Here is a 72,089-nt window from a genome sequence, read left to right as displayed (position 1 = left end):
CTTCTGAGCTGTAAGATTCCATGATTCTAAACCGATCAGCATATCCTTCTATTCCTTTCTCCCTCATGTGCTTATTTAGCTTCCCCTTAAATGCATCTATGCTATTTGCCTCAACTACTTGTGGTAGCAAGTTCCACATTCTCACCACTCTCTGAGTAAAGAAGTTTCTCCTGAATTCCCTATTGGATTTATTAGTGACTACCTTATGTTTATGGGCCCTAGTTCTGAACTCCCTCACAAGTGGAAATATCTTCTCCATGTCTACCCTATCGAACCCCTTCATCATTTTAAAGACCTTTATCAGGTCACCTCTCAGTCCTTTTCTTTTCTAGAGAAAAGAGCCCCAGTCTGTTCAGATTGATCAAACATGATTGATTTTTGCCTCTAATCCAGAGGCACTGAACTCAATCATAGCATCTCTACTGCTGCTACAGCTGAGAGCAGCTAACTCCACACAGGCAGGCGATGGAAGCTGCGACTTACTGGTCTTTAGGCTACATCTGCTGGTGCCTTTCCTCACTAGGTCACTGTTGGAGCCACCAGAAGGGAGAGTTAGCATGTCTGTAGTATCCTGCAAACTGCAGGCTTTAGCCAAATGGGTTAGAAGCAGGTTCTGCATTCCGATTTCTACACTGAGCAAACTAGTTTAGTGCATGAGGTGCCCGCTCTCTGGTTCCTGCACTGTACGTGTGGCTCATCAGGCAGCTGAAAGACTGCAGAAGCAGCACGAGCTCAGAATAAGATGAGGTTTTCTTGTGCTGCAGTTATTGGAAGCCTCTACGTAAACTGGCTCTGTCCTTGATCTATGATTAGATGTCATTTGCATAGAAGGAAATGTATGTGAGCAATTGAGGTTGCGGCCCCTGATAATTTTTAACTAGTCGACCTCCTGTGGTGCAGTGCGTGGGGAGTGCAGACGAAGTTTAGCCTTCTGGTGAAGCAGGAATAATTGGACCACAGATGGAATTCAGTCTCAATTTTAAAGTCTCACATCTTTTTTATTCTATTATAAATTTCTATGTCCACATTTATAATGGAAACTGTCTATGTAAACATGTCATAGGAACATAGGAACAGGAGTAGGCCATTCAGCCCCTCGTGCCTGCTCTGCCATTTGATAAGATCATGGCTGATCTGTGATCTAACTCCATATACCTGCCTTTGGCCCATATCCCTCAATACCTTTGGTTGCCAAAAAGCTATCTATCTCAGATTTAAATTTAGCAATTGAGCTAGTATCAATTGCCGTTTGCGGAAGAGTTCCAAACTTCTACCACCCTTTGTGTGTAGAAATGTTTTCTAATCTCACTCCCGAAAGGTCTGGCTCTAATTTTTAGACTGTGCCCCCTACTCCTAGAATCCCCATCCACCCTATCCGTTCCCCTTAATATCTTATAAACTTCGATCAGATCACCCCTTAACCTTCTAAACTCCAGAGAATACAACCCCAATTTGTGTAATCTCTCCTCGTAACTTAACCCTTGAAGTCCGGGTATCATTCCAGTAAACCTACGCTGCACTCCCTCCAAGGCCAATATGTCCTTCCGAAGGTGCGGTGCCCAGAACTGCTCACAGTACTCCAGGTGCGGTCTAACCAGGGTTTTGTATAGCTGCAGCATAACTTCTGCCCCCTTGAACTCCAGTCCTCTCGATATAAAGGCCAGCATTCCATTAGCCTTCTTGATTATTTTCTGCACCTGTTCATGACAGTTCACTATGGACCTGAACCCCTAGGTCCCTTTGGACATCCACTGTTTTTAACTTTTTACCATTTAGAAAGTGGATGACCTCACATTTGTCTACATTGAATTCCATTTGCCACAGTTTTGCCCATTCACCTAATCTATCAATATCGCTTTGTAATTTTATGTTTTCATCCACACTGCTTACAATGCCACCAATATTTGTAAACAATTTTACAACACCAAGTTATAGTCCAGCAATTTTATTTTAAATTCACAAGCTTTCGGAGGCTTCCCCCTTCGTCAGGTGAACGATGTGAAATGAAATGGATTTCATTTCACATCGTTCACCTGACGAAGGGGGAAGCCTCCGAAAGCTTGTGAATTTAAAATAAAATTGCTGGACTATAACTTGGTGTTGTAAAATTGTTTACAATTGTCAACCCCAGTCCATCACCGGCATCTCCACATCATCACCAATATTTGTGTCATCGGCAAACTTAGATATGAGACTTTCTGTACCTTCATCTAAGTGGTTAATAAATATTGTGAATAATTGAGGCCCCAAGACAGATCCCTGCAGGACTCTACTAGTCACATCCTGCCAATGTGAGTACCCACCCATCATCCCTACTCTCTGTCGCCTTTCGCTCAGCCAATTTCCTAACCAAGTCCGTACTTTTCCCTCGATTCCATGGGCTTCTATCTTAGCTAACAGTCTCTTATGTGGGACCTTATCAAATGCCTTCTGGAAGTCCATATAAATAACATCCATTGACATTCCCCTGTCCACTACTTTAGTCACCTCTTCAAAAAATTCAATCAGGTTTGTCAGGTACGACCTACCTTTCACAAATCCATGCTGGCTCTCTCTGATTAACTGAAAATTCTCGGTGTTCAGTCACCCTATCCTTAACTATAGACTCCAGCATTTTCCCCACAACAGATGTTAGGCTAACTGGTCTATAATTCCCTGGTTTCCCTCTCTCTCCTTTCTTAAAAAGTGGAGTGACGTGCAATTTTGCAATCCGGAGGGACAGTTCCTGAATCTAGAGAACTTTGAAAGATTATAGTTAGGGCATCTGCAATGTGCTCACCTACTTCCTTTAAAACCCTGGGATGGAAACCATCTGGTCCTGGGGATTTGTCGCACGGTAATTACTCTCCCCCTGCAATGGTGGCACTATAGTGAGGAGAAAGAACGAGGTCATTTGAGCAGTACACTACAAATCTACAGCACAGAGACACCATTCAAACCATCATGTCTGTACTGGCTCTTTGCTAGAGCAAACCCAAACTACTCCCACTGCCCCGCTCTCTCCCCATGGCCCTGTATCAATCCCCAAACTAATCCCATAGCCCTGTATCAATCCTAAACTAATCCCACTGCCCTGCTGTAATCCCGTAGCCCCGCCTCAACCCCGAACCAATCCCGTAGCCCCGCCTCGACCCCGAACCCAATCCCGTAGCCCCGCCTCGACCCCGAACCCAATCCCGTAGCCCCGCCTCGACCCCGAACCTAATCCCGTAGCCCCGCCTCGACCCCGAACCTAATCCCGTAGCCCTGCCTCGACCCCGAACCTAATCCCGCTCTCCCCGTAGCCCTGTATCTTCAACTGCTTCAAATGTTTAACTGCTTTTCTCTAATAGATGCAATGGTCTGCCTCAGCTACTCCCCATGGCAAATCAGTCCATAGTCCAACATATCTATAGGAAGACATTTCTCCTAACTCCCACTGACTATTTTAAATCAATGAACCCTCGTCACTGACTTGCCAAGGAGAGGTAATAGGGAAAAGAAATCAGTCATAATTTTCAAAGCCCCCGTCCTTTTAGCCCTCGCTGCTCCAGTGGAAATAGTCTAATTGCTTGCTTTCCCCATTCACAAGATCATTATGGATGAGGAACACTATTCAGCCAATCCAGAAAGATCCAACCGTCCTTTCTCCCCATTTCAGCATCTAGTTGTGCCAGTGTTTTTTTTCAAAATAAATAACTGAGAGCAGGCACAGGCCAGATGGGTTGATTGGTCTCCTGTGCTGTAAAATCCTGCGATACTACAGGTGAAAAACATGGGTGAGGAGAAAAACAGGGCTTTGGTGAGACGCCCCACATAGCTTGCTACAAGCTTGCTCAAGGCTGACACGAGAAGAAAGCCAGTGTACCAGATGGCAGTCAACATGTGCAATACTATCCCAGCAGAGTTGATGCTTTCAGGTGAGGAAGGTGGCTGGAATTATGTTCTTTTAAAAAGTGTGACAGACGTTAAGTTGTTCATTCTTGGATGCATGGATTCAGCTTCAACCATTCAGCCCATCAGGCCTGAGCCTTCCTACTGTTCAACCCGCCAGACAATCTCCCTGTTCATTCCCTCCCCCCACCAAATCACCACAGGCACCACTGTCCAGTGAGGTATCTGACCAAACTTTGCAGGGTAAGGAATGAGCTTCTGTACTGGAACTAGGTGAGCTGCTTTGTTGGAGATATACCTTGTGAAGGGAGAAAGAGGAGGAGGTCAAATATGGCATCAATGATGCCCTTAATTCAATTGCCAGGATTTATGAATTAGATAATGCAAATCTAGAGAGCATTTCTTCACCATATTCACAGTCCATTGCATTGTGTTGAAGTTTTGAATTCTTGTTTGTTCTGTGTTGGGCTCTTTGTTCACTTACTGTTTCTCAGCAGCATATCTGCAAGGATTTCTCACCGTGTGGGAATTGGCAGCCCTGGGTCTGTCACTGCTTCCCATAGGCTGTCTCACCTGGTCCCTGCACTGTTGAATAGATTGACCCGTGTGGTGAGAATGTGGAACTCTCTACCGCAAGGAGTAGTTGAGGTGAATAGCACAGATGCATTTAAGGGGAAGCTGGATAAACACGTGAGGGGGAAAGGAATAGAGGGATATGCTGAGAGCGTTAGATGAAGAGGGGTGGGAGGAGGATATATGGAGTTAGGTCACAGATCAGCCATGTTTTTATTGAATGGCGGAACAGGCTGGAGGGGGTAAATGGCCTACTCCTATGTTCCTATGATCTTATGCTGGTGTGGAGCATAAACTCTGGCACAGACCTGTTGGACCGAATGGCCTGTTTCTGAGCTGTACATTCTACTAATTCTATGGTAGTGGAACTGAAGCCTGAATGAAGGCAGTACATGATGTGGAAGAGCCAGTCTGATCACTTAAAGCTAATGTGAGAATGTGTTTAAATGAGTGAAAGGAATGGGTCAGTAAGGTTCAGCCAATGAATTCTGAGCCATTGTGACCAGCCCGCCTGATCCCTGACGGCTGAATTGCTGGTCTGTGCTGAGTCACAGGTCAGGGCACGACAATTGGCCTCTCTGTCCCTGAGCTAAGGTTCCTGCTCCTGACCTCCACCCAGTGACTCCTGCTGTACAGGATGAGGCTTGACATTGGTGCCTCTGCAGTTGAATAGCCTGCCGACACTCCCACCTAGGCATGAAGAGTGGCCACTTGGGCAAAGCGGCAGGGGGTTATGTTAGTGGGTCCCACCCTGGCAAAGGACGCAACAGTTTGAGGGGGGGAGAAAATCAGTGGGAGGAGAGCAGAACTTGGCAAACAAAATGAAAGGAAGAGTTGTAGACCTAACTGATTCCCCATGTCAGACACACAGCCGGGATAGCACCTGGGATCTCTCTGCGATGTATGGCTCAGTAGCAGTGTAATGTCGAATCCCAGACTCTAAAGTCACTGGTTCGTGTGTGAGTAACTGGGAGGCTCCTGTGGGGCTGGATCTGATGGTGAATTGCACGCTGTCTTCTTTTACTCAGTTTCCCAGATACAGATACTGTCGAATGCTGGAGGAAGGATCGTTCAGGGGGAGAACGGCTGACTTTCTGCTCATGTTTATTTTCGGCGGGTTTTTAATGACAGTATCCTTTTTGCAGTGTACTCTCATTGTTACCATTCTCATACAGTGCTTCATTATACCTGTTTACCCTTCTCAGATTGGGGGGTGGTTGTTTCTAGGCCTGTAAGCATCATTCCGAACTGGTTGCTGTGGACTGTTTAGTGATGGTGCCGACTCTGTCTCCCTGCCCGTCCCCCATCCCGGCTCTCCGATCACCATCTCCTCTCGATATCCTGGGGAAGACTGTTTGTAATCGAAAGAACAAACTTGCATTTCTATAGTGTCTTCCATGACCTCAGGATGACCCAACGCACTTTACAGGCAATGAAGTAGTTTTTTGAAGTGTAGTCACTGATGCAATGTAGGGAAATGATACCAGTACAATAAAACCTGGCCAGTGATGTACACCGTCCCTTTCTCCACACATGTAGGAATGTGAAACACTGGGCTCTGGGTCGATCGCCCATTCGGTATGGGAAACACTGGGCTCTGGGTGATGCCTACACACAGTGCCTGGAGACTGGTTACGGAGCTGTATTGCCAAAGGTCGGGAATGGTTTGGAACTCGCTCACAGGAAAGCAGATAAAGTGCACCATGGAGAGATGTGGGTCTCTTAGCTGGGATGTGGGAGGGGGAGACTGGTGTGTACTCTGTCATCTTGCTCACTCCTGGGCTCATCAAACTAGAGTGAGCTGTGTCGTCTGTGATAAACAGGGATGATGTTTCACTTGCTTCTTAAATGACAGGTGAACAGAAGCAATGAAAATGTGCAAGGGGCAGATTTCATAAAATGAATGCCAGTCTGAGCAGCCATAGCTCACCTCCCATAGTTGGCTGTACAAGAACCTCCCCAGTGTCTGACCTGATCTGCTCACACCCTGTGACCCTTGACTCTGTAGTACTCAGCTGTTTGGAATCTTTGCGAGCTTGTTCTTTCTGGGCCAGGCTTTCACCATCATGCTGGTTTACATCTGGAGCAGGAGGAACCCATTCGTACGAATGAATTTCTTTGGGCTGCTCAACTTCCAGGCTCCCTTCTTGCCGTGGGTGTTGATGGGATTCTCACTACTTCTAGGGAACTCTGTCATCGTTGACTTGTTGGGTAAGTTTTTAAGTATTTGAATTCACAGTGCTGTTCGTGCTCTTCAATGAAAGATTTGATTAATTAAATCATTGTTATAGGGCTGATGACAAGCTGAGTTAAAGGGCAAATAGATTCGATTGAATTGTTCCATAATCTTCGATATTAGAAAGGGAGATATCGAAACACTTATCAGTCTCCTGATTGCCCTGGTCTTCAGCTTCATAAATGCTGGTTGAAGGCAGCCTGGGAGGAGACATCTTGTGTAGCGGTCCTCTGGTGTGTGTGCGTGCGCACGTGTGTAGAAGCCCAGTGTAGGAGGAGGCCACGCGGAGTGAGGGGTGAAGCCATGTAGGGATTTCAAAGTGAGGACTAAACATCAGAGATGCTCCAGACTCTGGACTACCTGTGAGTAATGCTGCGGAAGATCCATTTTTATATATTTGTAAATATTGATGTTAGGTGTGTGAGGTATTAGTACACTATCAGACCCCCTCCATTTCCATAGTGTCAGATAATTCTGCCCAGTAAGAGAAGCCCTTGAGTAAACTGAAGCCTTTATTCCCCTTCCTTTGATACAGGGATTGCTGTTGGTCATATATATTACTTCCTAGAAGATGTATTCCCGAATCAGCCGGGAGGAGTGAAGCTGCTGGTGACCCCGGGCTTTCTGTAAGTGTTGCCTCTTCTTTGTTCTCATTACTGTTCTTGTTAATAGTGAACAAAATATTTGGCTAAATCGAGCTGGCTGCCGATCGGTAAAAGCTGGAGTAAATCGCCATCTCGCCACTAAACGTGGAACCATTGTCCTACCTTTTTACAGCCTCAGTTGTTTGTCTTCTGTTACTTTTACTTTCTAAATTTATTAACCCTTCTTAATACTCTCTTCGAAAGGCCCTTGTCTGCTAGGGTAGGGTCCCTGGGCACTGGCTGCGCTCTCGTATCCTGCTCAGGGGCCTGTCTTCAAGTGTGATCTTAGAGCGTGCTGGCAGGCTGTTTGGCAGTGGAGAGCACCACATCCAAGTACAATCCTGTCCTCCGAGTGTGGGCACACTTTCCAGCAGAGGTGACTGTTGTGATCGGGAACACTGTCCCCTTCTCCCACCTCCCCAGCCCAGAGGTACTAATTGTAGGATTTCCACTGTCACTCCAGCTGACCTCATCGATCTGGGCACAGACCTGGGGGGCCTCCATTACCACACCAGGCTGTACACATACCCACAGAGCTGGCAGACCACCTCCCCTCCAATGTTTAACAGTCTATCAAATCACAGTAATCACAAACCATCAGCTTTAACAAGCACACAGAATGGTGTAGTTAGGAGAATCACCTGTTACACTGGGCTCTGTGCAACCTCCCACAGTGTCCGAGAGCTCCTGAACAGTAGGTAATGTAGTTTAAGACTGAACAGGAGCTGGCTGCACACAGTCTGGGAAGCAGTGCCCTGGCTGTGACCAGCCTCCTGTGTTAGTTCCAGCCGTGCCTGATTGTTTAGTTGAAAGCTGATGTATGTACATCCAGCGCTGTTCCTAGCACCTCCTGGGGTTCGGAGTGTATCGGACACCCTGCCACAGCTGTTGAATTTATTCCAGTTTCCACACACGATGTAACTGTGTTTCCTGCTCCCTCTCAATCACAGGAAGGCAATATTTGACGTTGCAGAGGACGATCCCAATTACAATGTTCTCCCCGAGGATCAGCCTGGGGGATTCAACTGGGGTCCGGGGCAAAGACTCGGGGACCAAAATGAACAGAACCCGAACGCACGGCAATGATATCTCGCATTCTGTCGAGAGACTGGACATTACTGAACGGAGAAAGTTTATTTTTTATTTTATTTTATGTAGATTGTGGTACTGACACCGTCTTTGATTCCCAGCTGTGATAATTAAAGTGATAACTGATCGCAGTTGTTGCTTCACCATCGACAATCCCAGGATGGGTTGAAGAGTTAGTGGTCGAGTATCTCTATGCTTTGGATATTTTTACTCCTGTGCAGGTCCATCGTATTCCAAGCTCTCCCAACTTGTGAAAGAATCTCTGTAATTCCCCAATCGCCACACCTCATAGTATCAGAGTAATGGGCTCATTAATGGTGTGAGAGTGGTTCTATTTTACATTAACATCTCAAACTTTGGAGAATTGCTGCTGAGCCTCCTAGCTGGTGTCTGATGGACCTGGTCCCTAGTGAGACATTGGGACACACCATCACTGTCCTGTCAGTCCCTGCTTTCTCTCCACTTCACTGGGGCTACAATGGGCCTCTGCATCCCCAGGTTAACAAAAGGGGGGGGTCCGGTGGGGTGGGGTCCGGTGGGGTGGGGTCCGGTGGGGTGGGGTCCACCGAGGTCCTCACTCCTGATTGTTATCCAGTGACTCCTTCTGGGAAATGGGGAGCATCACAGCATACATGTCCAAATACCATGCTGCCATTTACTGTCCAGGCTCACATGAAGAACAGTGCCTGTGGACCTGGACACCAGTGAGAGTCAGCACCTGTGGGGGTGGGGGAAGTTTTTTTTAAAAAAAAGTCCAGTTTCCAATTTAAAAAAGAATCTCCTGCTCTTAAATGTGTGTAAGCCCTGGTCGTACAGCTGATTTCCTTTTGGTTACACTGTGTTTCAGGAGCACTGAGATCATGTGTCGCCTTTGCTTCATGTTTAAATTTAAGTGTTGGCAGTGGAGGTCGTTGGATTTAATGTAGAGGGAGCTCTTGAATGGTGGGGGGGGGAGGAGAGAGCACTTTATATATCAGTGGGTAAAATTCTCCAGATGTCCTGGTGACACTGTCAGTTCCTGCTCTGCGCTGAGTGAGCTGCTTTAGCCAGTTAGTGTTGCGATGCCTCTGGGTTAGAAAGGGGAAAATTGTCCTGGGCTCCTGTTAGCAATGCTGGAGCAGTGCACGAGCGTTCAGTGAGGACAGGAGCGGACCCTGCTGTGTGCACGAGCACCCTTAGGGGTGTGAACACTGGTGCTAGTGGAGCTGTAACTCAGCTGGAATCAATACCTTCAGGAGAGACAGAAGGGCAGGGAATTGGAAAAAAGGCCAATCGACATCACTGATGGACAAGTCGCAAAAATCTCAGTGGTGGCCTCACACTCTCCCTCCTCTTTTCACTGTTTCTTTATGCACAGTTCACCTCTGATTTAGTGACGTTTAGGTATCGAGACCTTAGGTGGAGGGGGCGGCAAGGATGATTGCAGGGCTTGTGGAAGGCGTGCGCTGATGGGCATTTTTGTGCCCACTGCAGGCTGGATTCAGGAACCCTGCGGCTCACAACATTTGGTGCAACATCTCCTTGTGATTATTCTGTTCTGAGCGCAGACGGTTCCTGCTGGAGGGAAGGGAAAACTGAGAAACAGGCGTCGACCCTGTACAGACAAGCTGAGGGCTCGGGCTCAGGCTGCGAGAGGCCCGAATAAACTGGCACACCTGAAAGTAAATGCTGCGTTATAAACAGGGTAAATGTGTCAGCACCAGGCTCGAGCACGGCTCAGCTCTTCGTTATGGCAGCGTTTATTCACAGACCTTTGTTCAATGATCCAGGGCAGCAGTGTTACAGGGTTGAGGGGCACTGGGGCTAGTTTAAGAAGCAGCTGTAAGCGGGAGGTCAGCTTGATATTCTGGGATGATGGGATCAAATGAGCCGAATGGCCTTTTCCATCTGAACCCATGTGAGATTTGAATGTTTTTTCAAGTTGTGCCCTACTTACCTACACGTGACCATTCAATGGTGAAATATTTTGCACTTCAAAAGGAATAAAATAGACAAAGTAACGTGGGGCTAGAGCATCATGTCTTTAACTGTAACTGTGAGGCATGTGAGACGTCACCCGGCCCAGTGAATGAGGCGAGGCAATAAAAACTAAATGGTACAATTTTAAAGGGGATGCAGGAACAGAGAGACCTGGGGGTTTATGTACACAAATCTTTGAAGGTAGCAGGATAAAATGAGAAGGCTCTTAAAAAGCATATGGGATCCTGGGCTTCATTAATAGAGGCATAGAGTACAAAAGCAAGGAAGATATGCTGAACATTTATATATTGTGTTCAGTGCTGCACACCACACTTTAGCGAGGCCAGAAAGAGGGTACCAAGTAGAATGGTACCAGGGATGTGGCAGTTCACTGGAGAAGCTGGGTTTGTTCTCCTTAGAACAGAGAAGGCTACGGGGAGATTTGATAGAGGTATTCAAAATCATGAACGGTTTTGATAGGGTAAATAAGGAGTAACTGTTTCCAGTGGCAGAAGGGTCAGTAACCAGAGGGGACAGATTTAAGATGATTGGCAAAAGAGCCAGAGGCGACACTAGAATTTTTTTTACACAGCGAGTTGTGATGATCTGGAATGTGCAGCCTGAAAGGGTGGTGGAAGCAGATTCAATAGTAACTTTCAAAAAGGGAAAAATTTGCAGGGCTATGGGGAAAGAGCAGAGGAGTGATTAATTGGACAGCTCTTTCAAAGAGCCAGCGCAGGCACGATGGGCTGAATGGCCGCCTTCTGTGCTGTATCATTCTAGGTCATACAGATAACTGACTGCTGGACATGTGATCGACATCACAGAGATCACCTTAAACTGTGCCATGAGTACTAGGCAATGGTGCCTAGTTTTGGGATTGTTTTTAATGCTGAATTTGTTTGCTATTTATCTTCAGTTTTGAATGCCCACAGAGGATAATGTCACTGGCCGTGGGTCACAGTCTGTCTGTAACAGTGAATAGAAACCGAAGAATATCACCTCGAAATTACCATTACTCCATTATCGTTGTATCGTGCAACTACCAGGATGTAGAAGGCGAACTAGATGGACCCTGAACTTTTTGCATCTAGGAATTCCTATGTTCCTAAAGCAGAATATCCCTCGAATGTTTGTGCTTCCCCTGCCCAGGGCTGAAGACCCTACATACTTTACAAGTGCAAATTCAATCGGCTGTGATCTCTATCCTTTCTGACCCCAGCCAGTACAGAATGACAGAGTTCCCCATTGATCGGGGAGGTGGGTGCTGGATCTCACCTTATCAATCACTGTACGTGAACAGAGCAGCACATCCTCCATCTTGAAGTCTGCCTATCCGGAGACACAAACATGTGCCACTATAAATGCGGAAGGGCGTGTATTAAGGATTTGGCGATGCCTTGGTACGCAACCTTTGTGCACCTTGACGAGTAAAATACTGGACTTTAATATAGCCCTTATCCATCCTGTCTAATCTGTTCTTGCACTTGCCAGTTGCTGCTGCCTACGTTTCAAGGAAATATTCAGCCACTTGAGCCTGTTATTAGATCATGGCTGATCTGTACCTCAACTCTATTCTCTCCCCTACTTGAAGGAATGAAGTACCCTGCTTTTTAAAGAGTGAATGCAGGAGTTTACAGTGGCAGGCATTTTTATTTATTATAAATGTATACTGTGATCCTGTGTTTATATTTTATAACTTTGTAAGGGGGTTACACATGCAGATCTTATTTTGTAACCATGAGCACATTGGAAATAAAATGCACAAAAAAATGGACGGTCATTTAGTGACTTTACTTACTCCAGCTCCCAGACAGCTATAATGGAAGATGAACAGAAAGTAGGAGGCACTGTCGACAGAATGTCAAATAAGGTGGAGATGGGCTCGGGCCTACGGAAGGGTTGAAGTGGGCTTTTGAGGGGAGCACTCAGGATTGGGCCTGGCTCCTCAAAGATGGGTAAAAAAAGGGGGGGGGGGGGGGGTTCTGGCCATCGATGGGAATGGGAAGGTCCAGGTGGTATGACACCAGTCCCCTCAGTTCCAGGAGGCGGGTCAGAATCTAGCCTGGATAGATGGGATACAAGTTTCGCTGTCAGCTGTACAAAGGTATTTGGCCGTCTCCAACCAGACCTGAGGGAGACCCCCAAAAGTACAAAGGCTACAGCACAAAGAGAGGCCATTCAGCCCATTGTGACTCCTGGGGCTAGCTCTTCAACTACAGCTGTCTGCTCTGAATCCCATTGCCCTGTCCTTTTTTATTCTTCCTTTTCAAATGATTGTCTATTTCCCCTTTAAATGAAGTTACACTGTATATATAAACATTGTCACTTGGCTAAGTTAGAGGCACCCACCTGCGTTAAGATCGTGGATGTAAGCTCTATTCCAGAGACTTGAGCACATAATCCAGGCTGACACTCCAGAGCAGTACTGAGGGAGCACCGCACTGTCCGAGGTTCAGTACTGAGGGAGCGCTGCACTGTCTGAGGGTCAGTACTGAGGGAGCGCTGCACTGTCTGAGGGTCAGTACTGAGGGAGCGCCGCACTGTCCGAGGTTCAGTACTGAGGGAGCGCCGCACTGTCGGAGGGGCAGTAGTGAGGGAGCGCCGCACTGTCGGAGGGGCAGTAGTGAGGGAGCGCTGCACTGTCGGAGGGGCAGTAGTGAGGGAGCGCTGCACTGTCGGAGGGGCAGTAGTGAGGGAGCGCTGCACTGTCGGAGGGGCAGTAGTGAGGGAGCGTTGCACTGTGAGGGAGCTCTGCACTGTCGGAGGGGCAGTAGTGAGGGAGCGTTGCACTGTGAGGGAGCTCTGCACTGTCGGAGGGGCAGTACTGAGGGAGCTCTGCACTGTCGGAGGGGCAGTACTGAGGGAGCTCTGCACTGTCGGAGGGGCAGTACTGAGGGAGCTCTGCACTGTCGGAGGGGCAGTACTGAGGGAGCTCTGCACTGTCGGAGGGGCAGTACTGAGGGAGCTCTGCACTGTCGGAGGGGCAGTACTGAGGGAGCTCTGCACTGTCGGAGGGGCAGTACTGAGGGAGCGTTGCATTGTCTGAGGGGCAGCACTGAGGGAGCTCTGCACTGTCGGAGGGGCAGTACTGAGGGAGCTCTGCACTGTCGGAGGGGCAGTACTGAGGGAGCTCTGCACTGTCGGAGGGGCAGTACTGAGGGAGCTCTGCACTGTCGGAGGGGCAGTACTGAGGAAGCGTTGCACTGTCTGAGGGGCAGTACTGAGGGAGCTCTGCACTGTCTGAGGGGCAGTACTGAGGGAGCTCTGCACTGTCGGAGGGGCAGTACTGAGGAAGCGTTGCATTGTCTGAGGGGCAGTACTGAGGGAGCTCTGCACTGTCGGAGGGTCAGTACTGAGGGAGCTCTGCACTGTCGGAGGGTCAGTACTGAGGGAGCTCTGCACTGTCGGAGGGTCAGTACTGAGGGAGCTCTGCACTGTCGGAGGGTCAGTACTGAGGGAGCTCTGCACTGTCGGAGGGGCAGTACTGAAGGAGCTCTGCACTGTCGGAGGGTCAGTAGTGAGGGAGCGCTGCACTGTCGGAGGGGCAGTACTGAGGGAGCTCTGCACTGTCGGAGGGGCAGTACTGAGGGAGCGCTTCACTGTCGGAGGGGCAGTACTGAGGGAGCTCTGCACTGTCGGAGGGGCAGTAGTGAGGGAGCGCTTCACTGTCGGAGGGGCAGTACTGAGGGAGCGCTGCACTGTCGGAGGGGCAGTAGTGAGGGAGCGCTGCACTGTCGGAGGGGCAGTAGTGAGGGAGCGCTGCACTGTCGGAGGGGCAGTACTGAGGGAGCTCTGCACTGTCGGAGGGTCAGTACTGAGGGAGCTCTGCACTGTCGGAGGGTCAGTACTGAGGGAGCTCTGCACTGTCGGAGGGTCAGTACTGAGGGAGCTCTGCACTGTCGGAGGGTCAGTACTGAGGGAGCTCTGCACTGTCGGAGGGGCAGTACTGAAGGAGCTCTGCACTGTCGGAGGGTCAGTAGTGAGGGAGCGCTGCACTGTCGGAGGGGCAGTACTGAGGGAGCTCTGCACTGTCGGAGGGGCAGTACTGAGGGAGCGCTTCACTGTCGGAGGGGCAGTACTGAGGGAGCTCTGCACTGTCGGAGGGGCAGTAGTGAGGGAGCGCTTCACTGTCGGAGGGGCAGTACTGAGGGAGCGCTGCACTGTCGGAGGGGCAGTAGTGAGGGAGCGCTGCACTGTCGGAGGGGCAGTAGTGAGGGAGCGCTGCACTGTCGGAGGGGCAGTAGTGAGGGAGCGCTGCACTGTCGGAGGGGCAGTAGTGAGGGAGCGTTGCACTGTGAGGGAGCTCTGCACTGTCGGAGGGTCAGTACTGAGGGAGCTCTGCACTGTCGGAGGGGCAGTACTGAGGGAGCTCTGCACTGTCGGAGGGGCAGTACTGAGGGAGCTCTGCACTGTCGGAGGGGCAGTACTGAGGGAGCTCTGCACTGTCGGAGGGGCAGTACTGAGGGAGCTCTGCACTGTCGGAGGGGCAGTACTGAGGGAGCTCTGCACTGTCGGAGGGGCAGTACTGAGGGAGCTCTGCACTGTCAGAGGGGCAGTACTGAGGGAGCGTTGCATTGTCTGAGGGTCAGTACTGAGGGAACTCTGCACTGTCGGAGGGGCAGTACTGAGGGAGCTCTGCACTGTCGGAGGGGCAGTACTGAGGGAGCTCTGCACTGTCGGAGGGGCAGTACTGAGGAAGCGTTGCATTGTCTGAGGGGCAGTACTGAGGGAGCTCTGCACTGTCTGAGGGGCAGTACTGAGGGAGCTCTGCACTGTCGGAGGGGCAGTACTGAGGGAGCTCTGCACTGTCGGAGGGGCAGTACTGAGGGAGCTCTGCACTGTCGGAGGGGCAGTACTGAGGAAGCGTTGCATTGTCTGAGGGGCAGTACTGAGGGAGCTCTGCACTGTCGGAGGGTCAGTACTGAGGGAGCTCTGCACTGTCGGAGGGTCAGTACTGAGGGAGCTCTGCACTGTCGGAGGGTCAGTACTGAGGGAGCTCTGCACTGTCGGAGGGGCAGTACTGAAGGAGCTCTGCACTGTCGGAGGGGCAGTACTGAAGGAGCTCTGCACTGTCGGAGGGGCAGTAGTGAGGGAGCGCTGCACTGTCGGAGGGGCAGTACTGAGGGAGCTCTGCACTGTCGGAGGGGCAGTACTGAGGGAGCTCTGCACTGTCGGAGGGGCAGTACTGAGGGAGCGCTTCACTGTCGGAGGGGCAGTACTGAGGGAGCTCTGCACTGTCGGAGGGGCAGTAGTGAGGGAGCGCTTCACTGTCGGAGGGGCAGTACTGAGGGAGCTCTGCACTGTCGGAGGGGCAGTAGTGAGGGAGCGCTTCACTGTCGGAGGGGCAGTACTGAGGGAGCTCTGCACTGTCGGAGGGGCAGTAGTGAGGGAGCGCTGCACTGTCGGAGGGGCAGTACTGAGGGAGCTCTGCACTGTCGGAGGGGCAGTACTGAGGGAGCGCTTCACTGTCGGAGGGGCAGTAGTGAGGGAGCTCTGCACTGTCGGAGGGGCAGTACTGAGGGAGCGCTTCACTGTCGGAGGGGCAGTACTGAGGGAGCGCTTCACTGTCGGAGGGGCAGTACTGAGGGAGCTCTGCACTGTCGGAGGGGCAGTAGTGAGGGAGCGCTTCACTGTCGGAGGGGCAGTAGTGAGGGAGCTCTGCACTGTCGGAGGGGCAGTACTGAGGGAGCGCTTCACTGTCGGAGGGGCAGTACTGAGGGAGCTCTGCACTGTCGGAGGGGCAGTAGTGAGGGAGCGCAAACTGTCGGAGGGGCAGTAGTGAGGGAGCTCTGCACTGTCGGAGGGGCAGTACTGAGGGAGCGCTTCACTGTCGGAGGGGCAGTACTGAGGGAGCTCTGCACTGTCGGAGGGGCAGTAGTGAGGGAGCGCTGCACTGTCGGAGGGGCAGTAGTGAGGGAGCGCTGCACTGTCGGAGGGGCAGTAGTGAGGGAGCGCTGCACTGTCGGAGGGGCTAGTGTTAAGATGAGACAGTGTTGTGAAGCTCATCTACCTGTAAGATCCCATGGCCCTATTTGAAAGAAGAGCAGGGAGTGCTGGTGTCCAGGGACCAATATTCATCCCTCATTCAACACCACCAAAGACAGATCAACTGATCATTCAGTTCTGCTGTTTGCAGGACTAAGCTGTATGCAAATTGGCTCTTGCATTCGCCCTATATAACACTGACTGCACTTCAAAGGTCTTCAAAGAGCTTTCAGATTACCTGCGATATAAATGCAAGTTCATCTGTCTCAGTAGCCACGAAGTAAATCAGTACATGTTCTAGTAACCCTGAGGGGGAAAACTCTGAATTCCGCGGTCTGTAACCTTGTTATCGATTTGCTAATCTTTCACTATTTGCCCTCTCAAAACCTTCCATGATTTTTAAAATCTTTATTAGATTCCCTTACCCTTCTCTATTCCATTTCTGGTATTATTCTTGTGACTCTTCACTGACCTCTTTCTATGGCTCTAGCTCCTTCCTTTAATATGTAGCCCAGAACTCCATGAAATACAAGTGAGAACCTAACCAACGTCTGGTACAAATTCATCATCACTTCCCTTATATCCAGTGCTCACGTACAAAACCCTGCCTCTAACCACCTTTTCTACCCAGGCTCCCACCTTCGAAGGCCTATTATCTTCACCCCTAGATCTCTCTGCTCCTTCACTCTTCTACACTCCCAATCACTTCTTATGGTATTACTTCACATCTCTGCATTGACCTGCATCTGCCCACTCTACACCAGCCAGTGTCCCCCAACACTGACCCCCTTCCTCCCCAGAGTATGTGGGCTCAGTGTGAAGGCACCTCACCTGCATGGGGCCGCTGGGCACCCACATCACCAGACACATCTCTGGAGCCTGTCATGGAACTTGGGGGAAATAACCCATCTCCAGACCCCCCCTTCATTTTACCCATCTTTGGAGGTTCAGAGCACATCCTGAGGGTGCCCCTAGAAAGCCCACTTCCTTCTTTAGGCCAATATGCCTCATCTTGGGGGGGGGGGGGATGTACTGTCCTCCAGGCCGCCCATAGGCAAGGAAGTGGAAACTGTCAGTGTTGGGAGCCCCTGCACCCTCACCCCTGCCCTGTTCCTGCTCCCTGTAATGGGTAGGCAGAAGCTCCATCCTTTACAAGGCTGACCGACCAGGACTTTCTCAGAACCTGGTTTATCCGGGCCCCAGACAGTTCCTGAGCCTTCCTGCAGGCTGGGGGAGTTCGGCTTCTAATTGTCAAACGTCAGCTCACTTTACCAATCTGTGACTGTCCTCAACTAACCTTTGGCTTTAAGTGTTCACTAATTTCATCCTGCATTACGGACTCTGTGACTTTACTCACAACTGACGTACAGTTAACTGGCCTGTAATGTCCTTCTTGAACACGGTGGAACATCTCTATCGTCGAGCCCTTTGGCACACTTCCCATTGCTGAATATTTTTGGAAAAGTTCTGCTAGCTGCTCCCCAAACTCCTTCAGTATCCTGTGATGCATTCCATTTGGGTCTGGTCACTTGGTCAAATCCCATTAACTATTTCTAATATAGTATCCTATTTCTCTCCAGTAGCAGCTCCTCCATTTCCTCCTCGGGTTCTCCTACAATCCCACTTATTAACCATTGCTGCTGTTCCCTCATTGAAATACAAGATGGCCCCTTCCTCTCTAAGCCATTCCACCCTTTCTTTACTTATCCTTTTCCTGTGTGCTTATTTTGACTGCCAGTCTTTCACTCGCTCTTGGCTTTTTATAATCTCTCATTGCTTCTCTGATACTTCTTGTAGTTTTCGCCTGTATTATCTGACTGCAATTAATGAATCCTTTCCTTTCAATGACTGTGATCATGTCTTTAATAGCGGTGGAGTGAGTGGTCAATCTATGGAATACGCTCCCTGGAGAGACGGTGGAAGCAGAAAGTGTTGTTTGATTCAAATACAAATTAGATGGATTTCTTTCAGAAAATAACATTCTGGGATACAATGTATGAGTAATTTGAGACATGACATGTGGTAAGTGTAACAGGCTTGGGAGGAACTTTGGACCTATAATTCCGAAAGCTTTCCTTCACTGGGAGTTTTGCTCCCCTCCTGTCTGGGTCTGTTGGAGGCTCATTGATAGAGAATGTTTCTACGATTAGTCAACACCTCCATTATCGTCGTATCATACAACTAGCAGGATGACAGAAGGTGAATGAGTTGGATGTGGTCTTTCCCTGTTCTGTAATAAGCTGTAGAGAAGTTCTGTTGGACACAAGTTTTCCCAACAAGGATGGAGGAAGGAAAATCCCAGCATGCTTGTTTCAACAAACGTTTCCCGCTACCCAGCTTAAGATTCCACACTCGGCAGTCAGCAGATCAGCAGTAAAATGAGCCCTTCTGTTCAAAAATTAATCTCCCCTTTCCTTCCACCAAATGGCAGTGGCGATTGGCTCCCAATTGTCAGCAGGCTGGGTTATAATTTCTTGAGTGACATCAGCACATGATGGAGTGGGAAAGGTACTGTCCATTACTCTGGACAACACATTGGTTCAATCCAAGTTCTAGCTTTCCTAAAGTCTGATCGTAGTGGGAGTGTCCAGCTCCAACAGAAATTCAACAGAAGTCCAGTCTGAAACGTTGACTGCATAACCCCTAAGCCCATGAGACACAGACAGGAACTCCCCTTATGACCGAAGTACTGCTGAAGCTCATCAAACCCATTCCATATAAGGAGTTTTCACCAATCATTTCCCGGTAGGATGAGGAGAGTTTTCACCAATCATTTCCCGGTACGATGAGGAGAGTTTTCACCAATCATTTCCCAGCAGGATGAGGAGAGTTTTCACCAATCATTTCCCAGTAGGATGAGGAGAGTTTTCACCAATCATTTCCCAGTAGGATGAGGAGAGTTTTCACCAATCATTTCCCAGTACGATGAGGGGAGTTTTCACCAATCATTTCCCAGTACGATGAGGGGAGGTTTCACCAATCATTTCCCAGTAGGATGAGGGGAGTTTTCACCAATCATTTCCCGGTACGATGAGGGGAGTTTTCACCAATCATTTCCCGGTACGATGAGGGGAGTTTTCACCAATCATTTCCCGGTAGGATGAGGAGAGTTTTCACCAATCATTTCCCGGTACGATGAGGGGAGTTTTCACCAATCATTTCCCGGTACGATGAGGGGAGTTTTCACCAATCATTTCCCAGTACGATGAGGGGAGGTTTCACCAATCATTTCCCGGTACGATGAGGGGAGTTTTCACCAATCATTTCCCAGTACGATGAGGGGAGGTTTCACCAATCATTTCCCGGTACGATGAGGGGAGGTTTCACCAATCATTTCCCAGTACGATGAGGGGAGGTTTCACCAATCATTTCCCAGTACGATGAGGGGAGTTTTCACCAATCATTTCCCAGTACGATGAGGGGAGTTTTCACCAATCATTTCCCAGTACGATGAGGGGAGGTTTCACCAATCATTTCCCGGTACGATGAGGGGAGTTTTCACCAATCATTTCCCGGTACGATGAGGAGAGTTTTCACCAATCATTTCCCGGTACGATGAGGGGAGTTTTCACCAATCATTTCCCAGTAGGATGAGGAGAGTTTTCACCAATCATTTCCCGGTAGGATGAGGAGAGTTTTCACCAATCATTTCCCGGTAGGATGAGGAGAGTTTTCACCAATCATTTCCCGGTAGGATGAGGAGAGTTTTCACCAATCATTTCCCAGTAGGATGAGGAGAGTTTTCACCAATCATTTCCCGGTACGATGAGGGGAGTTTTCACCAATCATTTCCCGGTACGATGAGGGGAGTTTTCACCAATCATTTCCCGGTACGATGAGGGGAGTTTTCACCAATCATTTCCCGGTACGATGAGGGGAGTTTTCACCAATCATTTCCCGGTACGATGAGGGGAGGTTTCACCAATCATTTCCCAGTAGGATGAGGAGAGTTTTCACCAATCATTTCCCGGGACGATGAGGGGAGATTTCACCAATCATTTCCCGGTACGATGAGGGGAGTTTTCACCAATCATTTCCCGGTACGATGAGGAGAGTTTTCACCAATCATTTCCCAGTAGGATGAGGGGAGTTTTCACCAATCATTTCCCGGTACGATGAGGAGAGTTTTCACCAATCATTTCCCAGTAGGATGAGGGGAGTTTTCACCAATCATTTCCCAGTCGGATGAGGGGAGTTTTCACCAATCATTTCCCAGTAGGATGAGGGGAGTTTTCACCAATCATTTCCCGGTACGATGAGGGGAGTTTTCACCAATCATTTCCCGGTACGATGAGGGGAGTTTTCACCAATCATTTCCCAGTACGATGAGGGGAGGTTTCACCAATCATTTCCCGGTACGATGAGGGGAGTTTTCACCAATCATTTCCCGGTACGATGAGGGGAGTTTTCACCAATCATTTCCCGGTACGATGAGGGGAGTTTTCACCAATCATTTCCCGGTACGATGAGGGGAATTTTCACCAATCATTTCCCGGTACGATGAGGGGAGTTTTCACCAATCATTTCCCAGTACGATGAGGGGAGTTTTCACCAATCATTTCCGAGTCGGATGAGGAGAGTTTTCACCAATCATTTCCCAGTACGATGAGGAGAGTTTTCACCAATCATTTCCGAGTCGGATGAGGAGAGTTTTCACCAATCATTTCCCGGTACGATGAGGAGAGTTTTCACCAATCATTTCCCGGTACGATGAGGGGAGTTTTCACCAATCATTTCCCAGTACGATGAGGGGAGTTTTCACCAATCATTTCCCAGTAGGATGAGGAGAGTTTTCACCAATCATTTCCCAGTAGGATGAGGAGAGTTTTCACCAATCATTTCCCGGTACGATGAGGGGAGTTTTCACCAATCATTTCCCGGTACGATGAGGGGAGTTTTCACCAATCATTTCCCGGTAGGATGAGGGGAGTTTTCACCAATCATTTCCCGGTACGATGAGGGGAGTTTTCACCAATCATTTCCCGGTACGATGAGGAGAGTTTTCACCAATCATTTCCCGGTAGGATGAGGGGAGTTTTCACCAATCATTTCCCGGTAGGATGAGGGGAGTTTTCACCAATCATTTCCCGGTAGGATGAGGGGAGTTTTCACCAATCATTTCCCGGTAGGATGAGGGGAGTTTTCACCAATCATTTCCTGGTAGGATGATGGGAGTTTTCACCAATCATTTCCCAGTAGGATGAGGGGAGTTTTCACCAATCATTTCACGGTAGGATGAGGGGAGTTTTCACCAATCATTTCCCGGTACGATGAGGGGAGTTTTCACCAATCATTTCCCGGTAGGATGAGGGGAGTTTTCACCAATCATTTCCCGGTAGGATGAGGGGAGTTTTCACCAATCATTTCCCGGTAGGATGAGGGGAGTTTTCACCAATCATTTCCCAGTACGATGAGGGGAGTTTTCACCAATCATTTCCCAGTACGATGAGGGGAGTTTTCACCAATCATTTCCCGGTACGATGAGGGGAGTTTTCACCAATCATTTCCCGGTACGATGAGGAGAGTTTTCACCAATCATTTCCCGGTACGATGAGGGGAGTTTTCACCAATCATTTCCCAGTAGGATGAGGAGAGTTTTCACCAATCATTTCCCGGTACGATGAGGGGAGTTTTCACCAATCATTTCCCAGTAGGATGAGGAGAGTTTTCACCAATCATTTCCCAGTAGGATGAGGAGAGTTTTCACCAATCATTTCCCGGTAGGATGAGGAGAGTTTTCACCAATCATTTCCCAGTAGGATGAGGAGAGTTTTCACCAATCATTTCCCGGTACGATGAGGGGAGTTTTCACCAATCATTTCCCGGTACGATGAGGGGAGTTTTCACCAATCATTTCCCAGTAGGATGAGGAGAGTTTTCACCAATCATTTCCCAGTAGGATGAGGAGAGTTTTCACCAATCATTTCCCAGTAGGATGAGGAGAGTTTTCACCAATCATTTCCCAGTAGGATGAGGAGAGTTTTCACCAATCATTTCCCGGTACGATGAGGGGAGTTTTCACCAATCATTTCCCGGTACGATGAGGGGAGTTTTCACCAATCATTTCCCGGTACGATGAGGGGAGTTTTCACCAATCATTTCCCGGTACGATGAGGGGAGTTTTCACCAATCATTTCCCAGTACGATGAGGGGAGGTTTCACCAATCATTTCCCAGTAGGATGAGGGGAGTTTTCACCAATCATTTCCCGGTACGATGAGGGGAGTTTTCACCAATCATTTCCCGGTACGATGAGGGGAGGTTTCACCAATCATTTCCCAGTAGGATGAGGAGAGTTTTCACCAATCATTTCCCGGTACGATGAGGGGAGTTTTCACCAATCATTTCCCGGTACGATGAGGGGAGTTTTCACCAATCATTTCCCAGTAGGATGAGGGGTGTTTTCACCAATCATTTCCCGGTACGATGAGGAGAGTTTTCACCAATCATTTCCCAGTAGGATGAGGGGAGTTTTCACCAATCATTTCCCGGTACGATGAGGGGAGTTTTCACCAATCATTTCCCGGTACGATGAGGGGAGTTTTCACCAATCATTTCCCAGTACGATGAGGGGAGGTTTCACCAATCATTTCCCGGTACGATGAGGGGAGTTTTCACCAATCATTTCCCGGTACGATGAGGGGAGTTTTCACCAATCATTTCCCGGTACGATGAGGGGAATTTTCACCAATCATTTCCCGGTACGATGAGGGGAGTTTTCACCAATCATTTCCCAGTAGGATGAGGGGAGTTTTCACCAATCATTTCCCAGTAGGATGAGGAGAGTTTTCACCAATCATTTCCCAGTAGGATGAGGAGAGTTTTCACCAATCATTTCCCGCTTCAATGAGAGTTTTCACCAATCATTTCCCGGTACGATGAGGGGAGTTTTCACCAATCATTTCCCGGTACGATGAGGGGAGTTTTCACCAATCATTTCCCGGTACGATGAGGGGAGTTTTCACCAATCATTTCCCGGTACGATGAGGGGAGTTTTCACCAATCATTTCCCGGTACGATGAGGAGAGTTTTCACCAATCATTTCCCGGTACGATGAGGGGAGTTTTCACCAATCATTTCCCGGTACGATGAGGGGAGTTTTCACCAATCATTTCCCGGTACGATGAGGGGAGTTTTCACCAATCATTTCCCGGTACGATGAGGGGAGTTTTCACCAATCATTTCCCAGTAGGATGAGGGGAGTTTTCACCAATCATTTCCCGGTACGATGAGGGGAGTTTTCACCAATCATTTCCCGGTACGATGAGGGGAGTTTTCACCAATCATTTCCCAGTAGGATGAGGGGAGTTTTCACCAATCATTTCCCGGTACGATGAGGAGAGTTTTCACCAATCATTTCCCGGTACGATGAGGGGAGTTTTCACCAATCATTTCCCGGTACGATGAGGGGAGTTTTCACCAATCATTTCCCGGTAGGATGAGGGGAGTTTTCACCAATCATTTCCCGGTAGGATGAGGGGAGTTTTCACCAATCATTTCCCGGTACGATGAGGGGAGTTTTCACCAATCATTTCCCGGTAGGATGAGGGGAGTTTTCACCAATCATTTCCCGGTACGATGAGGGGAGTTTTCACCAATCATTTCCCGGTAGGATGAGGGGAGTTTTCACCAATCATTTCCTGGTAGGATGATGGGAGTTTTCACCAATCATTTCCCAGTAGGATGAGGGGAGTTTTCACCAATCATTTCCCAGTAGGATGAGGGGAGTTTTCACCAATCATTTCCTGGTAGGATGATGGGAGTTTTCACCAATCATTTCCTGGTAGGATGATGGGAGTGTTCACCAATCATTTCCTGGTCGGATGATGGGAGTTTTCACCAATCATTTCCCGGTAGGATGAGGGGAGTTTTCACCAATCATTTCCTGGTAGGATGATGGGAGTTTTCACCAATCATTTCCCGGTAGGATGAGGGGAGTTTTCACCAATCATTTCCCGGTAGGATGAGGGGAGTTTTCACCAATCATTTCCCGGTACGATGAGGGGAGTTTTCACCAATCATTTCCCGGTAGGATGAGGGGAGTTTTCACCAATCATTTCCCGGTACGATGAGGGGAGTTTTCACCAATCATTCCCCGGTACGATGAGGGGAGTTTTCACCAATCATTTCCCGGTAGGATGAGGGGAGTTTTCACCAATCATTTCCCAGTAGGATGAGGAGAGTTTTCACCAATCATTTCCCGGTACGATGAGGGGAGTTTTCACCAATCATTTCCCAGTACGATGAGGAGAGTTTTCACCAATCATTTCCCAGTAGGATGAGGGGAGGTTTCACCAATCATTCCCCGGTACGATGAGGGGAGTTTTCACCAATCATTTCCCGGTAGGATGAGGGGAGTTTTCACCAATCATTCCCCGGTAGGATGAGGGGAGGTTTCACCAATCATTTCCCGGTAGGATGAGGGGTGTTTTCACCAATCATTCCCCGGTACGATGAGGGGAGTTTTCACCAATCATTCCCCGGTACGATGAGGGGAGTTTTCACCAATCATTCCCCGGTACGATGAGGGGAGTTTTCACCAATCATTTCCCGGTAGGATGAGGGGAGTTTTCACCAATCATTTCCCAGTAGGATGAGGAGAGTTTTCACCAATCATTTCCCGGTACGATGAGGGGAGTTTTCACCAATCATTTCCCAGTACGATGAGGAGAGTTTTCACCAATCATTTCCCAGTAGGATGAGGGGAGGTTTCACCAATCATTTCCCGGTACGATGAGGGGAGTTTTCACCAATCATTCCCCGGTACGATGAGGGGTGTTTTCACCAATCATTTCCCGGTACGATGAGGGGAGTTTTCACCAATCATTCCCCGGTACGATGAGGGGAGTTTTCACCAATCATTTCCCGGTAGGATGAGGGGAGTTTTCACCAATCATTCCCCGGTACGATGAGGGGAGTTTTCACCAATCATTCCCCGGTACGATGAGGGGAGTTTTCACCAATCATTTCCCGGTAGGATGAGGGGAGTTTTCACCAATCATTTCCCGGTACGATGAGGGGAGTTTTCACCAATCATTCCCCGGTACGATGAGGGGAGTTTTCACCAATCATTTCACGGGAGGATGAGGGGAGTTTTCACCAATCATTTCCCAGTAGGATGAGGGGAGGTTTCACCAATCATTTCCCAGTTGGATGAGGGGAGTTTTCACCAATCATTTCCCAGTTGGATGAGGAGAGTTTCCACCAATCATTTCCCGGTACGATGAGGGGAGTTTTCACCAATCATTTCCCAGTAGGATGAGGGGAGGTTTCACCAATCATTTCCCAGTAGGATGAGGGGAGGTTTCACCAATCATTTCCCGGTACCATGAGGGGAGTTTTCACCAATCATTTCCCAGTAGGATGAGGGGAGTTTTCACCAATCATTTCCCGGTACGATGAGGAGAGTTTTCACCAATCATTTCCCGGTACGATGAGGAGAGTTTTCACCAATCATTTCCCGGTACGATGAGGAGAGTTTTCACCAATCATTTCCCAGTACGATGAGGAGAGTTTCCACCAATCATTTCCCGGTACGATGAGGGGAGTTTTCACCAATCATTTCCCGGTACGATGAGGGGAGTTTTCACCAATCATTTCCCAGTACGATGAGGAGAGTTTCCACCAATCATTTCCCGGTACGATGAGGTGAGTTTTCACCAATCATTTCCCAGTACGATGAGGAGAGTTTCCACCAATCATTTCCCGGTAGGATGAGGGGAGTTTTCACCAATCATTTCCCGGTACGATGAGGGGAGTTTTCACCAATCATTTCCCGGTACGATGAGGGGAGTTTTCACCAATCATTTCCCGGTACGATGACGAGAGTTTTCACCAATCATTTCCCGGTACGATGAGGAGAGTTTTCACCAATCATTTCCCGATAGGATGAGGAGAGTTTTCACCAATCATTTCCCGATAGGATGAGGAGAGTTTTCACCAATCACTTCCCGATAGGATGAGGGGAGTTTTCACCAATCATTTCCCGGTAGGATGAGGAGAGTTTTCACCAATCATTTCCCAGTAGGATGAGGGGAGTTTTCACCAATCATTTCCCGGTACGATGAGGAGAGTTTTCACCAATCATTTCCCAGTTGGATGAGGGGAGTTTTCACCAATCATTTCCCGGTACGATGAGGGGAATTTTCACCAATCATTTCCCGGTACGATGAGGGGAGTTTTCACCAATCATTTCCTGGTACGATGAGGGGAGTTTTCACCAATCATTTCCCGGTACGATGAGGAGAGTTTTCACCAATCATTTCCCGGTACGATGAGGGGAGTTTTCACCAATCATTTCCCGGTAGGATGAGGGGAGTTTTCACCAATCATTTCCCGGTACGATGAGGGGAGTTTTCACCAATCATTTCCCGGTACGATGAGGAGAGTTTTCACCAATCATTTCCCGGTACGATGAGGGGAGTTTTCACCAATCATTTCCCGGTAGGATGAGGGGAGTTTTCACCAATCATTTCCCAGTAGGATGAGGGGAGTTTTCACCAATCATTTCCTGGTAGGATGATGGGAGTTTTCACCAATCATTTCCCAGTAGGATGAGGGGAGTTTTCACCAATCATTTCCCAGTAGGATGAGGGGAGTTTTCACCAATCATTTCCTGGTAGGATGATGGGAGTTTTCACCAATCATTTCCCAGTAGGATGAGGGGAGTTTTCACCAATCATTTCCCAGTAGGATGAGGGGAGTTTTCACCAATCATTTCCCGGTACGATGAGGAGAGTTTTCACCAATCATTTCCCAGTAGGATGAGGGGAGTTTTCACCAATCATTTCCCGGTACGATGAGGGGAGTTTTCACCAATCATTTCCCGGTACGATGAGGAGAGTTTTCACCAATCATTTCCCAGTAGGATGAGGGGAGTTTTCACCAATCATTTCCTGGTAGGATGATGGGAGTTTTCACCAATCATTTCCCAGTAGGATGAGGGGAGTTTTCACCAATCATTTCCCAGTAGGATGAGGGGAGTTTTCACCAATCATTTCCTGGTAGGATGATGGGAGTTTTCACCAATCATTTCCTGGTAGGATGATGGGAGTTTTCACCAATCATTTCCTGGTAGGATGATGGGAGTTTTCACCAATCATTTCCTGGTAGGATGAGGGGAGTTTTCACCAATCATTTCCTGGTAGGATGAGGGGAGTTTTCACCAATCATTTCCTGGTAGGATGATGGGAGTTTTCACCAATCATTTCCCAGTAGGATGAGGGGAGTTTTCACCAATCATTTCCCGGTAGGATGAGGGGAGTTTTCACCAATCATTTCCCGGTACGATGAGGGGAGTTTTCACCAATCATTTCCCGGTACGATGAGGGGAGTTTTCACCAATCATTTCCCAGTACGATGAGGAGAGTTTCCACCAATCATTTCCCGGTACGATGAGGTGAGTTTTCACCAATCATTTCCCAGTACGATGAGGAGAGTTTCCACCAATCATTTCCCGGTAGGATGAGGGGAGTTTTCACCAATCATTTCCCGGTACGATGAGGGGAGTTTTCACCAATCATTTCCCGGTACGATGAGGGGAGTTTTCACCAATCATTTCCCGGTACGATGACGAGAGTTTTCACCAATCATTTCCCGGTACGATGAGGAGAGTTTTCACCAATCATTTCCCGATAGGATGAGGAGAGTTTTCACCAATCATTTCCCGATAGGATGAGGAGAGTTTTCACCAATCATTTCCCGATAGGATGAGGGGAGTTTTCACCAATCATTTCCCGGTAGGATGAGGAGAGTTTTCACCAATCATTTCCCAGTAGGATGAGGGGAGTTTTCACCAATCATTTCCCGGTACGATGAGGAGAGTTTTCACCAATCATTTCCCAGTTGGATGAGGGGAGTTTTCACCAATCATTTCCCGGTACGATGAGGGGAATTTTCACCAATCATTTCCCGGTACGATGAGGGGAGTTTTCACCAATCATTTCCTGGTACGATGAGGGGAGTTTTCACCAATCATTTCCCGGTACGATGAGGAGAGTTTTCACCAATCATTTCCCGGTACGATGAGGGGAGTTTTCACCAATCATTTCCCGGTAGGATGAGGGGAGTTTTCACCAATCATTTCCCGGTACGATGAGGGGAGTTTTCACCAATCATTTCCCGGTACGATGAGGAGAGTTTTCACCAATCATTTCCCGGTAGGATGAGGGGAGTTTTCACCAATCATTTCCTGGTAGGATGATGGGAGTTTTCACCAATCATTTCCCAGTAGGATGAGGGGAGTTTTCACCAATCATTTCCCAGTAGGATGAGGGGAGTTTTCACCAATCATTTCCTGGTAGGATGATGGGAGTTTTCACCAATCATTTCCTGGTAGGATGATGGGAGTTTTCACCAATCATTTCCTGGTAGGATGATGGGAGTTTTCACCAATCATTTCCTGGTAGGATGAGGGGAGTTTTCACCAATCATTTCCTGGTAGGATGATGGGAGTTTTCACCAATCATTTCCCAGTAGGATGAGGGGAGTTTTCACCAATCATTTCCTGGTAGGATGATGGGAGTTTTCACCAATCATTTCCCAGTAGGATGAGGGGAGTTTTCACCAATCATTTCCTGGTAGGATGATGGGAGTTTTCACCAATCATTTCCCGGTAGGATGAGGGGAGTTTTCACCAATCATTTCCCGGTAGGATGAGGGGAGTTTTCACCAATCATTTCCCGGTACGATGAGGGGAGTTTTCACCAATCATTTCCCGGTAGGATGAGGGGAGTTTTCACCAATCATTTCCCGGTAGGATGAGGGGAGTTTTCACCAATCATTTCCCGGTACGATGAGGGGAGTTTTCACCAATCATTTCCCGGTACGATGAGGGGAGTTTTCACCAATCATTCCCCGGTACGATGAGGGGAGTTTTCACCAATCATTTCCCGGTAGGATGAGGGGAGTTTTCACCAATCATTTCCCAGTAGGATGAGGAGAGTTTTCACCAATCATTTCCCGGTACGATGAGGGGAGTTTTCACCAATCATTTCCCAGTACGATGAGGAGAGTTTTCACCAATCATTTCCCAGTAGGATGAGGGGAGGTTTCACCAATCATTCCCCGGTACGATGAGGGGAGTTTTCACCAATCATTTCCCGGTAGGATGAGGGGAGTTTTCACCAATCATTCCCCGGTAGGATGAGGGGAGGTTTCACCAATCATTTCCCGGTAGGATGAGGGGTGTTTTCACCAATCATTCCCCGGTACGATGAGGGGAGTTTTCACCAATCATTCCCCGGTACGATGAGGGGAGTTTTCACCAATCATTCCCCGGTACGATGAGGGGAGTTTTCACCAATCATTTCCCGGTAGGATGAGGGGAGTTTTCACCAATCATTTCCCAGTAGGATGAGGAGAGTTTTCACCAATCATTTCCCGGTACGATGAGGGGAGTTTTCACCAATCATTTCCCAGTACGATGAGGAGAGTTTTCACCAATCATTTCCCAGTAGGATGAGGGGAGGTTTCACCAATCATTCCCCGGTACGATGAGGGGAGTTTTCACCAATCATTTCCCGGTACGATGAGGGGAGTTTTCACCAATCATTTCACGGGAGGATGAGGGGAGTTTTCACCAATCATTTCCCAGTAGGATGAGGGGAGGTTTCACCAATCATTTCCCAGTTGGATGAGGAGAGTTTTCACCAATCATTTCCCAGTACGATGAGGAGAGTTTTCACCAATCATTTCCCGGTACGATGAGGGGAGTTTTCACCAATCATTTCCCAGTACGATGAGGAGAGTTTCCACCAATCATTTCCCGGTACGATGAGGAGAGTTTCCACCAATCATTTCCCGGTACGATGAGGAGAGTTTTCACCAATCATTTCCCGGTACGATGAGGAGAGTTTCCACCAATCATTTCCCGGTACGATGAGGAGAGTTTCCACCAATCATTTCCCGGTACGATGAGGAGAGTTTTCACCAATCATTTCCCGGTACGATGAGGAGAGTTTCCACCAATCATTTCCCGGTACGATGAGGAGAGTTTTCACCAATCATTTCCTGGTACGATGAGGGGAGTTTTCACCAATCATTTCCCGGTACGATGAGGAGAGTTTCCACCAATCATTTCCCAGTACGATGAGGGGAGTTTTCACCAATCATTCCCCGGTACGATGAGGGGAGTTTTCACCAATCATTTCCCGGTACGATGAGGGGAGTTTTCACCAATCATTCCCCGGTACGATGAGGGGAGTTTTCACCAATCAATCCCCGGTACGATGAGGGGTGTTTTCACCAATCATTTCCCGGTACGATGAGGGGAGTTTTCACCAATCATTCCCCGGTACGATGAGGGGTGTTTTCACCAATCATTTCCCGGTACGATGAGGGGAGTTTTCACCAATCATTCCCCGGTACGATGAGGGGAGTTTTCACCAATCATTTCCCGGTAGGATGAGGGGAGTTTTCACCAATCATTCCCCGGTACGATGAGGGGAGTTTTCACCAATCATTCCCCGGTACGATGAGGGGAGTTTTCACCAATCATTTCACGGGAGGATGAGGGGAGTTTTCACCAATCATTCCCCGGTAGGATGAGGGGAGTTTTCACCAATCATTTCCCGGTACGATGAGGGGAGTTTTCACCAATCATTCCCCGGTACGATGAGGGGAGTTTTCACCAATCATTTCACGGGAGGATGAGGGGAGTTTTCACCAATCATTTCCCAGTAGGATGAGGGGAGGTTTCACCAATCATTTCCCAGTTGGATGAGGGGAGTTTTCACCAATCATTTCCCAGTTGGATGAGGAGAGTTTCCACCAATCATTTCCCGGTACGATGAGGGGAGTTTTCACCAATCATTTCCCAGTAGGATGAGGGGAGGTTTCACCAATCATTTCCCAGTAGGATGAGGGGAAGTTTCACCAATCATTTCCCGGTACCATGAGGGGAGTTTTCACCAATCATTTCCCAGTAGGATGAGGGGAGTTTTCACCAATCATTTCCCGGTACGATGAGGAGAGTTTTCACCAATCATTTCCCGGTACGATGAGGAGAGTTTTCACCAATCATTTCCCGGTACGATGAGGAGAGTTTTCACCAATCATTTCCCAGTACGATGAGGAGAGTTTCCACCAATCATTTCCCGGTACGATGAGGGGAGTTTTCACCAATCATTTCCCGGTACGATGAGGGGAGTTTTCACCAATCATTTCCCAGTACGATGAGGAGAGTTTCCACCAATCATTTCCCGGTACGATGAGGTGAGTTTTCACCAATCATTTCCCAGTACGATGAGGAGAGTTTCCACCAATCATTTCCCGGTGGGATGAGGGGAGTTTTCACCAATCATTTCCCGGTACGATGAGGGGAGTTTTCACCAATCATTTCCCGGTACGATGAGGGGAGTTTTCACCAATCATTTCCCGGTACGATGACGAGAGTTTTCACCAATCATTTCCCGGTACGATGAGGAGAGTTTTCACCAATCATTTCCCGATAGGATGAGGAGAGTTTTCACCAATCATTTCCCGATAGGATGAGGAGAGTTTTCACCAATCATTTCCCGATAGGATGAGGGGAGTTTTCACCAATCATTTCCCGGTAGGATGAGGAGAGTTTTCACCAATCATTTCCCAGTAGGATGAGGGGAGTTTTCACCAATCATTTCCCGGTACGATGAGGAGAGTTTTCACCAATCATTTCCCAGTTGGATGAGGGGAGTTTTCACCAATCATTTCCCGGTACGATGAGGGGAATTTTCACCAATCATTTCCCGGTACGATGAGGGGAGTTTTCACCAATCATTTCCTGGTACGATGAGGGGAGTTTTCACCAATCATTTCCCGGTACGATGAGGAGAGTTTTCACCAATCATTTCCCGGTACGATGAGGGGAGTTTTCACCAATCATTTCCCGGTACGATGAGGAGAGTTTTCACCAATCATATCCCGGTACGATGAGGGGAGTTTTCACCAATCATTTCCCGGTACGATGAGGGGAGTTTTCACCAATCATTTCCCGGTACGATGAGGAGAGTTTTCACCAATCATTTCCCGGTACGATGAGGGGAGTTTTCACCAATCATTTCCCAGTACGATGAGGAGAGTTTCCACCAATCATTTCCCAGTAGGATGAGGAGAGTTTTCACCAATCATTTCCCGGTAGGATGAGGGGAGTTTTCACCAATCATTTCCCGGTACGATGAGGAGAGTTTTCACCAATCATTTCCCAGTAGGATGATGGGAGTTTTCACCAATCATTTCCCGGTACGATGAGGGGAGTTTTCACCAATCATTTCCCGGTACGATGAGGAGAGGTTTCACCAATCATTTCCCGGTCGGATGAGGGGAGTTTTCACCAATTATTTCCCAGTAGGATGAGGGGAGTTTTCACCAATCATTTCCCAGTAGGATGAGGGGAGTTTTCACCAATCATTTCCCGGTACGATGAGGGCAGTTTTCACCAATGATTTCCCGGTACGATGAGGGGAGTTTTCACCAATCATTTCCCAGTAGGATGAGGAGAGTTTTCACCAATCACTTCCTGGTAGGATGAGGAGAGTTTTCACCAATCATTTCCCAGTACGATGAGGAGAGTTTTCACCAATCATTTCCCGGTACGATGAGGAGAGTTTTCACCAATCACTTCCTGGTAGGATGAGGAGAGTTTTCACCAATCATTTCCCAGTACGATGAGGGGAGTTTTCACCAATCATTTCCCGGTACGATGAGGGGAGTTTTCACCAATCATTTCCGAGTCGGATGAGGGGAGTTTTCACCAATCATTTCCCAGTACGATGAGGAGAGTTTTCACCAATCATTTCCCAGTAGGATGAGGGGAGTTTTCACCAATCATTTCCCGGTACGATGAGGGGAGTTTTCACCAATCATTTCCCAGTAGGATGAGGGGAGTTTTCACCAATCATTTCCCGGTACGATGAGGGGAGTTTTCACCAATCATTTCCCAGTAGGATGAGGGGAGTTTTCACCAATCATTTCCCGGTACGATGAGGGGAGTTTTCACCAATCATTTCCCAGTAGGATGAGGGGAGTTTTCACCAATCATTTCCCGGTACGATGAGGAGAGTTTTCACCAATCATTTCCCAGTAGGATGAGGGGAGGTTTCACCAATCATTTCCCAGTAGGATCAGGGGAGTTTTCACCAATCATTTCCCGGTACGATGAGGGGAGTTTTCACCAATCATTTCCCGGTACGATGAGGGGAGTTTTCACCAATCATTTCCCGGTAGGATGAGGAGAGTTTTCACCAATCATTTCCCGGAACGATGAGGGGAATTTTCACCAATCATTTCCCGGTACGATGAGGGGAGTTTTCACCAATCATTTCCCGGTACGATGAGGGGAGTTTTCACCAATCATTTCCCGGTACGATGAGGGGAGTTTTCACCAATCATTTCCCAGTAGGATGAGGAGAGTTTTCACCAATCATTTCCCGGTACGATGAGGGGAGTTTTCACCAATCATTTCCCAGTAGGATGAGGGGAGTTTTCACCAATCATTTCCCAGTTGGATGAGGAGAGTTTTCACCAATCATTTCCCGGTACGATGAGGGGAGTTTTCACCAATCATTTCCCAGTTGAATGAGGAGAGTTTTCACCAATCATTTCCCAGTAGGATGAGGGGAGTTTTCACCAATCATTTCCCAGTTGGATGAGGAGAGTTTTCACCAATCATTTCCCAGTAGGATGAGGGGAGTTTTCACCAAACATTTCCCGGTACGATGAGGGGAGTTTTCACCAATCATTTCCCAGTACGATGAGGAGAGTTTCCACCAATCATTTCCCGGTACGATGAGGGGAGTTTTCACCAATCATTTCCCAGTACGATGAGGAGAGTTTCCACCAATCATTTCCCGGTACGATGAGGAGAGTTTTCACCAATCATTTCCCGGTACGATGAGGAGAGTTTCCACCAATCATTTCCCGGTACGATGAGGAGAGTTTTCACCAATAATTTCCCGGTACGATGAGGGGAGTTTTCACCAACCATTTCCCAGTAGGATGAGGGGAGTTTTCACCAATCATTTCCCGGTACGATGAGGAGAGTTTTCACCAATCATTTCCCGGTACGATGAGGAGAGTTTTCACCAATCATTTCCCGGTACGATGAGGGGAGTTTTCACCAATCATTTCCCGCTTCAATGAGAGTTTCCACCAATCAGTTCCCGGTACGATGAGGGGAGTTTTCACCAATCATTTCCCGGTACGATGAGGGGAGTTTTCACCAATCATTTCCCGGTACGATGAGGAGAGGTTTCACCAATCATTTCCCGGTCGGATGAGGGGAGTTTTCACCAATTATTTCCCAGTAGGATGAGGGGAGTTTTCACCAATCATTTCCCAGTAGGATGAGGGGAGTTTTCACCAATCATTTCCCGGTACGATGAGGGCAGTTTTCACCAATGATTTCCCGGTACGATGAGGGGAGTTTTCACCAATCATTTCCCAGTAGGATGAGGAGAGTTTTCACCAATAACTTCCTGGTAGGATGAGGAGAGTTTTCACCAATCATTTCCCGGTACGATGAGGGGATTTTTAACCAATCATTTCCCGGTACGATGAGGGGATTTTTAACCAATCATTTCCCGGTACGATGAGGAGAGTTTTCACCAATCATTTCCCGGTACGATGAGGAGAGTTTTCACCAATCACTTCCTGGTAGGATGAGGAGAGTTTTCACCAATCATTTCCCAGTACGATGAGGGGAGTTTTCACCAATCATTTCCCGGTACGATGAGGGCAGTTTTCACCAATGATTTCCCGGTACGATGAGGGGAGTTTTCACCAATCATTTCCCAGTAGGATGAGGAGAGTTTTCACCAATAACTTCCTGGTAGGATGAGGAGAGTTTTCACCAATCATTTCCCAGTACGATGAGGAGAGTTTTCACCAATCATTTCCCGGTACGATGAGGAGAGTTTTCACCAATCACTTCCTGGTAGGATGAGGAGAGTTTTCACCAATCATTTCCCAGTACGATGAGGGGAGTTTTCACCAATCATTTCCCAGTACGATGAGGGGAGTTTTCACCAATGATTTCCCGGTACGATGAGGGGAGTTTTCACCAATCATTTCCGAGTCGGATGAGGGGAGTTTTCACCAATCATTTCCCGGTACGATGAGGAGAGTTTTCACCAATCATTTCCCAGTAGGATGAGGGGAGTTTTCACCAATCATTTCCCGGTACGATGAGGAGAGTTTTCACCAATCATTTCCCAGTAGGATGAGGAGAGTTTTCACCAATCATTTCCCAGTACGATGAGGGGAGTTTTCACCAATCATTTCCCAGTAGGATGAGGGGAGTTTTCACCAATCATTTCCCGGTACGATGAGGGGAGTTTTCACCAATCATTTCCCGGTACGATGAGGAGAGTTTTCACCAATCATTTCCCGGTACGATGAGGGGAGTTTTCACCAATCATTTCCCGGTGCGATGAGGGGAGTTTTCACCAATCATTTCCCGGTACGATGAGGGGAGTTTTCACCAATCATTTCCCGGTACGATGAGGGGTGTTTTCACCAATCATTTCCCGGTACGATGAGGAGAGTTTTCACCAATCATTTCCCGGTACGATGAGAGTTTTCACCAATCATTTCCCGGTACGATGAGGGGAGTTTTCACCAATCATTTCCCGGTACGATGAGGAGAGTTTTCACCAATCATTTCCCAGTAGGATGAGGGGAGTTTTCACCTATCATTTCCCGGAACGATGAGGGGAGTTTTCACCAATCATTTCCCGGTACGATGAGGGGAGTTTTCACCAATCATTTCCTAGTAGGATGAGGGGAGTTTTCACCAATCATTTCCCGGTACGATGAGGGGAGTTTTCACCAATCATTTCCCGGTAGGATGAGGAGAGTTTTCACCAATCATTTCCCGGTACGATGAGGAGAGTTTTCACCAATCATTTCCCAGTAGGATGAGGGGAGTTTTCACCAATCATTTCCCAGTAGGATGAGGGGAGTTTTCACCAATCATTTCCCGGTACGATGAGGAGAGTTTTCACCAATCATTTCCCGGTACGATGAGGAGAGTTTTCACCAATCATTTCCCGGTACGATGAGGGGAGTTTTCACCAATCATTTCCCGGTACGATGAGGAGAGTTTTCACCAATCATTTCCCAGTACGATGAGGGGAGTTTTCACCAATCATTTCCCAGTACGATGAGGGGAGTTTTCACCAATCATTTCCCGGTACGATGAGGGGTGTTTTCACCAATCATTTCCCGGTACGATGAGGGGAGTTTTCACCAATCATTTCCCGGTACGATGAGGGGAGTTTTCACCAATCATTTCCCGGTACGATGAGGGGAGGTTTTACCAATCATTTCCCAGTCCGATGAGGAGAGTTTTCACCAATCATTTCCGAGTCGGATGAGGGGAGTTTTCACCAATCATTTCCCAGTACGATGAGGGGAGTTTTCACCAATCATTTCCCAGTACGATGAGGAGAGTTTTCACCAATCATTTCCCAGTTGGATGAGGGGAGTTTTCACCAATCATTTCCCAGTAGGATGAGGGGAGTTTTCACCAATCATTTCCCGGTACGATGAGGGGAGGTTTCACCAATCATTTCCCAGTAGGATGAGGGGAGGTTTCACCAATCATTTCCCAGTAGGATGAGGAGAGTTTTCACCAATCATTTCCCAGTCGGATGAGGGGAGTTTTCACCAATCATTTCCCAGTAGGATGAGGGGAGTTTTCACCAATCATTTCCCAGTACGATGAGGGGAGTTTTCACCAATCATTTCCCGGTACGATGAGGGGAGTTTTCACCAATCATTTCCCAGTAGGATGAGGAGAGTTTTCACCAATCATTTCCCAGTCGGATGAGGGGAGTTTTCACCAATCATTTCCCAGTACGATGAGGGGAGGTTTCACCAATCATTTCCCGGTACGATGAGGGGAGGTTTCACCAAACATTTCCCGGTAGGATGAGGGGAGTTTTCACCAATCATTTCCTGGTACGATGAGGAGAGTTTTCACCAATCATTTCCCGGTACGATGAGGAGAGTTTTCACCAATCATTTCCCAGTAGGATGAGGAGAGTTTTCACCAATCATTTCCCAGTCGGATGAGGGGAGTTTTCACCAATCATTTCCCAGTAGGATGAGGAGAGTTTCACCAATCATTTCCCAGTAGGATGAGGGGAGTTTTCACCAATCATTTCCCAGTAGGATGAGGGGAGTTTTCACAAATCATTTCCCGGTACGATGAGGGGAGTTTTCACCAATCATTTCCCAGTACGATGAGGGGAGTTTTCACCAATCATTTCCCGGTACGATGAGGGGAGTTTTCACCAATCATTTCCCGGTACGATGAGGGGTGTTTTCACCAATCATTTCCCGGTACGATGAGGGGAGTTTTCACCAATCATTTCCCGGTACGATGAGGGGAGTTTTCACCAATCATTTCCCAGTACGATGAGGGGAGTTTTCACCAATCATTTCCCGGTACGATGAGGGGAGTTTTCACCAATCATTTCCTGGTACGATGAGGGGAGTTTTCACCAATCATTTCCCAGTAGGATGAGGGGAGTTTTCACCAATCATTTCCCAGTAGGATGAGGGGAGTTTTCACCAATCATTTCCCAGTACGATGAGGGGAGTTTTCACCAATCATTTCCCAGTACGATGAGGGGAGTTTTCACCAATCATTTCCCAGTAGGATGAGGGGAGTTTTCACCAATCATTTCCCAGTCGGAGGAGGGGAGTTTTCACCAATCATTTCCCGGTGCGATGAGGGGAGTTTTCACCAATCATTTCCCGGTAGGATGAGGAGAGTTTTCACCAATCATTTCCCAGTACGATGAGGGGAGTTTTCACCAATCATTTCCCAGTACGATGAGGGGAGTTTTCACCAATCATTTCCCGGTACGATGAGGGGAGGTTTCACCAATCATTTCCCGGTACGATGAGGGGAGTTTTCACCAATCATTTCCCGGTACGATGAGGGGAGTTTTCACCAACCATTTCCCGGTAGGATGAGGAGAGTTTCCACCAATCATTTCCTAGTAGGATGAGGGGAGTTTTCACCAATCATTTCCCGGTACGATGAGGAGAGTTTTCACCAATCATTTCCCGGTACGATGAGGGGATTTTTAACCAATCATTTCCCGGTACGATGAGGGGAGTTTTCACCAATCATTTCCCGGTACGATGAGGGGAGTTTTCACCAATCATTTCCCGGTACGATGAGGGGAGTTTTCACCAATCATTTCCCAGTAGGATGAGGGGAGTTTTCACCAATCATTTCCCAGTAGGATGAGGGGAGTTTTCACCAATCATTTCCCGGTACGATGAGGGGAGTTTTCACCAATCATTTCCCGGTACGATGAGGGGAGTTTTCACCAATCATTTCCCGGTACGATGAGGGGATTTTTCACCAATCATTTCCCAGTACGATGAGGAGAGTTTTCACCAATCATTTCCCGGTACGATGAGGGGAGTTTTCACCAATCATTTCCCGGTACGATGAGGAGAGTTTTCACCAATCATTTCCCGGTACGATGAGGAGAGTTTTCACCAATCATTTCCCGGTTCGATGAGGAGAGTTTTCACCAATCATTTCCCAGTCGGAGGAGGGGAGTTTTCACCAATCATTTCCCGGTACGATGAGGAGAGTTTTCACCAATCATTTCCCGGTTCGATGAGGGGAGTTTTCACCAATCATTTCCCAGTCGGAGGAGGGGAGTTTTCACCAATCATTTCCCGGTACGATGAGGAGAGTTTTCACCAATCATTTCCCAGTCGGAGGAGGGGAGTTTTCACCAATCATTTCCCGGTACGACGAGGGGAGTTTTCACCAATCATTTCCCGGTACGATGAGGGGAGTTTTCACCAATCATTTCCCGGTACGACGAGGGGAGTTTTCACCAATCATTTCCCGGTACGATGAGGGGAGTTTTCACCAATCATTTCCCGGTACGATGAGGGGAGTTTTCACCTATCTGTGCTCTCCCCACACACAGGTCCAGCCAGCTACACTGAGGAAAAAAACATTCATGGCAAAGCTTGTTGGTTTCACAGATACCAGAAAGAGCTTTGACTTCAGGGAATCTCTGATCATCTGTCCACACTGCAAGCTCCATCAACCAAGGCACCAATGGATTGGGGGATGTGGTGGGCTGAGGACCAACCAGTCGGTGCGATTTACGACCAGTTTTATAACCTCCCCCAAGGAAAGGGTCACATCAGAAGGCATTAAAAAACAAAAACTATTACTATATAATTAAAATTAAGAACTTTATTTAAAAAAAACTGTTCTCGAAGTGCATTGGGCACCTATACAAAAAACAGATTAAGGCAAGACTCCTGTGCACTGACTGCAGGGATTGGAACTGGATACGGTGAAGACATCTTGTGAGGAGCACTGACACTACTGCCCCAGTCTTTATACACAGTGTGGGGGTCTGCGACAAGGCCGCTATGGGGAATGTCCACTCGTCGCTCAGAACTATCACTTGCAATGGCTGTTGCGGGAACTTCATCATCTGAACCAAGCCAGAGACCAGGGTGAGCATGGGTTCAGTTACCAGGCTGGAGCTGTGTTTGCTAGACGTCTCATGCGCCTGTAGAACAAAAAGCAATGCCAGTAATTATATAGAATGTACAGCATACAATCAGGCCATTCAGCCCAAGAGGTCTATGCTGGTGTTTATGCTCCACACAAGCCTCCTCCCTCCTTCATCTCACCCTATCAACATATCCTTCTATTCCTTTCTCCCTCATGTGTTTATCTAGCTTCCCTGTAAATGCATCTGTACTATTTACCTCAACTACTCCTTGTGGTAGCAAGTTCCACATTCTAATCAATCTCAGAGTAAATTGGGTGCTCACCACATACCATTCACCATCGCAGTGTTGTCTCCAGGGTTTAGCCAAAGCTCGATCCTGTTCTCCAGTAACATACACACACCCACACTTCAGTGGGAGTCACTGCGTGGTGAGTGACACTCCAAGTGCAGTACTGAGGGAGTGGTACACTGTCAAAGGTGACGTCTCTCGAATGATACGTTAAACTAAAGCCTCGTCTGCCCTCTCAAGTGGATGTAAAAGATCTCATGACAATATTGGTAGAACAGCTAGGAAGTTCTCCATGGTTTCCTGGCCAATATTTATCCCTCAATCAATATCACTAAAATAGATTATCTGGTCATTATCACGTTGCTGTTTGTGGGAGCTTGCTGTGCGCAAATCGGCTGCTGCGTCTCCTACATTGCAACAGTTACGGCACTTCAAAAGTATTTAAAATGGATGCGAACTGTTTTGGGACGTCCGGAGGTCATGAAAGGCACTATACAAATGTAAGTCTTCCCTTCTGATAGCGTGGAGGGAGCTTTGCTCTGTATCTAACCCGTGCTGTACCTGCCCTGGGAGTGTTTGATGGGGCAGTGTAGAGGGATCTTTACTCTGGATCTAATCCGTGCTGTAGCTGTCCAGGGAGTGTTCCATGGGAAACTGTAGAGGCAGCTTTATTCTGGACCGAACCCGTGTTTACCTGTTTGGGGAGTGTTTGATGGGACAGTGTAGGTCGAGAGATTGAGCTTTACTCTTTATCTAATCCTGTACCTGCCCTGGGAGTGTTTAATGGGACAGTGAAGAGGGAGCTTCACTCTGTATCGAACCAGCATTGTACCTGGTCTGGGAATGTTTGATGGAACAGTGTAGAGGGAGCTTTACTCTAAGCTACAACACTGGCATCTACCTGACAATGTGGAAAATTGCCCAGGTATGTCCTGTCCACAAAAACCAGGACAAATCCAATCCGGCCAATTACCGCCCCATCAGTCTACTCTCAATCATCAGCAAAGTGATAGAAGGTGTCGTTGACAGTGCTATCAAGCGGCACTTACTCACCAATAACCTGCTCACTGATGCTCAGTTTGGGTTCTGCCAGCACCACTCGGCTCCAGACCTCATTACAGCCTTGGTCCAAACATGGACAAAAGAGCTGAATTCCAAAGGCAGCATTTGACCGAGTGTGGCACCAAGGAGCCCTAGTAAAATTGAAGTCAATGGGAATCAGGGGGAAAACTCTCCAGTGGCTGGAGTCATACCAAGCACAAAGGAAGATGGTAGTGGTTGTTGGAGTCCAATCATCTCAACCCCAAGACATCGTTGCGGGAGTTCCTCAGGGCAATGTCCTAGGCCCAACCATCTTCAGATGCTTCATCAATGACCTTCCCTCCATCATAAGGTCAGAAATGGGGATGTTCGCTGATGATTGCACAGTGTTCAGTTCTATTCACAACCCCTCAAATAATGAAGCAGTCCAAGCCCGCATGCAACAAGACCTGGACAACATCCAGGCTTGGGCTCATAAGTGGCAAGTAACATTCGCGCCAGATAAGTGCCAGGCAATGACCATTTCCAACAAGAGAGAGTCTAACCACCTCCCCTAGAGAGAGTCTAACCACCTCCCCTTAACTGGACCAAACATATAAATACAGTGGCTACAAGAGCAGGTCAGAGGCTGGGTATTCTGCAGCAAGTGACTCACCTCCTGACTCCCCAAAGCCTTTCCACCATTTACAAGGCACAAGTCAGGAGTGTGATGGAGTACTCTCCACTTGCCTGGATGAGTGCAGCTCCAACAACACTCAAGAAGCTCGACACCATCCAGAACAAAGCAGCCCGCTTGATTGGCACCCCACCCACCACCCTAAACATTCACTCCCTTCACCACCGGCGCACAGTGGCTGCAGTGTGTACCATCCACAGGATGCACTGCAGCAACTCGCCAAGGCTTCTTCGACAGCACCTCCCAAACCCGCGACCTCTACCACCTAGAAGGGCAAGAGTAGCAGGTACATGGGAACAACACCACCTGCACGTTCCCCTCCAAGTCACACACCATCCCGACTTGGAAATATATTGCCATTCCTTCATCGTCACTGGGTCAAAATCCTGGAACTCCCTTCCTAACAGCACTGTGGGAGAACCTTCACCACACGGACTGCAGCGGTTTAAGAAGGCGGCTCACCACCACTTTCTCAAGGGCAATTAGGGATGGGCAATAAATGCCGGCCTCGCCAGCGACGACCACATCCCATGAACGAATAAAAAAAAAATCTAACCCGCGCTGCACCTGTTCTGGGAGCGCTTGATGGGACAATGTAGACAGAGCTTACTCTGTATCTAACCCACACAGTAACTGCACTGGGAGTGTTGATGGGGCAGTCTGAAGAGAGCTTTATTCTGTATCTAACCTGCGCCGTAGCTAACACCAGCCCTGAGAATGTTTGATGGGACAGTGGAAAGAAGATAAGGACATAAGAAATAGGAGCAGGAGTAGGCCATATGGCCCCTCGCGCCTACTCCACCATTCAATCGGATCATGACTGATCTTCAACCTCAACTCCACTTTCCCCCCGATCCCCATATCCCTTGATTCCCCTACAGTCCAAAAATCTATCAAACTCAGCCTTGAATATACTCAATGACTGAGCCTCTACAGCCCTCTGGGGTAGAGAATTCCAAAGATTCACCACCTTCTGAGTGAAGAAATTCCTCCTCATCTCAGTCCTAAACCGCCCACCTCTTATCCTGAGACTATGCCTCCTAGTTCTAGACCCCCCCCAGCCAGGGGAAACAGCCTCTCTGCATCTACCCTGTCAAGCCCTCTAAGAATTTTATACTTTTCAATGAGATCACCTCTCATTCTTCTAAACTCCAGAGAATATCAGCCCATTCTACTCAATCTCTCCTCACAGGACAACCCTCTCATCCCAGGAATCAATCCAGTGAACCTTCTTTGCACCGCCTCCAATGCAAGTATATCCTTCCTTAGGTAAGGAGACCAAAACTACGCAGTACTCCAGGTGAGGTCTCACCAAAACCCTGTACAGTTGCAGCAAGACGTCCTTACTCTTGTACTCCAACCCCCTTGCAATATACCATTTGCCAACATATCATTTGCCTTCCCAATTGCTTGCTGTACCTGCACGTTAACTTTCTGCGTTTCGTGTACAAGGACACCCAAATCCCTCTGAACACCAACATTTAACAGTTTCTCACCATTTAAAAAATATTCTGTTTTTCTATTCTTCCTACCAAAGAGAATAACCTCACATTTCCCCACATTATACTCCATCTGCCACCTTCTTGCCCACTCACTTAACCTGTCTATATCCCTTTGCAGACTCTTTGTGTCCTCCTCACAGCTTACTTTCCCACCTAGCTTTGTTTCATCAGCAAACTTGGATACATTACACTCGGTCCCTTCATCCAAGTCACTAATATAGATTGTAAATAGCTGAGGCCCAAGCACTGATCCTTGTGGTACCCCACTAGTTACAGCCTGCCAACCTGAAAATGACCCGTTTATCCCTACTCTCTTTTTTGTCCATTAACCAATCCTCTATCCATGCTAATATATTACTCACAACCCCATGAGCCCTTATCTTCTGTAACAACCTTTTATGTGGCACCTTATCGAATGCCTTTTGAAAATCCAAATATACGACATCCACTGGTTCCCCTTTATCTACCCTGCTAGTTACATCCTCAAAACCATGCTGACTCTGTCTAATCATATTATGATTTTCTAAGTGCCCTGTTACCACTTCCTTAATAATAGATTCCAGCATTTTCCCTACCACTGATGTTAGGCTAACTGGCCTGTAGTTCCCTGTTTTCTCTCTCCCTCCTTTCTTGAATAGCGGTGTTACATTTGCTACCTTCCAATCTACTGGGACCGTTCTAGAATCGAGGGAATTCTGGACGATCACAACCAATGGATCCACTATCTCTGCCGCCACCTCTTATAGAACCCTCAGATATAGGCCATCAGGACCAGGGGATTTACCGACTTTTAGTCCCATTAATTTCTCCAGCATTTTTTCTTTACTAATCTTAATTACTTTAAGTTCCTCAATCTCATTAGGCCCTTGGTTCCCCACTATTTCTGGTATGATTTTTGTGAAGACAGATGCAAAATATTTGTTTAATGTCTCTGCCATTTCCTTATTCCCCATTATAATCTCTCCTGTCTCTGCCTCTAAGGGACCCACGTTTACTTTTGCTACTCTCTTCCTTTTTATATACCTGTAGAAGTTCTTACAATCTGTTTTTATATTTCTTGCTAGTTTACTTCCATATTCTATTTTCTCCCTCTATCAGTTTCTTGGTCATCCTTTGCTGGTTTCTAAAACTCTCCCAATCCTCAGGCTTACTACTCTTCTTGGCAACATAATAAGCCTCTTCTTTCAATCTAATACTCTCCTTAACTTCTTTAGTTAGCCACTGTTGGATGACTTTTCCATGGAGTTTTTATTTCTCAATGGAATGTATGCTCGTTGTGAATTATGAAATATATATTTAAATGTTTGCCGTTGCTTATCTACGGTCATATCTTTTAATCTAATTCCCAATCTACCTTAGTCAACTCGCCCCTCATATCTATGTAACTGGCTTTATTTAAGTTTAAGTCTTTTGTTTCTAACTTAAGTACTTCACTCTCGAACTCAATGTGAAATTCTATCATATTATGATCACTCTTCCCCAGAGGATCCCTTACTATGACATTACTAATTAAACCTGTCTCATTACACAAGACAAGATCTAAAATAGCCTGTTCCCTGGTTGGTTCCACAACGTATTGCTCTCGGAAACTGTCTCAAATTCATTCCATGAACTCGTCCAACAAACTACCTTTGTGAATTTGATTTGTCCAGTCTATATGAAGATTGAAGTCCCCCACGATTATTGCATTACCTTTGTTACAAGCTCCTCTTATCTCTTGATAAATACTCTGTCCAACAGTATATCTACTGTTCGGGGGCCTGTTACCCACTCCCACCGGTGTTTTCTGCCCCTTGTTATTTCTTATTTCCACCCAGACTGACTCTACTTCCCGATCTTCCGAGCCAAGATCCTTTCTCACTACTGTCCTTACCTCATCCTTTATCATCAGGATACCTCCCCCCCCCCCCCACTCCCCTCCTTTTCCATTTTGTCCGTCTTTTCTAAAAGTTAAGTACTCTGGAATATTTAGTTCCCAACCTTGGTCACCTTGCAACAACATCTCAGTGATAGCTACTATCACTGAGATGTGATAACCCTTTTATCTCTATTTGTGCCATTAATTTGTCTATCTTGTTCCCAATCCTTTGTGCATTGAGATAAAGAGCCTTTAATTTTAACTTATTACCATTTTTCCCTGATTTGACCTTATTTGCTGATGCACTATTACCATTAAACTCTCTGTCCCTTCCCTCACACTCTGCTTATCTTTACCCAAATCACTACACTGCTCTCATGCCTTGACTTTTCTCTTTAGATTTATAAATTTCCCCTCACCTGAACCCTAATCCCCCCCACCTTTTTAGTTTAAAGCCCTACCTACCGCCCTAGTTATTCGATTCGCCAGGACACTGGTCCCAGTCCGGTTTAAGTGGAGCCCGTCCCAATGGAACAGCTCCCTCTTTCCCCAGTACTGGTGCCAGTGCCCCATGAATCGAAACCCCTGTCTCCCACACCACTCTGAGCCCCGCATTTAACTCTCTGATCTGATTGTCCTTATGCCAATTTGCATGTGGCTCAGGTAGTAATCCAGAGATTATTACCTTTGAGATTCTGCTTATTAATTTGGTCCCAAGCTCCTCAAACTCCCTCAGTAGAACCTCATTCCTAGTTCTACCTATGTCGTTGGCTCCTACGTGGACCACGATAACTGGATCCTCCCCCTCACGCTCCAAGTTCTTTTCCAGCCGCGAGGAGATGTCCTTAACCCTGGCACCGGGCAGGCAACACAGCCTTTGGGACTCTCGGTCGTGTCTGCAGAGAACAGTCTCTATCCCCCAACTATACTATCCCCTACCACTACCACATTCCTTTTTACTCCCCCCACTTGAATGGCCTCCTGTACCATGATCAGTTTGCCCATCCTCCCTGCAGTCTTTGTTCTCATCCACACAGGTAAGCAAGTACCTCGTACCTGTTGGACAAGGTCAAAGGCTGAGGCTCTTCCATCACTAGATCCTGGGCCCCGGTGATATGGACCTACCTCGTGTTCCTGTCCTGATCTCGGATCTTTTTCTCCATCTCGGCGTCAGTTAAGGTCTCCAGTAAGGGGCACCACTGGTCAGCGTCCCCTGTATTCCGGATCGCGATCTCCACCGTGGGGAGAGGGTTCTCACTGTGACAGCGTGAGAAATAAAAAGCAAATGTTACATTCACTCACAGCAGCGAAGAATCAGAACGAGCCCCCTCCTCCCCTCCCTCTGGCTCGTGGGTAGGTATACCGCATGGAGCGCTCCTCACATCCTAAAGTATGCCACACAATGAAGCTCAGTCACTTATGTAGATGAATGCAGCCGTCACTTTGTGCACAGCAGGATCCCGTACAAGAGAATGAGATGAACGATCAGTTGATGTGTTGCAGGTGGTGTTGGTTGTGGGAGAGTGGGGCCCAAGACAGCCTGTGCTGTGAGCGCTGATCTCACCCTGTATGGGACTGAGCCCCAGACAGCAGGAGAGATCCAGGCCCTGTCCCCGCTTGTGCTGAGTCCCATTAGCTCCCTGTGGGATACGGAGAACTGAACCAGGTCGGGTTCCTGACATTGGGTCCGGTTCTGCCATTCCTGCTGGGAATGCACACGGTGTCAAAACCAGGCTTGGGCAACAAGCTCCCCGCTGAAGAAGCAGCCCATGGAACTGCACTCGTGTCAGTCAGCCCCTCTGAGAAAGCAGGGTCCAGGGTCGAAGTGCTCCAGGATCCCTTGACATTGGCCAGGCGAGGGCAGCTCCCCGACAGGCCACGGGTAAGCGCAGTCCAGGCTCAACCATGGTCAGTGGGCTGGTAACACTCAGTGATACTGTATCCCAGCCAGGAGCCAAGCCCACAATAGGAGTGGAGGAACCTGACAAACAGGAAAGGGCTCCAGTGGGTCCCCAAGCGGGCTGATGGCAAACGGTAAGGAGGAGGCAGCCTTTCGACTTGGGTTGGGAGATAGGAGACAGAGTGTAGGTGTGACTGGTGGTGTCCCCCAGGGATCTGTACTGATTTAGACAAAGGAATAGAGAGCCTTATATCTAAGTTTGCTGATGACACTAAGTTAGGTGGCACAGTAAATAGTGTAGATGGGAGCAGAAAGTTGCAAAGGGACATTGATAGACTAAGTGAGAGGACAAAACTGAGGCAGATGGAGTTCAATGTGGGGAAATGTGAGATTATCCACTTTGGACCTAAGAGAGATCAGAGTATTTTCTAAACGGTGAGAAGCTCAGAACTGTGGAGGTGCAAAGAGATTTAGGGGTCGAAGTACAGAAATTACTAAAAACCAATAGACAGGTACAAAAAGCAATCAAAATGCGCCACCCTTTGCCAGTAGAGCACAGACCTACCTGAAGGCGTATGTTCGCTGATGCCAGCTCAGCTGGCCCCTAATGCTGTAAGCGATGGTGGTGACAAACTCTCCTCCAAGGCCCAACTCGGAGCACAGCTTCAGAGCAAACTTCTCGGGTGAGTTTTCCCTCTCGGACATGTCCCACTCAAACTGATCCACCAGTGAGATGTTCCCCACGTGGATGTTCAGCTGCACAAACGCAACACTTCTGGTTACTGCCTGGGTTTACTCAACCCCTGACCATATAAATAACTGAGGAACTATACCAATGTGGGGAGCCACGCAGGCTGGCCAAGGCTCTGTGGCTTCCCGCTGCTCTGCAGGGAACCACCCATTCTACCCGAGAGAGTCTAGAGAGTGGGTGGCAGCCTGATATTCAACCATGGAGGGCATCACCCGTTCTCCATCCCCGCAGCCCCCCCACCACCACCGTGTCGGGAGGGAGAATTAACCAGGAAAGATGGGTTATGTCTGTGATCAAAACAAAGGTTACTCAGCCCATCCGACCCATTACAGACCCTGAATCTAGTCTATCTCCAACAGAGAATGATATAATGCAAGACAGAAATTAAACTCCAGGCCATCTTCATTCGCTGCTCATTGGTGGGGTCTAGTTCCAAGGGAGCCATGATCCTAGACAGTGAGTATAGGCTATTTGACCACAGGGGGAGTTCATCACAGCACAGGCCTGACCTCCTCCTCACCAGACTTTGACAGGAGTGGGAATAAAGCAAATTGGAAGCAGCAACCCCGACTGGGATTTATTCCTCTTCCTCGTCCAGGGGCACCAAGGCCAAACCCCGCGCCCGGCCTAAACCCTCCCCGCGCCCGGCCTAAACCCTCCCCGCGCCCGGCCTAAACCCTCCCCGCGCCCAGTGTAACCCCACCCCCCCCGGCTGGAGTCAGAGGTTGAGGCAGGATTCTGACGCACTCACTCACCTTAATGATGACCCTCTGGTCGGACTGGTCCTCTAGAATGCTGTCCGTGGGGTAGGAGTCAATCTGTTGGCGAATCGCTGAGGCGATGGCGGGGACAAAGGTCAAAGGATTCAAATCCAGGTCGTCACACAAAATCTCTGCAAACATCTCCGGGGTCATCAACTTCTCTGCAAAGGAGGTGAGAAGCTCGTTGTGAACAGGAAAAGCAATTCTTAAATACCAGGCCGAGCGAGGGTGGCACAACATCGCAACGCACAGGGAGGCCTGTGTACTAACTCAGTCTCACTGACACTCCAGCTCCCTCACCCCCTCCCTCGCCCAAAGCAAGTTGGAGATATTAAGGTACAGGCTGTGGCTCAGTGGTAGCACTCTCACCTCTGAGGCAGACGGTCGTGGGTTCGAGTCCCACTCTAGAGACTTGAGCACATAATCTACTAAGGGAGTGCTGCACTGTCAGAGGTGTCGTCTTTCGGATGAGACATTAAACCAAGGCACCTCCTTCTCTCTTAGGTGGATGTAAAAGATCTCTTGGCACTCTTCAAACAGCAGGGAAGTTCTCCCGATATTCTGGCCAACATTTATCCCTCAACCAACATCAGTAAAACAGGTGATCTGGTCATTATCACATTGCTGTTTGTGGGATCTTGCTGTGTGAAAATAGGCTGCTGTGTTTCCTACATCACAACACTGACAAACATCATTGACTGTATCACTTGAGTAAAGAAGATTGAGGGGTGATCTGATCAAGATGTTTAAAACAATTATGGGATTCAACAGGGTAGATCCAGAAGAACTATTTTGTCTGGTTCTCACACACAGCCTCCTGCCAGCAGTTTCTGTCCTAACACTCAGAGTTTCCTCACTTACTGTCTGTTGGAAGGACCCACTCAACAAAACCCTCAATGTTCACGTCACCTGGTTATTCTGCATGTTCAAGGCAGTACCGCCTTCCAGGAACATTAACTGCATGATCCAGGGCTTCACATCAGGGCCTTTAGCAAAGGTCATGAGGCAGGGGGAAGAGGAGGAGGATTTTTTTTTTTTTTACACACAGCGAGTAGTTATGATCTGGAATGCACTGCCTGAAAGGGCGGTGGAAGCAGATTCAAACACTGCTTTTAAAAGGGATTTGGACTTAAATGGAAAAATTTACAGTGCTATGGGGAAAGGGCAGGGGAGTGGGACTAATTGGATAGCTCTTTCAAAGAGCCAGCACAGGCACGATAGGTCGAATGGCCTCCTCCTGCCTGTATCATTCTATGACTGCTCCTCCAGGCCACAAGGGGGAGATCAACATGGGCCAGGCCCCTATTTTCTGTGAACATTTTCTCTCCTCGCCTTACAGCTTGGTCCTGGATTGCACACGTGGACTGAAGGAAGCCCTTCGCTGCTTTTCTAGGAGTTCAGAAACCTGAAGGAGAGCCATTTGGCCTGGTCCCACAGGTTGCTAGCTTAACCTGCACTGATGGCTGGGGTCACAGTGAAGGGGAGACCGGGGGTATTTCCATCGTTTTACTCACCGTTCATGTTCCACGTGAAGGCGTCCCTCAGTTTCTGCCCGTCTATCTCCATGTCGAGGCGGATAGGAACCAGCACCTCAGACTGAGAGGCATTTTCATGGATCACTGCTGGGTCATGGTCATCAAAGCTGAGAGAGAGAGAGAAAGGGAAAAGCAAGCAAAGGTCTCATTTAAAGCTCGCCGCGTGCCCGCGCCCCTCCCCCCCCGCGCCCAGAGTGCAGTCACTGGTGGAACATTGATTTCAATCAATAAATTACAGGACAACACAGGCCACTGCTAAATAACATGTAGCCAATGAACAGTTAAGCTTTCAGTACTGAAGTAACAGCATAAGTATCCCTCGTCACCCACATCCTCCGACCCCCTTCCAACCCCACTCACTTCTGCATCCACAGTTGGAATAAACTCTCCCCCAAATCACTTATAGCTGCGCTTTCAAACTCACAATTCGTCAAAATAATTTTGCAGCTGTCAATCTGCTCACCCAGCCCCTCACCTCCAACTTTGGTGCCCTTGTCCCCAGTAAAACCCTTACTCTCTTGCACCTTGGTCGGTGTCCCTGATATGGCCCCCACCTTTGCTCCCTTAAGTCCAAAAAGCGCAGACCTTGAGTGCATCTGGTTCACACCTGTTGAACCAACCATCCCCAGATCTGGCTGGACCATATCAACCACCACTGGGTCCTGCTCTCCTCTGCCAAAACTGCTCACTATTCCAGGATCATCCTGGAAAGCAAAGATTACCCCCAGCTCCTCTTCTCCACCACCAACCGTCTTCTTAAACCCTTCTCCCCACCTCCTCCACCTTACGGGGATATGGGGAAAAAGGCGGGAAAGTGGAGTTGAGGTAAAAATCAGATCAGCCATGATTTCATTGAATGGCGGAGCAGGCTCGAGGGGCCGAATGGCCTACTCCTGCTCCTATCTCTTATGGTCTTACACCTCCAACAAGGAGGAGTTCATGGACTTCTTTGTCACTAAGATTGAGGCCATTCGTTCAACTGCCTCTGCTGCTACCCCCTTCCCATTACCCATAATTTCTCTCCTATCTCCACTCATACCCTCTCCGAGCTCATCTTGTCCATGAGACCCACTTCCTGCTCCTTCCACTGTATTCCCACCAAACTGCTGATCACCCAATTTCCCTTCCTGGCCCCCATGTTAGCTGATCTGTTAACGGTTCTCTCTCCTCAGGTACTGTCCCCCTCCCTTTCAAATCTGCCGTCACTATCCCCATCTCAAAAAACCCACCCTTGACCACTGTGTCCTTGCAAGCTCCCGCCCGATCTTCAACCTCCCTTTCCTCCCCAAGATCCACCTTCCAGATACCGAGGCTGACTGCAGAGATCCCGACCAGCGCTACCTCAGCACAGACAGGGTTTGGCACTGGGACCCACGGTCTGTTTAGCCCCATTACTGTATGACCAACGGGAGCCCTAATTAATTCAAGAAAATCAATGATTACAGTTCCTCACAATACTGTCTGTTGAATACTAGTGGTTAATGAAGATGAAGAGATGTGGATGCTGGGGAAAGGAACCATTTTTATTTTGATTACCCAGTGCTTGTATTGAACCGTCCCATTCAGATACAGCACAGGTTATGATTTAATGTTTCCTTTCTCGTTCCCCCAACAACTATAACAGGACACTCCTATAATGCTCCATTGTAACTTTCCTATCTCCCACCCCAGGCCTGGACTGAGGCGGTCCCAAGATGATCCCACATCACTTACAGCTGCCAAATAGGCGGCTGCTCAGTTTGATCTGGTTGAACTCAGGGATGTTGAAAACCCACAGCCCCAACACATGGAGCAAGTCTCGAATCGTTCACTTTTATAATTAACTATTGCAATTAAAAACTTCTGATGCTGCCCAGGCCCACCAACTGTGTCCGTCTGGTTAAAATACAACTTATTGTAATGTATTGCTCTCTTTAAAACAATCACCACTCCACCTGTTTAAACAGGTTTCCAACCAGCTCCATTCTTTCGATACAAGGCTCACCAGTACTCCCTCGCAGTACACCACAGTTAGGATGCGTCCGGGCGCGTCCGATGGCACGGGCCAGACACACTCTACGAACTTCACCCCTGATCAGCAGGGGATCCAAGCAGCACAGCCTTCCCTCTGTTAATGAGTCTGTGGCACAATGTGAATCAACACGTGGAGTCAAAAATCCCCCCGGGGTCCCTACAATGATTTCTTTCCCCACCCTGCCAAGTTATCTCACAATCGTTATAACTATGGAGTTGTTTTTAAATTTGTTATTAAGTTTTTTGCCCATCCTTAGCTCCCACATTAACAGTGTGGGATTGGAGTCCGCTGTCGGCCTCTTGTCCCTTCCCCCAGTGTCAGAGCAGTGGGAGGCATTCAAGGGGGAGATTCAAGGGGTTCAGAGTAAACATGTTCCCACAAAGAAAAAGTGGGGGGGGGGGGGGGGGGGTTTTCCAAATCTCGAGCCCCCTGGATGTCAAGGAGCATACAGGGTAAGATAAGGCAAGAAAGGGAAGCTTATGTCAGATACCAAGAACGCAATACTGCAGAAAGCCCAGAGGAGCAGAGAAAGTACAGGGGTGAAAGTAAAAATGAAATTAGGAAAGCAAAGAGAGGGCACGAGAAAATACTGGCAAGTAAAATCAAGGAAAACCCAAAGATGTTTTATAAATACATAAAGAGCAAGAGGATAACTAAGGAAAGAGTAGGGCCTATTAGAGACCAAAAAGGTAACATGTGTGTGGAGGCGGAAGATGTGGGTATGGTTCTTAATGAATACTTTGTGTCTGTCTTCACAAAAGAGACGATGCAGACATTGTAGTTAAGGAGGAGCAGTGTGAAATATTGGATGGGATAAACATAGTGAGGGAGAAAGTATTAAGGGGATTAGCATCTTTGAAAGTAGATAAATCACCAGTGCCAGATGAAATGTATCCCAGGCTGTTAAAAGAAGCAAGGGAGGAAATAGCGGAGGCTCTGACCATCATTTTCCCATCCTCACTGGATACAGGTGTGGTGCCGGAGGATTGGAGGACTGCTAACATTGTACTATTGTTTAAAAAGGGAGAAAGAGATAGACCGAGTAATTACAGCCGGTCAGTGGTGGGCAAATTATTGGAATCAATTCTGAGGGACAGGATAAACCGTCATTTAGAAAGGCACGGAGTAATCAAGGACAGTCAGCATGGATTTGTTAAGGGAAGGTCTTGTTTGACTAACTTGATTGAATTTTTTGAGGCGGTAACAAGGAGGGTCGATGAGGGTAGCGCATCTGATGTAATCTACATGGATTTTAGCCAGGCTTTTGATAAGGTCCCACATGACTGGTCAAAAAAGTAAAAGCCCATGGGATCCAAGGGAAAGTGGCAAGTTGGATCCAAAATTGCCTCAGTGGCAGGAAGCAAAGGGTAATGGTTAACAGGTGTTTTTGTAACTGGAAGGCTGTTTCCAGTGGGGTCCCGCAGGGCTCAGTACTAGGTCCTTTGCTTTTTGTGATATATATTAATGATTCAGACTTAAATGTAGGGGGCATGATTAAGAAGTTTGCAGATGATAAAAAAATAGGCTGTGTGGTTGATAGTGAGGAGGAAAGCTGTAGACTGCAGGAAGATATCAATGGACCTGTCAGTTGGGCAGAAAAGTGGCAAATGGAATTCAATCCACAGAAGTGTGAGGTAATTCAATGGGGAGGGCAAACAAGTCTCCCGCGTGGGAGACTTCTACTGCCTCCCAAAGATACACAAAGCCAACACACCCGGACGTCCTATCGTATCAGGCAATGGAACCCTGTGTGAGAACCTCTCTGGATACATCGAGGGCATCCTGAAACCCATCGTGCAGGGAACCCCCAGCTTCTGTCGCGACATTACAGACTTTCTACAAAAACTCAGTACCCACGGACCTGTTGAACCAGGAACACTTCTCACCACGATGGACGTCTCGGCACTCTACACCAGTATCCCCCACGATGACGGCATCGCTGCGACAGCATCAATACTCAACACCAACAACAGCCAATCTCCAGACGCCATCCTACAACTCATCCACTTCATCCTGGATCACAATGTCTTCACCTTCAATAACCAGTTCTTTACCCAAACACACGGAACAGCCATGGGGACCAAATTCGCACCCCAATACGCCAACATTTTCATGCACAAGTTCGAGCGGGACTTCTTCACTGCACAGGACCTCCAACCAACACTATACACCAGATACATCGACGACATTTTCTTTCTATGGACCCACGGTGAGGAATCACTAAAGAGACTACACGATAACATCAACAAGTTCCATCCCACCATCAAGCTCACCATGGACTACTCCTCAGAATCAGTTTCTTTCTTGGACACACGAATCTCCATCAAAGACGGGCACCTCAGCACCTCACTCTACCGCAAGCCCACGGACAATCTCACAATGCTCCACTTTTCCAGCTTCCACCCTAACCACGTCAAAGAGGCCATCCCCTATGGACAGGCCCTGCGAATACACAGGGTCTGCTCAGACGAGGAGGAACGCGATGGACACCTACAGACGCTGAAAGACGCCCAAGTAAGAACGGGATATGATGCTCGACTCATCGATCGACAGTTCCGACGGGCCACAGCGAAAAATCGCGTAGACCTCCTCAGAAGACTAACACGGGATGCAACCAACAGAGTACCCTTCGTCGTGCAGTACTTCCCCGGAGCGGAGAAACGACGCCATGTTCTCCGCAGCCTTCAACATGTCATCAATGATGACGAACACCTCGCTATGGCCATCCCCACACCTCCACTACTTGCCTTTAAACAGCCACCCAACCTCAAACAAACCATCGTTCGCAGCAAATTACCCAGCCTTCAGGAGAACAGCGTCCACGACACCACACAACCCTGCCACGGTAACCTCTGCAAGACATGCCAGATCATCGACACAGATACCACCATCACACGAGAGGACACCACCCACCAGGTGCACAGTTCATACTCCTGTGACTCGGCCAACGTTGTCTACCTCATACGTTGCAGGAAAGGATGCCCCAGAGCATGGTACATTGGCGAGACCATGCAGACGCTGCGACAACGGATGAACGGACACCGCGCAACAATCGCCAAACAGGAGGGTTCTCTCCCTGTCGGGGAACACTTCAGCAGTCATGGACATTCAGCCACCGACCTTCGGGTAAGCGTACTCCAAGGTGGCCTTCGAGACACACGACAACGCAAAATCGTCGAGCAGAAATTGATAGCCAAGTTCCGCACCCATGAGGACGGCCTCAACGGGATCTTGGGTTCATGTCACGCTACACGTAACCCCACCAGCGAACAAATGTTATCTGTTTTTAATATAACAGGTCATTGACTGTCTTCCTTATCACTCTCTCTCTTTTTTTTGGGGGGTTTGTATATTCGGTGGCCTTTTTAGGTGACACCTTTCTGTCTGCTCACTGTGATTGCCTTGGCAACGGGCAGTAATCACCAGGCTTTGTTCTGTGATCTTAAAATGCGAAGGATTCGAAAATTTCATTTCCACACCGCCTGAGGAAGGGGGAAGCCCCCTGAAAGCTTGTGGGATTAAAAATAAAATTGTTGGACTATAACTTGGTGTTGTAAAATTGTTTACAACAGAGGGCAAACAAGGCAAGGGAATACACAATAAATGGGAGGATACTGAGAGGTGTAGAGGAAGTGAGGGACCTTGGAGTGCATGTCCACAGATCCCTGAAGGTAGCAGGACAGGTAGATAAGGTGGTTAAGAAGGCATATGGAATACTTTCCATTATTAGCCGAGGCATAAAATATAAGAGCAGGGAGGTTATGCTGGAACTGTATAGTATTGGTGAGACCGCACCTGGAATACTGCATACAGTTTTGGTCTCCATACTTAAGAAAAGACATACTTGCTCTCGAGGCAGTACAAAGAAGGTTCACTCGGTTAATCCCGGGGATGAGGGGGCGGACATATGAGGAGAGGTTGAGTAGATTGGGACTCTACTCATTGGAGTTCAGAAGAATGAGAGGCGATCTTATTGAAACATATAAGATTGTGAAGGGTCTGGATCGGGTGGATGCAGTAAGGATGTTCCCAAAGATGGGTGAAACTAGAACGAGGGGGCATAATCTTAGAATAAGGGGCTGCTCTTTCAAAACTGAGATGAGGAGAAACTTCTTCACTCAGAGGGTGGTAGGTCTGTGGAATTTGCTGCCCCAGGAAGCTGTGGAAGCTACATCATTAGATAAATTTAAAACAGAAATAGACAGTTTCCTAGAAGTAAAGGGAATTAGGGGTTATGGGGAGCGGGCAGGAAATTGGACATGAAGCTGAGTTCGGATCGGTCAATGCCCTGTGGGTGGCGCAGAGGGCCCAGGGGCTATGTGGCCGGGTCCTGCTCCGACTTCTTGTGTTCTTTCGATTTGTGGTTGGGATCAGATCAGCCATGATCTTATTGAATGGCGGAGCAGGCTCGAGGGGCCGATTGGCCTACTCCTGCTCCAATTTCTTATGTTCTTATGTATAAAACACTGGTTAGGCCACAGCTTGAATACTGTGTTCAGTTCTGGTCACATTACAGGAATGATGTGATTGCATTGGAGAGGGTGCAGAGGAGATTTACGAGGATGTTGCCAGGACTGGAGAATTTAGCTTTGAGGAAAGATTGGATAGGCTGGGGTTGTTTTCCTTGGAACAGAGGAGGCTGAGGGGAGATTTAATTGAGGTGTATAAAATTATGAGGGGCCTGGATAGAGTGGATGGGGAGGACCTATTTCCCTTAGCAGAGAGGTCAATAACCAGGGGGAATAGATTTAAAGTGATTGGTAGCAGGATTAACAGGAGCTGAGGAGAAATGTTTTCACCCAGAGGGTGTTGGGGGTCTGGAACTCACTGCCTGAAAGGGTGGGAGGGGCAGAAACCCTCAACTCATTTAAAAAGTACCTGGATGTGCACCTGAAGTGCCGTAACCTACAGGGCTACGGACCAAGTGCTGGAAAGTGGGATTAGGCTGGGTGGCTCATTTTCAGCCGGCACGGACACGATGGGCTGAATGGCCTCCTTCTGTACCATAAATTTTCTATGATTCTATGAATGATATTAGTGACCCAGTTGCGATTTTATGGCAATCTGACAGATTTCATGGTCATTTTCCTGGTGCCAGCAACAAATGACCAGATTTACTGAATTCAATTTCACAACCTGCCAGGGTGGGAAAGCTGCCAGACATGCTCAGTGTCACTTACCAGAGTGGGAACGTCCTCTTCTTGTCCCGGCTCATGCGGTTGCGATTAATGGTTGTGGAACACGGCACGGCATCCAGGTGGTGGGAGCTGTTGGGCAGGGTGGGCACCCACTGACTGTTCCGTTTCGCCTTCTGCTCTCTGTATTGGCACAAAGGGGTGAAGAATATCCTTGAGGCTGCTTCTTGGGTGCTCCACAGTCACAACTTAAAATTCAGGTAACACGACCGACCATTTGAGAGAATCGTTTACACAAAGCTGCCCACCACTAACCGTCATTAACCCTACCAGCCACCACTAACCGTCATTAACCCTACCAGCCACCACTAACCGTCATTAACCCTACCAGCCACCACTAACCGTCATTAACCCTACCAGTCAGCACTAACCGTCGTTAACCCTACCAGTCAGCACTAACCATAATGAATCCTACCAGCCACCAGTCATTAGTCCTGCCAACCACCAACATCCGTCATTAATCCTACCAGCCACCACTAACTGCATAAGTCCAACCAGTCAGCACTGTCATTATTGCCACAAGTCAGCACTAACCGCAATGAATCCTACCAGCCACTACTAACCGTCATCAATCCTACTAGCCAGCACTAACCAAAATTAATTCTACCAGCCAGCACCAAATGCCATTAATCCTACCAGCCAGCACCAAACGTAATTAATCCTAATAGACAGCTCTAACTATTATTAAATCTTACCAGACAGCACTAACAGGTCGTGATCGTACCAGTCAGCACTAACAGTCATTAATCCAATCAGCCAGCACTGACATTAATCGTACCAGCAAGAACTAACCGTCAGTCACCCTACCAGCCAGCATTAATCGTCATTAATTTATTTGAAGTATATAAAATTATGAGGGGCCTAGATAGCGTGGATAGGGAGGACCTATTTCCCTTAGCAGAGGGGTCAGTGACCGGGGGCATAGATTTAAAGTGATTAGTAGAAGGATTAGAGGGGAGCTGAGGAGAAATGTTTTCACCCAAAGGGTGGTGTGGGTCTGGAACTCACTGCCCGAAAGGGTGGTAGAGGCAGAAACCCTCAACTCATTTAAAAAGTACTTGGATGTGCACTTGAAGTGCTGTAACCTACAGGGCTACGGACCAAATGCTGGAAAATGGGATAAAGCTGGATAGCTCTTTTTCGGCCGACATGGACACGATGGGCCAAATGGCCTCCCTTCTGTGCCTTAACAGTCTATGATTCTATGATTAACTCTACCAGCCAGCATTAACTGTCATTAAACCTACCAGCTAGCACTAACCATTATTAATCCTACCAGTCGCAACTAACAATCACCAATTCTACCAGCCACCACCAAACCTCATTAATCCTACCAGCCAGCACTAAGTCATTAATTCTTACCAGTCAGCACTAACCGCCATTAATCCTACCAGTCAGCACTAACCGCCATTAATCCCACCAGCCAGCACTAACCGCCATTAATCCCACCAGTCAGCACTAACCGCCATTAATCCCACCAGCCAGCACTAACCGCCATTAATCCCACCAGCCAGCACTAACCGCCATTAATCCTACCAGCCAGCACTAACCGCCATTAATCCCACCAGCCAGCACTAACCGCCATTAATCCCACCAGCCAGCACTAACCGCCATTAACCCTACCAGCCAGCACTAACCACCATTAATCCCACCAGCTAGCACTAACCGGCATTAACCCTACCAGCCAGCACTAACCGGCATTAACCCTACCAGCCAGCACTAACCACCATTAATCCCACCAGCCAGCACTAACCGCCATTAATCCCACCAGCCAGCACTAACCGGCATTAACCCTACCAGCCAGCACTAACCGTCATTAATCCTACCAGCCAGCACTAACCACCATTAACCCACCAGCCAGCACTAACCGCCATTAACCCTACCAGCCAGCACTAACCGCCATTAATCCCACCAGCCAGCACTAACCGCCATTAACCCTACCAGCCAGCACTAACCGCCATTAACCCTACCAGCTAATCATCATTAATTACTACCAGTCAGCACTAAACATAATCAATGCCATCAGTCAGCACTAACCATTATTAATCCTACTAGCCAGCACTAACACGTGGTAATCGTACCAGCTATCGCTCCCATCATTAATCCTAACTAACCGTCATTAATTACTACCAGTCAGCACTAAACATAGTTAATCCTACCAGCCACCACTAACCAACATTAATCGTAACATCCACTGCTGTCATTAATCCTACTGCAAAAACTAACCATCATTCTCCCTACCAGCCAGCATTAACGGTCATTAATCCTACCAGCTAGCACTAACCGTTATTAATCCTACCAACCAGCATTAACAGTCACTAATTCTAGCAGTCACCACTAACTACCATTAATCCAACTAGTCAGCACTAACCTTCATCAATCCTACTACCTAGCACTAACAGTCATTAATCCTACCAGCCACCACTAACCGTCATTAATCGTACCAACCGTCACTGGAGTATAAGAGTAAGGAAGTCTTGCTGCAACTGTACAGGGTTTTGGTGAGACCTGGGTCTCCTTATCTAAGAGGTGGTGCAACGAAGGTTCATCTAGATTGATTCCTGGGATGAGAGGGTTGTCCTATGAGGAGAGATTGAGTAGAATGGGCATATACTCTCTGGAGTTTAGAAGAATGAGAGGTGATCTCATTGAAATGCATAAGATCCTGAGAGGGCTTGACAGGGTAGATGCTGAGAGGTTGTTTCCCCTGGCTGGAGAGTCTAGAACTAGGAGGCATAGTCTCAGGATAAGGGGTCGGACATTTAGGACTGAGAGGAGAAAAAAATTCTTCACTCAGAGGGTTGTGAATCTTTGGAATTCTCTACCCCAGAGGGCTGTGGATGCTCAGTCATTGAATATATTCAAGGCTTAGATCGATAGATTATTGGATACTAGGGAAATCAAGGGATTTGGGGATCGGGCGGGAAAGTGGAGTTGAGGTCGAAGATCAGCCATGATCTGATTGAATGGCGGAGCAGGCTCGAGGGGCCGTATGGCCTACTTCTGCTCCTATTTTTTATGTACTTATTAATCTTACCAGCCAGCACCAAATGTTATTAATCCTACCAGTCAGCACTAACCATCATTAATCCTACCAGTCAGCACTGTCTTAGTCCTATCAGCCAGCACTAACAGTCAGTAATCCTACCAGTCAGCACGAAGCGTCATTAATCCTACCAGTCAGCACGAAGCGTCATTAATCCTACCAGTCAGCACTAAGCGTCATTAATCCTACCAGTCAGCACTAAGCGTCATTAATCCTACCAGTCAGCACCAATCATTAATCCTACCAGTCAGCACTAAGCGTCATTAATCCTACCAGTCAGCACCAATCATTAATTCTACCAGCCACCACTAACCGTCACTGACCCTACCAGCCAGCATTAATCCTACCAGTCAGCACTAATCGGCATTAATCCTACCAGTCAGCACTAAACTTGATTGAGTTTTCTGATGAGGTAATAGAGAGGGTTGATGTTGTGTATATGGACTTTCAAACGGTATTTGATAAAGTGCCACATAATAGGCTTGGCAGCAAAGTTGAAGCCCATGGAATAAAAGGGACAGTGGCAGCATGGATATGAAATTGGCTAAGTGACAGGAAACAGAGAGTAGTGGTGAACGGTTGTTTTTTGGACCGGAGGGAGGTGTACAGTGGTGTTCCCCAGGGGTCAGTGCTGGGACCACTGCTTTTCTTGATATATTGTAAACAATTTTACAACACCAAGTTATAGTCCAGCAATTTTATTTTAAATTCACAAGCTTTCGGAGGCTTCCTCCTTCGTCAGGTAAATATCATTTCTTGATATATATTAATGACTTGGACTTGGATGTGAGAATCCCTACGTGGTCAGTTTTCAGTAAAATATTTAAAAATGTCTACGTGGCAAAGAAGCAGAATACAAAATGGTTAGAAAGTGTTAATTAGTTAGTAACTGAGATTGGTACAGGTGGCCTGGCCTCCTGCTGGGCCATATGTTTGCGTAGTCAGCAGGTTTGCATGGTCTTATCAATGTAGAGTCTTTGATGTGATTCAAGGACTGGTCTGAATGTCTCCATGTTTATGGCAGATCAATATAGGTAACGAGCTTAGCCAAAGTTGAAAGACATTCCAGGTTGGGAGATAAGGAACAGAAGGGACAGGGAAGAACATTCCAAGTTGGAAGGTGAGGAAGTATCCCCTTTGATGTCTAACAGCAACATAGTCAGCACATGATTATTTATGATTGGCCGGAAATAATGTAACCTCGCATGGCAACCTGTGCCCGGCTTATGATTGGTGTTGACCCTCGTTAAGTATGTTCCAACCCCTATTGATTGTATAAAAACGTGTGGATTTCTGTATGTTTTTGTTCTTGCTCTGCCAGCATAGAGGGACTCTATCAGGAGTCCAAATCAATGCTGCAGACTAAGAACCCTGCTATTAAAGTTGTGATGAATTTTAAAATGTATTCGACTTCAGTTTTTACTGAACCAGACTGAGGGGAAAGAATCCGGTTCGTCAGATGTACAGGGCACAATTTCAAAATCTGCAGATGACACAAAACTTGGAAGGGTAGTAAACAGTGAGGAGGATAGTGATAGACTTCAAGAGGGTATAGACAGGCTGGTGGAATGGGCGGACACATGACAGATGAAATTTAACGCAGGGAAGTGCAAAGTGATATTTTTTGGCAGGAAGAAAAAGGAAAGGCAATATAAACTAAATGATACAATTCTAAAGGGGGTGCAGGAGCAGAGAGACCTGGGGGTATTAGGGCACAAAGCTTTGAAGGTGGCAGGACAGGTTGAGAGAGCAGTTAAGAAAGCATACGGGATCCTGGGCTTTATAAATAGAGGCATAGAGTATAAAAGCAAGGAAGTCATGATGAACCTTTATAAAACACTGGTTCGGCCACAACTGGAGTATTGTGTCCAGTTCTGGGCACCGCACTTTAGGAAGGATGTGAAGGCCTTAGAGAGGATGCAGAAGAGATTTACTAGAATGATTCCAGGGATGAGGGACTTCAGTTATATGGAGAGACTGGAGAAGCTGGGGTTGTTCTCCTTAGAACAGAGAAGGTTAAGGGGAGATTCAATGTTCAAAATCATGACGGGTTTAGATAAAGTCAACAATGAGAAACTGTTCCAATTGGCGGAAGGGTTGAGAACCAGAGGACACAGATTTAAGGTGATCGGCAAAAAAATCAAAGGCAACGAGGAAAAACTTTTTTATGCAGAGAGTAGCTATGATCTGGAATGCGCTGCCTGAAAGGGTGGTGGAAGCAGATACAATCGTGGCTTTCAAAAAGGAATTGGATGAATACTTGAAAGGAAAAAATGTGCAGGGCTACAGGAAAAGAGCGAGGGAATGGGACTAACTGGATTGCTCTCACAAAGAGCCGGCACAGGCTCGATGGGCCAAATGTCCTCCTTCTGTACTGTAACCATTCTATGGTTCTACGATTCTAAACGCAATTAATCCTACCAGCCAGCATTAACCATCAGTAATCCTATCAATAATATCTGTCCTTAATCCTACAGTACTGGGGAAGTGTTCGATACACAGTACCTGAGGTAGGTGAGGAGTCAGTGTGGGGCAGTGTTCGATACACAGTAACTGAGGTAGGTGAGGAGTCAGTGTGGGGCAGTGTTCGATACACAGTACCTGAGGTAGGTGAGGAGTCAGTGTGGGGCAGTGTTCGATACACAGTAACTGAGGTAGGTGAGGAGTCAGTGTGGGGCAGTGTTCAATACACAGTACCTGAGGTAGGTGAGGAGTCAGTGTGGGGCAGTGTTCAATACACAGTACCTGAGGTAGGTGAGGAGTCAGTGTGGGGCAGTGTTCAATACACAGTACCTGAGGTAGGTGAGGAGTCAGTGTGGGGCAGTGTTCGATACACAGTACCTGAGGTAGGTGAGGAGTCAGTGTGGGGCAGTGTTCGATACACAGTACCTGAGGTAGGTGAGGAGTCAGTGTGGGGCAGTGTTCGATACACAGTACCTGAGGTAGGTGAGGAGTCAGTGTGGGGCAGTGTTCGATACACAGTACCTGAGGTAGGTGAGGAGTCAGTGTGGGGCAGTGTTCGATACACAGTACCTGAGGTAGGTGAGGAGTCAGTGTGGGGCAGTGTTCAATACACAGTACTTGAGGTAGGTGAGGAGTCAGTGTGGGGCAGTGTTCAATACACAGTACCTGAGGTAGGTGAGGAGTCAGTGTGGGGCAGTGTTCGATACACAGTACCTGAGGTAGGTGAGGAGTCAGTGTGGGGCAGTGTTCGATACACAGTACCTGAGGTAGGTGAGGAGTCAGTGTGGGGCAGTGTTCGATACACAGTACCTGAGGTAGGTGAGGAGTCAGTGTGGGGCAGTGTTCGATACACAGTACCTGAGGTAGGTGAGGAGTCAGTGTGGGGCAGTGTTCAATACACAGTACCTGAGGTAGGTGAGGAGTCAGTGTGGGGCAGTGTTCGATACACAGTACCTGAGGTAGGTGAGGAGTCAGTGTGGGGCAGTGTTCAATACACAGTACCTGAGGTAGGTGAGGAGTCAGTGTGGGGCAGTGTTCAATACACAGTACTTGAGGTAGGTGAGGAGTCAGTGTGGGGCAGTGTTCGATACACAGTACCTGAGGTAGGTGAGGAGTCAGTGTGGGGCAGTGTTCAATACACAGTACTTGAGGTAGGTGAGGAGTCAATGTGGGGCAGTGTTCAATACAGAGTACCTGAGGTAGGTGAGGAGTCAGTGTGGGGCAGTGTTCGATACACAGTACCTGAGGTAGGTGAGGAGTCAGTGTGGGGCAGTGTTCGATACACAGTACCTGAGGTAGGTGAGGAGTCAGTGTGGGGCAGTGTTCAATACACAGTACCTGAGGTAGGTGAGGAGTCAGTGTGGGGCAGTGTTCAATACACAGTACCTGAGGTAGGTGAGGAGTCAGTGTGGGGCAGTGTTCGATACACAGTACCTGAGGTAGGTGAGGAGTCAGTGTGGGGCAGTGTTCAATACACAGTACTTGAGGTAGGTGAGGAGTCAGTGTGGGGCAGTGTTCAATACACAGTACTTGAGGTAGGTGAGGAGTCAATGTGGGGCAGTGTTCAATACAGAGTACCTGAGGTAGGTGAGGAGTCAGTGTGGGGCAGTGTTCGATACACAGTACCTGAGGTAGGTGAGGAGTCAGTGTGGGGCAGTGTTCGATACACAGTACCTGAGGTAGGTGAGGAGTCAGTGTGGGGCAGTGTTCAATACACAGTACCTGAGGTAGGTGAGGAGTCAGTGTGGGGCAGTGTTCAATACACAGTACCTGAGGTAGGTGAGGAGTCAGTGTGGGGCAGTGTTCGATACACAGTACCTGAGGTAGGTGAGGAGTCAGTGTGGGGCAGTGTTCAATACACAGTACCTGAGGTAGGTGAGGAGTCAGTGTGGGGCAGTGTTCGATACACAGTACCTGAGGTAGGTGAGGAGTCAGTGTGGGGCAGTGTTCAATACACAGTACCTGAGGTAGGTGAGGAGTCAGTGTGGGGCAGTGTTCAATACACAGTACCTGAGGTAGGTGAGGAGTCAGTGTGGGGCAGTGTTCAATACAGAGTACCTGAGGTAGGTGAGGAGTCAGTGTGGGGCAGTGTTCGATACACAGTACCTGAGGTAGGTGAGGAGTCAGTGTGGGGCAGTGTTCAATACACAGTACCTGAGGTAGGCGGGTGGTTCGGTGCTGATCGAGATGGCCTTGTACTTTTCGTCGTTCCCCTCTAGGATTTCTTCGACCTCCGCAGCCTTTAGAAGCGTCACACTGGTAGCTAAAGTGGTATAACCATGATCTGATCAATTAAAAAAACACAACATAAATACTTGAAATATACAGTTTTAACCTAAAACTCTAGAAGTAGCAAGTTTGTAGAGTCTCCGCACTGAGTCTCTTAATTACCCTTCAAGGCTTCTCCATGACAGCTCTGACCCAACAAGCTGTCCTGCAGCACTGGGTGGTACAAGGTGAGAAATCGGCTGGAGTGACAACCACTCTGCACTACCCTCCCCTCCACGATCCGCTCCCCCTCCCCTCCGTGACACACCCCTTCACCCCCCCCGCGACCCGCTCCCCCTCCCCTCCGTGACACACCCCTTCCCCCCCACCGCGACCCGACCCCCCTCCCCTTCGCCCCCCCCCGCGACCCGATCCCCCTCCCCCCGACCCCCCTCCCCTTCGGCCCCCCTCGCCCCCCCGCGACCCGATCCCCCTCCCCCCGACCCCCCTCCCCTTCGGCCCCCCTCCCCTTTGCCCCCCCCTCCCCTTTGCCCCCCCCTCCCCTTCGCCCCCCCGCGACCCGGCCCCCCTCGCCCCCCCGCGACCCGAACCCCCTCCCCCTCGCGACCCGAACCCCCTCCCCCTCGCCCTCGAACCCCCTCCCCCTCGCGACCCGAACCCCCTCCCCCTCGCGACCCGAACCCCCTCCCCCACACCCCCCCGCAACCCCACTCTGAGAGGGACGTGCTCAGACACGGTGTGGTCAAAAACCCTGCTCGATTCACATATGAAAAACAGCTCCCTGGGACACAGTACGGGGGGCTAGAACTGCAATCCCAGCTCGAGGCAATTCCTCCAGGACAAGAAGGGAGACAGCAAAGTGTTTCAATAAGTCTTCTAGATAACAGGTACAAACCTTTCAAAATTGTGAAAAGCAGAATTGGATGTGTACAGGGTCGTGTAACACAGACATAGAATCATAGAGTGATCCAGCACAGGAGGAGGCCACTCGGCCCATAGTGCCTGTCAGGACTCTTTGAAAGAGCCATCCAATTAGTTCCACTACCCTGCTCATTCCCCATAGCCCTGTAAATACTTGGCTTTACAAGTATTTATCCAATTCCCTTTTGAAAGTTACTATTGAATCTGCTTCCACCACCCTTTCAGACTGCAATCTGCATACTGCAATCCATTAAATGGAGTTAGACTGGGAGCCACTGTACACAAGCACTGGACTCTTGGCTACTGAACCCCAATCTCAATGAACACTAGCACTCAGGCAGTCCCAGTCTGACTGGTTACATCTTGACACAAAGTGCGTCAATGACAGGGTCCTCTGGTTGATTCTCCCCCCCCCTCCCCCCCACCCACCAATGGACCCGAGAAAGGTGGACGGGCAGATTCCTCAGAGATTTTCCTGTTATGAGATGTCCGTTGCACTCAGAGTGCTGGAACACCGGTGCAACGGAAGCAGGACCAGGACTTTCCTGATTATAGTTTGGGCAAGTAGCATTTGGAGGGGTGAAGGGGAAATAAAAGTGTCAGTACATTCCCTGCTGGGCTCACAGGTGAAGGTACTGGCTGGAATATTACCGACTCACACACACCCCATGAAGGTCCCAGGGTTGAGCTGGACAGAGTTAGCTGTTCACAGCCATGGGCTCCACAACTGGCTGAGAGCCATGGAGGGGGAACAAACTGAGCCACAGGTCCCACTCCCGGTGACTGTCCAATGACCCCCGACTGAAAGTGCAGGCGTGTGGATTCATGGTGAGAACAGGAGTGGACTTGGGTGTAATGGCCCTGCAGTTAAACAGCCAGCCAATACACTGCACTCACATGATGAATTAGTTGGGTGAGCTTCTGGTGCAGTCCCGGTGCTATTCCGCAGTGTGAGTCAGCACCTTCAGGAGGGCTGGGGGAGGAAATACAAAAAAATATGCAACGAATGTGGAGCTGGCCTGACATTAACACCTCAAACACTGCTTCTTTCAACAACATTCGATAGAACAGCCAGCATTTCAACACAAACACTGCGTGCTGGTGACAGGTCAGGGTACCTACCGTGTGAGGACGCTACAATTTTCTTCCTTTCTTCAACTGTGGCCAGTCGTCGACACAGAGACGGGTACCTCTTGTAAAGGGAGCCCCTGAACATGCGCAAATAGTTCCCAACCTGAAACAGAGACAGGCTGTGAGAGGGATCACTGTACTGTAATACCTCGTCATTCAACAAGTTAACATGAAAGAAAGAAAAAGATCTGAAGGGGGGGGTGCGGGGAGGGAAAGAGTGGGTGAGGGGGGAGAAGGGTGAGGAGGAGAGGAGAGAGGACAGGAGGAGAAAAGAAAAAGACTTGCATTTATATAATGCCTTTCTCAACCTCTGCCTGTCCCAAAGTGCTTTACAGCCAATGAAGTAGTTTTGAAATGGAGTCACCATTGTAATGTAGGAAACGTGGCAGCCAAGGTCCCACAAACAGCAATGTGTTAATGACCAGATAATCTGTTTTAGTGATGTTGTTTGAGAGATAAATAATAGCCAGGACACCGGGGAGAACTCCCCTGCTCTTCTTCCAATAGTGCCATGGGATCTTTTACATTGCCTGAGAGGGTAGATGAGCTTCGATTTAACATCTCATTCAATAGACGACACCTCCAACGGTGCAGCACTGAAGTGTCAACCTAGATTATCTTCACAGAGAGGGATGATACCGGGATCGAAGTTAAGGAGGAGGAGTGTGAAATATTGGATGGGATAAACATATCTGTTAAAAGAAGCCAGGGAGGAAATAGCGGAGGCCCTGACCATCATTTTCCAATCCTCCCTGGATACAGGCGTGGTGCCGGAGGATTGGAGGACTGCTAACATTGTACCATTGTTTAAAAAGGAGCAAAGGATAAACCGAGTAATTAGAGGCCAGTCAGTCTAACCTCAGTGGTGGGCAAATTATTGGAAACAATTCTGAGAGACAGGATAAACCTTCACTTAGAAAGGCACGGAGTAATCAAGGACAGTCAGCACGGATTTGTTAAGGGGAGGTCATGTCTGACTAACTTGATTGAATTTTTTGAGGAGGTAACAAGGAGGGTCGATGAGAGTAGTGCATTTGATGTAATCTACATGGATTTTAGCAAGGCTTTTGTCAAGGTCCCACATGGCAGACTGGTCAAAAAGGTAAATGCCCATGGGATCCATGGGAATGTGGCAAGTTGGATCCAAAATTGGCTCAGTGGCAGGAAGCAAAGGGTAATGGTTGACAGGTGTTTTTGCCACTGGAAGGCTGTTTCCAGTGAGGTCCCGCAGGGCTCAGAACTAGGTCCTTTGCTTTTTGTGGTATATATTAATGATTTGGACTTAAACGTAGGGGGCATGATTAAGAAATTTGCAGATGACACAAAGACAGGCCGTGTGGTTGATAGTGAGGAGGGAAGCTGTAGACTGCAGGAAGATATCAATGGACTGGTCAGATGGGCAGAAAAGTGGCAAATGGAATTCAATCCAGAGAAGTGTGAGGTAATGCATTTGGGGAGAGCAAATAAGGCAAGGGAGTACACAATAAATGGGAGGATACTGAGAGGTGTAGAGAAACAGAGGGACCTTGGAGTGCATGTCCACAGATCGATAAGGTGGTTAAGAAGGCAAATGGAATGCTTTCCATTATTAGTCGAGGCATAGAATATAAGAGCAGGGAGGTTATGCTGGAACTGTACAAAACACTGGTTAGGCCACAGCTTGAGTACTGAGTACAGTTCTGCACCACATTACAGGAAAGATGTAATTGCACTAGAGAGGGTACAGAGGAGATTTACGAGGATGTTGCCAGGACTGGAGAATTTTAGCTACGATGATAGATTGGATAGTCTGGGGTTGTTTTCCTTGGAACAGAGGAGGTTGAGGGGTGATTTGATTGAGGTTTACAAAATTATGAGGGGCCTGGATAGAGTGGGTAGGAAGGACCTATTTCCTTTAGCAGAGGGGTCAATAACCAGGGGGTATAGATTTCAAGTGACTGGTAGAAGGAAAATTTTTCACCCAGAGGGTGGTGTGGGTCTGGAACTCACTGCCTGAAGGGGTGGTAGAGGCAGAAACCCTCAACTCATTTAAAAAAATCCCTGGATATACACCTGAAGAGCCGTGACCTGCAGGGCTATGGACCAAATGCGGGAAAGTGGGATTAGGCTGGGTGGCCCGTTTCTCAGCCGGCGTGGACACGATGGGCTGAATGGCCTCCTTCTGTGCCGTAAATTTTCTATGATTCTATTGTGTGTTTAAGTCTCTGAAGTGGGGCTCAAACCCACAACATTCTGACTCAGAGGCGAGAGTGCTCTCCACTGAGCCATGGCTCACACCATGCCCATTCTCTTCATCTCATGGTGTTTCTCGCCAGTCTGCCTGCACCAAAACAGACAGTTGAAGAACAAGTCGCTTTGACAGGGAAAATGCAACAACGGTCACCAATGGTGACTGTTCAGGAGTGAAATCAGGAAGCACTTTTTCATTCAAAGGGTAGTGGAAATGCAACAACGGTCGACGATGTGATTCTTCCAGGAGCTTGCTCTGTTTTCTGTCAGTGAATTAGAAGCACAGGCTCTCTCACAGCCCAGTGTGGCACCGAGCCAGAAAAACCAGGGTTAATCTCTGCTTGACACCGAGCTCACCGTTTGTAGCCACACCTAAAGCAATAGCCACGAGTGCTGCTCCAGCTCAAACGCACGCGCCTGGACATTGGGTTCAGGTTCGACTGACGATGCTGCCCACAAAAGTCAAATAGCTGACCAACATTCCGTCTAAACTCTAACACGGAGGACCACGGTGCCAAGATACCAAAGGATTGCCGGCACTCATAGAACTGGATCCCAGGAAGGACCGGTGCCTTCCGGAGAGGAAATTGAGGCAAGATTGGAAAAACAGAACAAAATAAAATTCCCATTAAGAATTGTTTTGTCAAATGAACCAAATAATTTCATCTAAAAATTGTTTAAAAGTTGTCTAATCCAAACAACAGGCCACTAATTCACACCGGCTGCTTCTAGACCCAATCGGCAATGCCCTCCTGGCAGTGTGAACATAGGAATAGGAGTAGGCCATTCAGCCCTTGAGCCTGCCCCACCATTCAAATAGATCACGACTGATCTGTACCTCAACTCCATTTACCCACTTTTGCTCCATTCCCCCGATACCCTTAACCAACAAACATCTATCCATCTCAGTCTTGAAAGCTCCAATTGTCCCCCCAGCATCCACAGCCTTTTTTTTGTTGGGGGGGCGGGGGGAAAGAAATTAGATTTCCACTCCCCTTTGAGTGAAAAGGTGCTTCCTGATTTCACTCCTGAATGGCCTAGCTCTAATTTTAAGATTATGTCCCTTTGTTCTTGCTTCCCCGTGCAGAGGAAATAATATCCACCCCTTTATCATTTTAAACACCTCGATCCTATCACCCCTCAATCATCTATGCAAGGGAACACAAGCCAAGTTTTTGTAACCTGTCCTCGTAATTTAACCCTTTAAGCCCCGGTATCATTCTGGTGAATCTGCGCTGCACCCCCTCCAAGGTGCCCAGAACTGAACCCAGTCTCCAGATGGGGTTTAACCAGAGCTCTGAACAGCTGGAACATAACTTCCTCCCCTTTATATTCCAGCCCTCGAGATAAAGGCCAACATTCCATCAGCCTTTTTAATTATTTTTTGTACCTGTCCACTGGTTTTTATGATTTCTGTACCTGGATCCCTAAATCTCTCTGCTCCTCCACAGTTCCGAGCTTCTCACCATTTAGAAAATACTCTGATTTATCTTTCTTGGACCTCACACTTCCCCACAATGAACTCCAAGCGCCACAGTTTTGCCCACTCACTTAATCTGTCAATGCCTCTTCATAACTTTCTGCTCCCATCTGCACAATTTACTGTGCCTCCTAAATTAGTGTCATCTGCAAACTCAGATATGTGGCTCTCTATTCCTTCTTCCAAGTCATTCATAAACATGGTGAGAAGTTGTGGCCCCAGAACAGATCTCTGGGGAACACCATTTGTCACATTCTGCCAATCAGAATATGTTCCATTTATCCCTGTCTCCTACTCCCCAACCAATTACCAACATAATGCTTATAAATTCTCAACACATGCGGTTTACTGGATTCCCACACACACTAAACATCATACATGGTCCGACAAACTTTGAACAGTGGTAAGGGACCTCTGCTGCCACGACAGAGGGTCAGTTTCATTCTAATGGAGGCAAGGCTTACCCACACTGCTCAGCAAAAGTAAAAATGCTCCATAACTAGTGACTGAAGTGGAGGAAACTGACTGACAGGTTCCGTCCAAGACACCGCAAAGGTGAGCAAAAACACACTGGGGGCTGTGTCTGGAGAGAGTATTTTTAATCTATAAAGAATAGGCTCAATTGTTTTACACAGAATTACATAGAATGTACAGCACAGAAACAGGCCGTTCAGATTCAGAAACTCGATGCAAAGTGGGTCGGTTTACAGATGATACAAAACTAAGAGGGGCAGTGGGGACACCTCAGAAATGACAAGGAGCTGGACAGGGTATGTGACTGAACGGGACAAGGAGAGATGAAACTGCCCCATGAAGGGAGTCACCCTCTGCGACAATGCTTGTTGAGTCTGAGAAGCTATTAAAATGAACAGTACTGGGGGAGTGTTGCAATGTCAGAGGTGCCGTCTTTTGGATGAGATGTTAAAGCAAGGACCCATCTGCCCTCTCAGATAAACGTAAAAGATCCCATGGCACTATTCGAAGATCAGGGGAGTTCTCCTGGAGGGTTATGAAACTTTGGGCCCTATATAAATACAAGTTTGTTCTTTTTTATAAAGATAGAGCAACTCCAAAACAGAAGCAGCCGGATGCAGTGCGCCGTTCCCTGTAAGCTCCAGTCCGTTGAGTGCCACGCACTTCCGTACTCTGAACAGGCATGGTCAGAATGAAATGCGCAGTCAGCAGAAGGCCCGAGAGCGGAGAGGAGCAAGAGGAGTG

At 48.1% G+C, this 72,089-nt stretch overlaps 2 protein-coding genes across 3 annotated transcripts in view; one reads left to right on the top strand and one right to left on the bottom strand.

Annotated features, from left to right (window-relative positions):
* LOC137319171 (derlin-2-like) overlaps positions 1-9,567 on the top strand; it is a gene marked incomplete at its 5' end in the record, with an annotated part of 13,784 nt that extends 4,217 nt beyond the window's left edge. Inside the window, 4 exons of the mRNA XM_067981506.1 lie at positions 5,483-5,576; positions 6,462-6,657; positions 7,218-7,308; positions 8,277-9,567. Of these exons, the coding sequence (XP_067837607.1) occupies positions 5,483-5,576; positions 6,462-6,657; positions 7,218-7,308; positions 8,277-8,412 (517 nt within the window). The remainder of the gene's footprint in view (positions 1-5,482; positions 5,577-6,461; positions 6,658-7,217; positions 7,309-8,276) is intronic.
* Positions 9,568-39,564: 29,997 nt separating this feature from the next.
* Positions 39,565-67,284, bottom strand: LOC137319169 (SWI/SNF-related matrix-associated actin-dependent regulator of chromatin subfamily B member 1-A). Of its 2 annotated transcripts, none has more exons than XM_067981504.1 (8): positions 67,154-67,284; positions 65,036-65,165; positions 57,358-57,495; positions 50,143-50,270; positions 48,623-48,789; positions 47,682-47,872; positions 46,342-46,473; positions 39,565-39,904 (listed from the first exon to the last, which is right to left on the bottom strand). In XM_067981504.1, the coding sequence occupies exons 1-8, from the start codon at positions 67,245-67,247 to the stop codon at positions 39,865-39,867; spliced, it is 1,020 nt and encodes a 339-aa protein (XP_067837605.1). In that variant the 5' UTR covers positions 67,248-67,284; the 3' UTR covers positions 39,565-39,864. The 2 variants fall into 2 exon arrangements, with proteins under 2 accessions (XP_067837605.1, XP_067837606.1); XM_067981505.1 differs by having other exon boundaries at positions 65,036-65,144.
* Between the last annotated feature and the right edge of the window lie 4,805 nt (positions 67,285-72,089).

The sequence above is a fragment of the Heptranchias perlo genome, unplaced genomic scaffold (genome assembly GCF_035084215.1).
Source record: "Heptranchias perlo isolate sHepPer1 unplaced genomic scaffold, sHepPer1.hap1 HAP1_SCAFFOLD_752, whole genome shotgun sequence".
In the NCBI taxonomy this organism is placed as follows: domain Eukaryota; kingdom Metazoa; phylum Chordata; class Chondrichthyes; order Hexanchiformes; family Hexanchidae; genus Heptranchias; species Heptranchias perlo.
This window is presented reverse-complemented; position numbering and strand designations above follow the sequence as displayed.

What these genes read in the sequence shown, in the direction of transcription:
- LOC137319169 (XM_067981504.1), bottom strand. Translation starts at nt 67,247, where the DNA reads ATGTTCAGGGGCTCCCTTTACAAGAGGTACCCGTCTCTGTGTCGACGA. An exon ending in CTTCACGTGGAACATGAACG is followed by an intron (nt 48,790 to 50,142) that starts GTGAGTAAAACG and finishes CCTCCTTTGCAG; the next exon opens with AGAAGTTGATGACCCCGGAG. An exon ending in ACCAGAGGGTCATCATTAAG is followed by an intron (nt 47,873 to 48,622) that starts GTGAGTGAGTGC and finishes GCGTTTGTGCAG; the next exon opens with CTGAACATCCACGTGGGGAA.